Raw genomic sequence first — 72,089 nt, forward strand, 5'->3', positions numbered from 1 at the left:
TCACTGGATACTCATTGTCATTGAGTTAAACTCAAGTCGGTTACTAATCTTTGACTCGTTGAGAAAAGAACGGGCACTATACCAAGATATGATAGACATTATCCAGGGGTAATTTCGATCTCTCGCGCACAACTATTATTGAATAGACTTTGCCATAATTTATTAACGATCGTACATTATTGGTCGCACAGGGTTTGGAAAGAGTTTATTCGGCAACATCGCAAGGATTGCAAGGCACCACTTAATGTAGTTGAAATACCAGTAAGTTGTACTATATACACTTCCCCACGTGTTTAATTACTATATCGTACTTCAATTTACGTGTGAGATGATGAGAATAATCTTCTTCTCGTACAGTGGTGTTTGCGGTAGGAACCAGGTAATAACTTGTGTGGATACTACGTTTGTGAATTTATCACTGCGCACATAAGAAGAACTCCTGAAGATGTCCTCAGAGTACGTATATATCAATTTTTATTTATTTTTAAATGAATATATATACATATATGTGTATTAATACTTTTCCTTTTATTTCAAATGCAAGACTGAATGGTTGAAACGAAGGGTCATGCAAAAAGACCATCTGAAAGCAGTTCAAGAGTCAATAGCAGGATATCTTCTAGAAAAAGTGCTAAATCCCAACGGCGAGTTCTACTTTGATCCTAAGGAATAAATGATGTAAATTAAATGTTTATTGATATCGTTATTTTCGAGAACAAGATTATGAAAGTGTTGTATATATACACATATATATATATATATATCTAATATATATAGTTTCATACTTTATTCGAATATAATAATGCTCAAGATGAGAATTAGATGTAATTATACGCATGCGTGTATTTATATTAGCAGCGTAGAATACGTACATAAAAATATATTATATATTAAACAAATACGTGTAACTGAACTGAAAACAAATTAAACAAAAAAAAAGAAAAAGAAAAGGAACCTTTAGTCCCGGTTGGGGTTACCAACCGGGACTAAAGGGTGCGCCAGGTTTGCTCGGCTGGAGGGCCTTTAGTCCCGGTTGGTGTTACCAACCGGGACTAAAGGTCCCTCTTTAGTCCCGGCTCGATGACCCGGGACTGAAGGTTCCACCTTTAGTCCCGGGATCGTTGTCCCGGCGCGGTAACCGGGACTAAAGGTTGTTACCGTCCGGGACAACAAGTTCATTCTGTAGTAGTGATGTTAAGCAAACAATAATAATGCTTTAATGCCTGACGCACATGGACGTGGTTCAACTCCTTTTCTCTGAAAACAAAAAGTCTGAAATCCATAAAACAACGGAGCAACAAAACCTCAAGAGGTTGAGCAACAGTATATAGCGCACTAATATTTAACTACCAAAAGAGCGACAACAACTGAAAAAACGAATGTAAGTCATATCCACTCTACACGTCCACCAACACACACTTACATTTTTATTCTCATTTTAAGTAGAAGGGTTAACCAAAATCGCTAATATACATTTTAAAAAAGCCTTATATATGTTAGGCTAACCCGGTCTCAAACAATCAACGTGAGACTAAATTCTCACAATCTCATATCATCACACAACATGAGCCACCATATGGAATAAATCATGTCAAATGCCATACCCATCTCTGTGAGGAGGGAAAATCATGTTTCTCGCCCTTGCTAGAGCTCATGGTAGGGGGAGATACCTAGTATAGATGACAACTTTTTTGATTAACTTAAAATGAAACAACAAGGTGTAAAACACAAATGAATCAACTGTGATTAAAAAATGAAACAACAATTTATAGCACGAGTGCTCAAATAATGAACTTCAATACATACATATAGTCCAACGTTACTATTTTAGCACAAATACACGATTACAAAATTAATTTTGGGAGACGACCTTTCCTATTTCTACTAGAGGCGACCACAAGCATGCTTCCCAACATTTTTAGAGGCGGGTACCTGAACAGTCCACCCATGAAAATAGGAGTCCGGGGCTCCAGGCCATTCTAAACCCAAACGAAGCTCCTTATGACGTCTCATGTTCTCATTGGTTCTCGCCAAGTTCCTTTTCTTTCACCAAGTCGCTGCACCTGACAATGTTGATTGGCACCTCCGGCAAGGGCCAGAACTTCAACCAAGAAGGTGTTGGAGCCGTGGAGGCTATAGCGTCCATCAACGAGAAGCCCACGCGTGATCCTGGAACTGTTGAGCTAGCCCGACGTTGCGCTCGGAGTGCATAGTGGAGGAGACCTACACCTGAAAAGCGTGCTCACACCAACAACAGGCGTATTTCATTTTCTCTTGACTTTGGACAGCGACGTACTACATTTTTGTTTGTAAACCGTAGAAAACATTGCATGTAAAACATCTATTAACACATAGACATGAACCCTCTACGTCTTTGATTTTGATGATGAATATTTTTGAACAATTTTAAACATTTCATGGACTTTTTTTTTGCTTCTGTTGTAACGCCAAAAAAAAGTAGTTAGATATAAAAGCCTGTTTGGCAAAGCTCTATAGTTGAGATTTACGATAGAGATGCATGAAGCCCTACCAAACATAACAACTCCAAACTGAGAGCCTTGCAAAACACAACTCTAAACTGGGCGTGGAGCAGCAAATCTCTGGATGGCTCATCTCAAATGCGTAGTCCTCTTTGGTGGGCTTTGAATTCTCCAAAAATTGTGAAGCCAGAAAAGACACTTTTTTTTGACTTTGCCTTCTAGGCCAAAACGGCACCACCTTTTTTTATCTGGTTTTAACTTTATGATAAGCCATGACTGAAAGTACTGTTGGCTGATTTGTTGTGAGAGACAAATACTGTTCGTTGGCTGAAAAAGTACGGCTTATAAGCCAAGCGAACATGGCTATAAGTGTTTGGTAGGGCTTCTTTCAAGAAAACCACATAACACTAGTAGAGAACAGACCTTTGATCCTCGATCAAAATGGGCTCTAGTCCCGGTATTTTTTGCGCCCAGGACTAGAGAGACCTTTAGTCCCGGTTGGTGGCTCCAACCGGGACTAAAGGTCCCTGCCCAACGGCTACTGCGCCAGACAGAGGTGGCAGGGACCTTTAGTCCCGGTTGGAGCTACCAACCGGGACTAAAGGTAGACTTTTACTTCCGGTTCGTGGCTCCAACCGGGAGTAAAGGTCTACTCCCGGGCCGTGGCTGCGCCGGGGGTTGGAAAGTTACCTTTAGTCCCGGTTGGAGCCACCAACCGGGACTAAAGGTCCTCCTTTTATATCCCGGCCGTCTCCTTCTTCCTCCCCGAGCCCGAGCTCAGCACATTTTGAAGCTCACTGCACTAGTGTTCTTGCTTTCCTCCCTCCATTGTTCCTCCATCCATTCTTCGATTCCTCCGTCGATTTCTTCGATTCTTCAGTTGTAAAGGTTACCAATCTCATACTCTCATTTTTCATCATTGGCTTATCTCATATTGTTCACTATATATATATTGTTTTTATGGTGTTTTTTTTATTTGTAAACAATTTGAGCTCAAAATAACTTATAGTTTGCATATTTGGATGAAGAAAGGTTAAAGTAGGTATTTAAAATTAGTATTCACTTTTTATTTCTAGCATGCATAGCACACTTCATTGTTTAGAGATATAGATAATTTTATAGTTTCTTAATTTTATTTGTTTATAAAATGAGAAATTTATAGTGTATTAAAAAATGAGTATAGAGAGTAGATGGCAACTGCTTCCGGGTCCTCGGCCTCTCATGGGTTTCCAAAGCGACTTAGGCCGGGCCTCCCTCTCATTCCATGCGGCAAGTGTCGTGATGAGACGAAGATTGTGATGGAGTACCGAGTGAAGAAGGAGGGTCCCAACAATGGTCGTATCTTCTACAAGTGTCCGGATCGCAATGTGAGTTATTTTATCGTATTTTATGATTATGGTTAGTTTATACCTATTTTCATGATGGTTGTGATTAAAGTTCTAATTTTTTGTTTTAATTTCAGTGGGATGGCAGTGGACGATGTTCAGGCTTCTACTGGGAGGAAGAGTATGTTGAACTCGTGCAAAAATATCTTGCACAACAGGCAGATACGGCGGCTAATGAGGCAGTGATCCAGCCGAAGAAGCCCAAAGATGTTGCACAATCGGGGGATCTGTCTGTTTTAGTTGAGATTGGTCGCGAAATCCTTGTGCTCCTGAAATGTATTTTAGCTTTAGTTCTTTTAGTGGTAGTTGGGATTGTCTACATTGTAGCGATGCTTTCATAAATTTGTACCTTTTGTGGTGGCACGCATGTTGTATAAATAATTAATTATGATCTAGGTTTTAATATGGTATTTATGTCATGTAATGCAGATGAGCCGGCATTGGATGTACAATGCTGATCGCCGCTCCCAAGAGTTCATTGACGGCGTGCATTCTTTGTTACGTGCGGCCGAGGCAAACAAACGCGACGGTTTCATGTGCTGCCCATGTGCCATATGTAAGAATACGGTGGAATATCCTTGCTCAAGGACTCTTCATTCACACTTGTTCAAGTCGGGTTTCATGCCAAACTATATTTGTTGGACGAAGCACGGAGAAACCGGCGTTGTAATGGAAGAAGGTGAAGAAGAACAATGGGACGACAATGATATTATTCCCGATGGTGCGTGCTTCAATGATACTGCAATGGGAGAAGCTGAAGAAGAGGTAGCCGCAGAAGATGAGCCTGCTGATGATCTTTGTCAGGTCATTCGTGACGCACAAAGAGAATGTGAAAGTGAAAAGGAGAAGATCAAGTTCGAGCGGATGCTAGAAGATCACAAGAAATTGTTGTACCCAACTTGTGATGCAGGGCAGAAAAAGTTGGGAACCACACTAGAATTGCTGCAATGGAAGGCAAAGAATGGTGTATCTGACAAGGGATTTGGAGAGTTACTAAAAATCCAAAAGAAGATGCTTCCGAAGGACAATGAATTGCCCGCCACTACCTACGAAGCAAAACAAGTTGTCTGTCCTATGGGGCTAGAAATCGAGAAGATACATGCATGTCCTAATGACTGCATCCTCTACCGTGGCAAAGAGTACGAGAAATTGGATGCATGCCCGGTATGCCATGCATCGCGGTATAAGATCAGGCGAGATGACCCTGGTGATGTTGAGGGCGAACGTCCGCGGAAGAAAATCCCTGCCAAGGTTATGTGGTATGCTCCTATAATACCACGCTTGAAACGTCTGTTCAGAAACAAAGAACATGCAAAATTGTTGCGATGGCACAAAGAAGACCGTAAGGTAGACAATATGTTGAGACACCCTGCTGATGGGTCCCAGTGGAGAGCAATCGACAGAGAATTCCCGGAGTTTGCAAATGACGCAAGAAACTTAAGGTTTGCTTTAAGTACAGATGGTATCAATCCTTTTGGAGAGCAGAACAGTAGTCATAGCACTTGGCCTGTTACTCTAAGTATCTACAACCTTCCTCCTTGGTTATGCATGAAGCGGAAGTTCATTATGATGCCTGTGCTCATCCAAGGCCCGAAGCAACCTGGCAATGACATCGATGTGTACCTGAGACCACTTATTGACGAACTTCTCATTTTGTGGAATAAAGAAGGTGTACGTGTGTGGGATGAGTACAAACAGGAACACTTTGATCTGCGAGCATTGTTGTTCGTAACAATCAATGATTGGCCTGCTCTAAGTAATCTTTCAGGACAGTCAAACAAGGGATATAATGCATGCACACACTGCTTCGGTGATATTAGAGGTGTATTCTTGAAAAAATGTCGAAAGGTCGTGTACCTTGGCCATCGTCGATTTCTTCCTGCAAATCACCCCGTAAGAAAGAAAGGCAAGCATTTTAAAGGGAAGGCAGACCACCTGACCAAGCCTCGCAACCGAACCGGTGAGGATGTACTCGATATGGTCAATGATGTGAAAGTCATCTTTGGAAAAGGACATGGCAGCCAACCTGTTCCGAACGACGCTAACTGGTCACGCACCCATGTGGAAGAAGAAGTCCATATTTTGGGAGCTACCCTATTGGCAAGTCCTAGAGGTCCGCAGCTCGATCGACGTGATGCACCTGACGAAGAATCTTTGTGTGAACCTGCTAGGCTTCATGGGTGTGTATGGAAAGCCTAAGGACACATTTGAAGCACGACAGGACCTGCGTTGTTTGAGAGAAAGAGACAACCTGCATCCAGAGAAGACAGATGATGGACGCCATTACTTACGTCCTGCCAGCTACACTCTAAGCAAAGAGGAGAAGGAAATCATGTTTGAATGCTTAAACAACATCAAGGTACCATCTGGATTCTCCTCGAATATAAAGGGTATTATAAATGTGCCAGAGAAGAAATTCTGTAACTTAAAGTCCCATGACTGTCACGTTCTCATGACGCAATTACTTCCAGTTGCATTAAGAGGAATTCTACCTCCAAATGTACGTCTAGCCACCGTGAAGCTATGTGCATTCCTCAATGCAATTTCTCAGAAGGCAATTGATCCAACTGATCTAGCTAAACTATAGAATGATGTGGTTCAATGTCTCGTCAGCTTTGAGTTGGTGTTCCCTCCTTCCTTCTTTGATATCATGACACACCTCCTAGTTCACCTAGTCAAGGAGATTTTCATTCTCGGTCCTATGTTCCTACACAACATGTTCCCCTTAGAGAGATTCATGGGAGTCCTGAAGAAATATGTTCACAACCGTGCTCGCCCAGAAGGAAGCATCGCCAAGGGCTATGGAACAGAAGAGGTCATTGAGTTCTGTGTTGACTTTATTCCCGACCTTGACTCGATTGGTGTTCCTGAATCGAGACATGAGGGGAGACTAAGCGGAAAGGGGACACTAGGGAGGAAAACATATATTGGTATGGAGGATGATTATTTCAATAAAGCGCACTACATAGTTCTACAGAACTCCTCTTTGGTAGATCCGTATATTGAGACACACAAGGATCTCTTACGATCCGAGTTTCCAGGGAAGACTGAAGCTTGGATTACGCGTAAGCACATGGAAACTTTCGGCGGTTGGTTGCGAAAAAAATGTCAAGGTGATGAGAGCATCCATGAGCAACTGTATTTATTGGCTATGCAACCATCATGGCATATCGTCACATACAAAGGGTACGAGATAAATGGGAACATATTCTACATAGTAGCCCAAGATAAAAGGAGTACCAACCAAAACAGTGGTGTCCGCATAGATGCCACAGACCCGAATGGGAATAAGCAGACATATTATGGCCGCATAGATGAAATATGGGAACTAGAATATGCACCTACTTTGAAGATCCCATTGTTCAAGTGCCAATGGGTCAAGGTGACCGGAGGCGGGGTAACAGTAGACAACGAGTATGGAATGACAACAGTAGACCTTAGTAATATTGGGTACAAAGACGAACCATTCGTCCTTGCCAAGGATGTGAATCAGGTGTTCTATGTCAATGATATGTCTACCAAACCAAAAAGAGGGAAAAACGATAATGACTCAACCAAAGAGCCAAAGCGCCACATAGTTCTTTCAGGGAAAAGAGTCATCGTGGGAATTGAGGACAAGTCGGACATGTCAGAAGATTATGAAAAGGATGACCGAATTCCGCCCTTCAAAGTGAACAAAGACCCTAGCATCTTGGTAAATGATGAGGACACTCCATGGTTACGACGCGATCATAACCAAGGGACATACGTAAAGAAGAAGTTCACTGCTGTGCCCACTTGATGATATAGTGATTTAATGTAGTGTGTGTTTGAGATATTATGTAATAATTGTGAATTCAGATGTTTATTATGTCGTGTTTCAAATTAAATCAATGTTTGATTTGGTGGGATTTCTCTCTCGAAAAGTTAAATTAGGATATTGAGTGATGAAAAATTAAAATATTAACGTTAAAATGATGTGAAAACAAATTTCCTGTCCAAAACCAATAGTTTTAATAATTTTAATTAAACACTATATTTTTGCATTAACGAAATAATAAATATTAGTTACATTATGTTTTATAATTATAACAAAAAATAAAAAAGTTAGGTTATAGATTTTTCCTATGTGCAATAAAGAAAAAGAAAATCCATATTTTTAACAAAATAATTTTATGCCTTTTATTTAATTTACTATGTATTTAACAAGACTATTGCATTTCTATTAAAAAAATTTGCTCAAAACATGCGGGAAACGAAACTGCAGCCCACCTTTACTCCCGGGTGGGAAGCCCACCCGGGAGTAAAGGTGGGCTGCAGTTTCGTGGCCCGCCAAAAAAAACCTTTGCTCCCGGTGCGTGTTACCAACCGGGAGTAAAGGTACCTTACTCCCGGTTGGTAACACGCACCGGGAGTAAAGGACCTTTACTCCCGGCTGGTGGCTGGCACCAGAAGTAAATCTCACTAGTATATAAGCGTCAGTGCCTGGCGCAGATCGATCCCCTCCTCTTCTTCCTCGTCGAACACTGCCACCCTTTCTCTCTTCTTCCTCGCGCCGCCGCCGATTCGTCTTCCCCTGCCGGCGCTGTCGCACGCTGGTCGCCACCCCACCTCGAACATCGATGCTACCGCACACTGGTCGCCACCCGCCCGACACCGGTCGCCCGGCCCCCGCGCATCAGCCCGCCGCCGTGACACCGGAGCCCGCGCCTCGCCTCGTGCGGCCGTCGACGCCTCTTCGGCCGCCCACAACACCGGAGAGCGGCCAGCCCCGACACCAGAGCTCGCCCCGCCTCGCCTCGCACAGTACCCTAGCCAGCTGGCCGCCTTGCCTCAGTCGCCTCGCGCGGCGGCCGCCGACGCTGCACCGTCGGTCTTCCTCAGTCGCCTCGCGCGCATCCATGGCCTGGCCCACCCACGTCGTCGTCGTCAGCATGCCGGCCGCCTCCACCACGCCGCCGCCCCTAGCAGTTCGTGCCGAGCACCGCCCCTGGCCTGGCCCACCTCACGTCGTCATCGTCAGCAGAGACCGCAGTGTGCGCGCCCTTGACGCCGGTCGCCACCACGCCGACACGGCCCGGCCCGCTCTGCTGCACCGACCACCGCCCCGGCCCACTCTGTGCCGACGTCGAGACCACGCCGCTCGTCTTGCCGTATGTCCTTGTCCTCGACCGCGATCCATATGTTTTCGTCATTTGTATTCATATGCATGTATATATACGTCGCGGAGCACCGCCGGCCTCGTTCGCCCATGCGTTTCTATGTATACGGCGGAGCACCACCGCCCTCGTTCGCCCTAGGGTTTAGGGTTTATACGGCGGAGCACCGCCGCCCTCGTTCGCCCATGCGTTTCTATGTATACGGCAGAGTACCACCGCCCTCGTTCGCCCTAGGGTTTAGGGTTTATACGGCAGAGCACCGCCACCCTCATTCACCCTAGGGTTTAGGGTTTATACGGCGGAGCACCGCCGCCCTCGTTCGCCCTAGGGTTTAGGGTTTATACGGCGGAGCACCGCCGCCCTCGTTCGCCCTAGGGTTTAGGGTTTATACGGCGGAGCACCGCCGCCCTCGTTCACCCATGTGTACAAACATATATACGGCGGAGCGGAGCACCTGCCACTCTCGTCACACCGCCCTCTCTCGCAGCCTAGTCGATCAACATTCGTATTATCGTTATCGTTAACGCTAAACAATCACACTAGGGCGAATTGCGTCGGTGACTAGGGCGAACCGCGTTGTTGATGTCACCGACGTGGTTCGCCCTAGTCACCGACGCAATTCGCCCTCGGCCGTTTATGTATAGCCCTAATTCGCCCTAGTACCGACGCAGTTCGCCCTAGTGTGGCGAATTGCGTCCGTGACCGAGGGGCAAGATTTAATAATGCATATTGTTCGTAGATTTTACGCATGTAAGCAAAGATTTGACGTACTATATATTGGTTTTGTTTTTTGAAGCTAGATGGCCGACCCAGAGAAACATGGATGAGGAGGAGTTGATGATGAATTTGATCAACACTGGCACTCAAGTTGCCAGCGATGATGGTGCTAAAAATAACGTGCAAGAGGATGCAGATGACGGGAGTCAGTACTTAGCTCTTGAACAAAATGAGCAACAACATATTGGCCAAGTATATATTTTTTATTATTAGCTATATATATTATCATATGTCTTATGTGTGCTCATGACATTAAAAATAATGTTTATGTTTTGTAGCCCTCTGGATCGACATCAACAACTACAACGAAGAGTAAAAATGTTCGAGGTCCCAAAAAGCCATTGGAGGGCCGCTTCATCATCTCGGAGTTCAATGTGGATACAGGCGAAACCGGGGGTGGGGCAAATAAAACGAAATTCGTGCACCACTGTGGTTACCTTGTAAGGGACCGGCTCCCGATCAGTACCCTGCGAATGGAAGAAGAAGACCAATGCTCCTCATATCAGTTTTGTCTCCTGATCGTGACAAGACGTTAATTTGGAATGATGTCTTGGAACATTTCACGCTCCAAACAGATGGTTATGATGATATAATAGATGGTGATGAATTGAAGGAGCGAGTTAGGGATTGGGCAATGAAGAAGATGGCCACCCTAGTTTCAGACTTGGAAGAAACACCTATACACGACGTATGTCAAGAAGAACATAGCACCTAGATTTCACTGTCCCAGGCCCGATCTCAAAGCAGAGGCCCTATTGGGATGAGTTTGTACAGTACAAGACGTCGGAAGAGGGTGTGAGTCGGGTGATAAAGAACCAACTATAATGCCCAACAGAAGACATACCACCATAACTTGGGATCAGGTGGCTACCCGACTGCCATTAAGAAGTGGAACAAAATGGAAGCAGACCTTCTTGCCAAGGGTATCACACCAGAATCACTCGAGTGGGGAGAGCGTGCAAAGAATTGGTTTTTCGCTCATGGGGGAACACTGGACCAGGAGACAGGGAAGTGCGTTTATGGCGCAAGACTACAAGAAGCAGTAGAAAGATTATTTTATGCTCAGAGAGCTACTGCTAGTGGTCCGTTCAGGCCCAATAGAGAGAAGGATGAACTAACATACGCCATCGGGACTATTGAACACGGTGATCGAACTAGAGGCAAAGGAAGTGTCTCGTGGGAGCATGGATTCCCTCAGGACAGACCTTCCTATAGAAGCCACCAGAGAAAGAAGGAAGAAGAGGCACAGCGGCTCCAGAGGTTGGAGGAAGCGGTGCGTGAAGCACAGGAGCGGGAAAAAACCTTGAAGCGAGAATGCAGGAGGAAATCAGAAAGGCAAGTGCAAATAGCAGTCAGTGCAAGCAAGCAGGCATCAGAGCCAGGAATCAACATTAGCCCCCTTGCTCAGTTGAAAAGCAGCTACGCTTCCACGGAGATACCAAATCAAGGGGACACAGGACTGCGCTTCCCTATGGATGACGTCACTGAACCTTGCACATCGTGTGAGCTACACATTCCGAAGGGGAATTCCACAATCAAGGTGGCTATCGGTCTTGTTAATCCTATCGACCGAACCAAGACACCAAGGATTCATGAGAATATAATCCAAGAAGGATATGCTACCATCTCGGTAGATAAAGCTGAAAAAGGTTTTAGTGATTTGCCTCTTGACATTCCTGGAGGTGATGGCGAGAAGACTCTAGAAGAAGCAGAGAAGACATTCATTCTATGGCGCAAGCGCTACATCATCATTCCCGGGATGTCCACCTCCACCTCCTCCTGAACTACCTCACCATAGGTGCGGATGAAAACACTACATCATTAATTTATATTGGCTTAAATAATTAACAATCTGCTCATAATAATATGTTATTCCTTTTTTTGTAGATCCTCCCTCAACCTAAGTCCAATTGTTCAATCGCTAGATCATCATAGTGCTCTGTACGATGATAATGTGTTGGAAGGCGAGGCTGCATCCACACCATCTCCAAGGAGGTCTCCAACGCCGCAGCCGCCACCTCCAAGGAGGTCTCCAACGCTGCTGCCACCACCTCCAAGGAGGTCTCCAACGCCTCCCCCGCCCCGCCTACCAAGAAGCCAAGTACTAGCAAGAGGCCAGCCCCGTAAACGAAGAACCAGCCCCCGCCGGCAAAGAAAGCCACCGTGAAACCAAAGGGCTATTCTCAAAATAATATCTGAAGAGAAGGAAGAAGTAACTGATGCATATAAAAAAGATATGTCCAGATTCTATGACAAACTTAAAAAGGATCAAGAAGTAAGGAGAAACCCGGAGAAACCGTACTTCTTCGTAGCTCCAGATATTCTAAGAAAAAAGGTGGCTTCTTACCAGCAACAACAGCGGGAATCTCGTAAGCCGTCCAAAGCAACGTTAACGGACTATGACCGTACTCTCACCAAGTCAATTGAGACGGCACAGAAAAAGAAGCGGGCAGAGAAAGGAGTTGCACAACTCGGACAACAATCGCACCAATCAGTCCCCTCGCTAGTTGTTGGTAATGAATATGGTTCCAATTTAGGATTAATGCATCAGGCAAACATACCTCCAGATGTCGATTTGGATCACCTTGGTGAATTTATTGAAGAGACTGGTCTCGACCTTTACTAGATGTTTGGTGATAGAAACATTGAGAGTGCGGCGAAGGTTGATATTTGGAAGAAAAAATTTGTACTAGGCCAGAGTCTATACAACCCTCAAGCCTTAGGTGATCTGGGGACGCAAATGTACATGCTAAACAAGTGGTACATGCAGGCATCTACCGGTGGATACTTCTGCGTTGGTGTCATAATTAGAGACGAACATTGGTTCTGTGGCGATGATGTTATGTATGTTGACTTTGCAGAATTTCATCAACTATACCACCTGACCTCTCTGGACAAAGTTATCATTAGCTGCTATTGCCTGTAAGTAATAATTCTTTCGATCTATTATTAAACTCATCATATGTGTGTATATGCATATAAATTATCCTAACAAGTACTATATATATGCAGATTTACAATGACAGAGCGCAGAAAGAAAGGCTGCAATGAAATTAGTTTTGTTGATCCCCATATAATATTCAAAGACCCAGTTACTCTAAAGCCTAATTGGAAGTCTAAGTCAGAGAGTAACCTCATGAACTTCTTAGTGAACCAACGCCACAAGAAGGATATACTCTTCCCCTACAACTTCAAGTGAGTGTTAATAATATCGATCATCCTTAATGGCTCATATGTTGATTCTAGTTAATTAATGAGTGTTATGCGTTATATCCTATAAACACATGCAGCAATCACTGGATATTGATAGACATCGATCTGGTGAAAAGTCACTTGATAATCTATGACTCGATGAGAAAACCACAACAAGACTACCAAGATATGATAGATATTATCCAGAGGTAATTTCGGTATCTCTAGCAACTATATATACACACAAACATGATGATTAACTATATCTGATGACGTGGCAAATTTTTTTATTGTGCAGTGTTTGAAAAACCTTTATTGAGAAGCAACACATGGGAAAATGCAAAGCGCCACTGAATATAATCCCTTTGAAAGTAAGTCCCCTAAATCGCATCATCTTTATTAATTAAACATATAGCTTTCACCGGATCATCAGATTGGATGACAAATCTTTTTCTCGTAAAGTGGTGTCTGAGGCAGGAACAGGGGAACAACTACTGTGGTTACCATGTTTGCGAGTTTATCAAGCAGGTCTCCTAAAGAACTCCTACAGAGAGACTCAAAGTACGTTAAAAATACACTATATATTCATTTAATTATTATTATTGATTGTATTACTATGTATATATATATATATGTACATATATTAATTTATTTTCCTTTAATTCAAACCTGTAGGCTCGATGGTTGGAGGAAAAGGTCATACGGCAAGACCAGTTCAAAGCAATTCAAGAGTCTATAGCCGAATTTTTTAATGACCAGGTCATCGATTCCAAGGGCGAGTTCTAATTCGACCCAACACTGCCATGGAAGCCAAGCTAGATGATGAGAGAAAACTTGTTATATCACAACAACTGTAATGCAATCTTTTGTAATATATGCACATGAAATAATATAATATAAAATACACATATGCATGCATGCATGCAAATATATATATGATGCATGCATGCATATATATATATATATATATATATATATATATATATATATATATATATATAGTTCTATGCTTGAATTGTGTCATTTAATACGTTCATTGTGCTTGAACCGAAACATACTATACGCGCGTATAAATGTATTATTAGCAGCGTACAATACGACTTCGAAAACCTATTTTGAAAAGAAAACAAAAAATGAAAACAAAAGAAAAAAGAAAAAAAAACCTTTAGTCCCGGTTGGTATTATCAACCGGGACTAAAGGGTGCCGGCCCCGTGGCATGTCAGGAGGCACCTTTAGTCCTGGTTGGTGTTATCCACCGGGACTAAAGGTCCCCCTTTAGTCCCGGTTCCTGACCCGGGACTAAAGGACCCCCCTTTAGTCCCGGATGCTTGCTCCTGGGTGAGGAACCAGGACTAGAGGGGGTTCCCCACCGGGAGTAAAGCCCGTCTCTGTACTAGTGTAAACTAGAGATGAAACCAAAGAGAAAAATAGCGGGCTATAGCGGCGTAGCGGCTGGACAGGCTTGCTGCTAAGTTATTCGTATTTTTGCCGCCATGACAACTTTCACCGCTATTACGCGCTATAGCGCCGCTAAGTTGCATAGCTTAGCGTTTTAAATAGCGGCGCTATTTCAATAGGGCCATATGAGTGAAATTCTGCACTGAAGCCCAAAACCAATGAAACCAAAGAATGCAAGTGGCCAAGAGATGAAGTTAACTTGGATCATTAAGGGGGAGAAGCGTCAAGTGAAGAAGATGGTGGCAATTATGCTGTTGCTGTTGTTGTTCACTCAGGGAGAGCTGGAAGCGCAAGTAGCTCCAAAGGTGGCCCTATGGAGAGGTTCTGCAAGTCCACTCCAGAAGAAGTTGTTGCTGCAAAGGGAGCAAGCACAGGTGCACTCAAGAAAATGAGCAGATTGCTTCATGACAGGATGAGTGACCTCGTGTATGTAATTTAACTCCAGGCTGAAGCATAAAGAGAGAATAAGACAAAGGATCCAATTGAGAAGCAAGTTGTAGATATTCTAGAAGATGATGACAATGAATTTATCAATGGAGTTGCACTTGCAGCAGATGATGAACAAGAAGAACCAAAAGACCCCCAAGCTAAAGGTGAGAAAGTACGAACAAGAGGCTGCACCAGCAGAACCAGAACATGGTAAAAGGAAGAGAGTTCCCCGCCCTAGGATTAAGAAGGGGGTGAAGAAGATCACATATATTAATGATGGCAAACAATCTGTGCCGGAGATTGCAGCTACTTCATCTTATGATACAGAAAATGATGACGATCAAGATGTCAACATGCATCCTCAGTCTGGAAGTGACAAATGTTCTCAGAACTCTATCTCAGACTAGATTATTATTTATCATTTGCTACTAATTTGATATTTTGGACAATTAAGCTTTCATGAACCATATTATAATGTCATATTGGTATTTAGTAATGTTACCTAGACTTGTGGAAACATATTTGTGTTCATTGAAATTCATATTTGCCATGTTTTTTTTTCATCAATCACTGATATTTTTCATGTATTTTCTATAAAAAACGTTATCTGTCGTAGCGCCGCTATAACTGCATAGCTACTGAAAAAAAGTTTCCCGCTATTTTAAACTTTGTATGAAACCTCTCTAGCAGCTGTGCCAAAATGGTCCCTATACAGTTGTAAAAACGCAGCTCCCGCGCATAGATATGTTATTTTCGTGGAAATATAATACCCATACCTGCGGTCATTATAAAAGTTGATAATTATCTACGAGTCATTAAAAAAGTTGAGTTCTCATATGTGCCACTACTGTGAACTCTTTTGCCCTCCACGCCACTTCCGTTAGATTTTGCTCTAAAGGTGTTAAACCGCGGCTGTGAAAAGTCCAAAATACCCTAAGGTCTGAATATACAATTAATTTTTTTGGGCATCTTAATGACCTCAAATGAAAAAACTCAAAACTAGCAGCCTGTTCGGGAGGCCGTATCGTATCGTGGATTATTTACTGCTTGCTGGTTTGGTGTGAGAAAAAAACACTGTTCCCGGCTGGAAATTTACGATCGTTTACGAGCAAGCGAACAGGCTAGAAAGTTGCAGATCTCGACAATATCTGCAATTTTTGTATAAAAATTATCTTCATTTAATTCGGTACAAAAAAATATAATTTGATATTATTAATGTCTTAGAAAAATCCCATTTTTGTACGGAATCAAATGAAGATAGTTTTTATAAAAATATTATAGATCTCGACGAAATCTACAACTTTATAGTTTTGAGTTTTTTATTTGAGATCGTTAAAATGCTAAAAAAATTAATTACATATTTAGACCTGAGGGTAATTTCGACTTTTCATATCCACAGTTTCACACCGTTAGAGCCAATCTGACAGAAGTGACGTGGAGGATAAAAAAGTTCAAAGCATTGACACGTACGAGAACTTAACTTTTTTAATAACTCATCAATAATTAACAACTTTTATAATGGCTAACAAGTAAAAGCCTCTCACAGCTGATCCCTCCCCTCGCTCGGGTTGAGGGACCAGAATATGGCGGTCCTCGTCCTGGTTGCTGCTCTGTTGGTGCCGGTCCTCGTCCTGGTTGCTGCTCTGTTGGTGCCGGATCGCGTCGACGCACGCTGGACGGACGGGCGGGCGGGCGGGCCGCCGTTGGTCGACGAACTCTCGGGTACAGCCGCCGTCCAGCGAAGCCTCTGTCGCCGACTCGCGGGCGGGCACTCCGCTCCGTCCGCTGCAGCAGCCAGCAGGGAGCCCCACCGGGCCGCGGGAAGAAGTGGGCCCCACCGCGCAGCGTCACGAGAGTGGGGCCGGGACGCCGTAATTGCGTAGGCGTAACGACGAATCCGGCACTCCGAACCACCGCATCCGTCCTCGTCTGCTCCGGTCGCCTTCCGTCGCCTACTCCCCTCCCACTCCCTCCCTCCCTCCCTCCCGTCACGTCGAGGCGACGGGGTCCGACCGAGAGGGACGCCTCGCCACCGCCGTCGCTGTCGCTCCCTCCCTCCCCGCGCAATGGCACCGACATCCCCACGCTGAGCGAGAGCGAGCCCCGGGGGGTCGACCTCCGAATCCGCGCTACCGTCCGTCCCGCAGGTGAGCTCGTCTCCTTGCTGCTGCTGCTTGCTCTCCGCCAGGCCCGGGGTGTGTGCCGATGCTCGTGTTCCCAAGCAATCCCCGCCGTGAAATGCCGCCGGGTTCCATGTCGATTTAGGCGCTTCAGCTTGCTCATCTGCTTTCAAGAGTACCCGTGTTCAGTTGCGAATTATCCTTCCTTCGATTCCGACCTCCTCGCTCCTCGGGTGCGCGGTGCGCTCCTGCGTGCATTCCCATTTCCAGCGCTGTTTGGCGTGCGTTCGCCGCTAGTGGGCTCCAGGGGGCGCCATTGCTGTTCCAAATTCGCAGTCGGCGCCGACGTGCGTGCGGCCGAGCGGTCCAGCAGCCGAGCCGCGCTAGCTGGCTGGACGGCGCGACCCCACGCCCGCGGCCAAGCCCAGGCCGAGCGGCGCCGTCCCGACGGCCTACTGACCCGCGGCCCAGATCCACACGGCGCACGGCGAGGACTCCTCACTCTGACTCTCTCCCTCAGATCCGACCGAACTGGAACCCGTACCAACGGCCAATGGGGAAGAGGAAGGAGACGACAGACCTTCATTCCAATGGTTGGTTGCTCCGGGCGGTGTCGGGAAGGGCTTAGTAGTGAATCACAGTATCAACCCCACTGGTGGGGAAAGGCAGCCGCTTCTGCTGAACATAAGGCAGCGTCAATGCCGCTAAAATTAGGGTGTTTACTTTGACACATGCGTAAAAGCATAGTGACCATAGGTTGTGTTTGCTGTTTCAAGCTCCCTACAGCGCTGTTCCTCTTCCATGCTTTATTTAATTCTAAACCACTTCATTTATCCATTAGGCTACTAGTGAGCATATTTCGATGGTAACCGATGGCATGCCTGTAGTTTTAAAATGTGATTTCATTGCCTGTTTTGTTCACCAGGGCGTGAAGTGGGCTGATGTAGGTTGACTATGTCGTTCGTTGCAATTTAACTTATGCGTATATTGGCAGTGTATGCTTTTCCTCAACTTATGTGTCTGTACTTGCAGTGCAGTTGAAGACGAGGCAGCTGTTCTCTACTTAAGGAAGAGATGGCCCATGTTTTGTTCAAAAGCAAAGACATGGATGGTGGCATGTCCCGATGGTCCGAGTATCTAAGTGTTGAAGAACCAATTCCTTCGGCATTGGCAACCTGGAGGAACATGGGTGTTGATGGGCCGCAAGGCTCGTCTGCCAGTGGCCACAAACATCTTCAGATGGAGCCGGTGGTTCAACTGTCAAAGGTCGCGGAAGGCTTGCTGGCCAAAATGTACCGGCTGAACAGCATCCTGGACTATCCAGATCCAAACACGCACACGTTCTCAGATTCATTTTGGAAAGCTGGTGTCTTTCCAAATTTCCCAAAAATTTGCATCACGCTGTCAAAAAAGTTTCCTGAGCATCCAAACAAGCTGCAGCTGGAACGGGCAAGGATTCAGTTTTCTTTAGCTGTTCACAGCTCTTCTGGCTCCCTTACTAGAATTCATTTAGTTTAATATGGTGGTGACTGGCGAGTCAATCACTCTGATGCTTTGCAGGTAGATAAGTTTGCTCTTGATGCTTTAAACGAGAATGCTGAAGGTTACATGCACAATCTTGAGCAGTGGATCCTGGTATGTGCCAACCATATAAAGAAATCTGAACCTTTAGGGCAAACCCCCTCTCTTTCTGTTAATGAAAAACGTGTTGCAATCCAAAACAATATGTGTATGGTACCACCCAAGTCTGTCCAAATTGTGGAAAATGGTTGCATTAGTTAACCTATGAGTTTTACTATATTCTGCTCTCAGTAACCGAGCATCTTTGTTGAACTGATATGACATAGAACCTCACCTGCTCTAATTCTGTGTGACTTATTGCACTGGCTCATTTTCCATTTGTCATTTCACCTGATACATTTTCCAAGCTTGGGTTCATCAGATATGGTATCCGTGAAGGCTGCACATGCTAGCATGGTCAGCCTTTTTTTTTTGTAGCATAAGTTTGCTGTCCCTAATTCTGCATGAGTATCGAGCTTACCATATGAACGAGAAAAAAAGCTGTACTTGCAATTTACGAAAGGCTTGTTAGAATATGTGCCAACAATTGGTACCTGTAGTTCGTAGCTTGAGTGATGCACTGCCCTGAACTAACCGTTGTCTTTCTATGCCATAAAAGTGTATTTAGAAATTACTGACTTATTAGTTTAGTTAATTACCTTCATTCCCATTGACGATGTTTTCCTTTCTCCTCATTTTGCTGATTTCCTTCCAATTTCATCCCATCAGTTGCTTCTTGATTTGCTGGCATTTCGTGAACAAGCTTTGCGACTTATTTTGGATTTGAGCAGCACGGTCATAACATTGCTGGTAAGAGATCTCTTGGTCTTGATTGAAATGGCATGCCGTTATTGTCTGCGTAATTGATTATGTTTGCATTATTTTCACAGCCACACCAGAACTCTTTAATTCTTCATGCTTTTATGGATCTGTTTTGTTCATTTGTCCGAGTGAATCTTTTCTCTGACAAGGTAACTATGCTCTTAATTTCATTATATTCGAAATATATTACTACTCTAAATAGTAGTTTTTCCTCTTTTACCAAAATAATGTCCTACCTGAACTTCTGTTTGCAGATGCCAAGAAAGATGATCCTCCAGGTTTACAACATCTTGCACGTAATGCTGAAGGGTGGTCGTGATTGTGAGTTTTATCACCGGTATGGTGTTACCTTTGGAAAATAAAAGTTGCTTCCACCTTTTAAAACCTTTTTTAATACTATGATTATATTGTTCATCGTAATTTGTGATTTCTATATGCCAGTTGCTGGTGTGTTATAAAATTGCATGAAAACAAATATAGATCATTCTTTATTAGTTAATCATGTGTGTTAATATTATTCTTGATTATTGCTAAAATGAAAATACAAATATGCGTGCATTGAAAACATAATTCAGAAATTGAAGGCCAACAGTCTGTAAGCCCGAGTATGCTGATTTTTAAGTATTGGCACTTATGTTATTGATAAATATAAATATATTTTCCCCTCGAACAATGCAGAAGAGCTACACGTTATTTCATTAAGAAGGAAACAGTACAATGGGAGAGGAAGAACCCCCTCCTGGGTACAAGGAAAAGAAAAAAAAAAGAACAAAGGGCACACAAAGTGTGGGTGGGTGGGGGGGGGGGGGGGGGGGGGACCTTACAGTAGCGCCCGTACTAGCAAGTAACATGACCACTAACCACTATGACCATCCTGAACAACACTAGATACAAATATAGTTATCTTAATCGCTCTTCTAAGAATTTTATATTTAAACACTATCATTCTTGCATGTTTTCAATGTATTATTGTTTATATCTGGAGTGGTACCGTACCACAGACTGTAGCCTGTGCATTTACTACTCTCTCGAGCCATAAAAAAAATGCCATTTCAGACAGGATTTAGCTAAACCTTATATAAAGTACAAACATCGATAACTTTTAATTGTTTAGTTTGGAAACATTTAAGTTATATGTGTAGAATCGTCCTGAAAAACACCTGCAGCATCTCATAAATCTGAAGGATTTTAAGGATATAGGGTGTTAGACCCTTGATCTTCGGCACGGAGTTATCCGATCAGTCACTAGTGTTGCCGAGCACACACTAGCGATGCCGACCATGAACTGTCGTTGGCTACCACACACTATGGTTAGAGGAAGAAGACGGGAGGGAGAACAGAGCACACACACAGCACAAGCACCAGCGTTGGCCGAAGCTCTGTAGAGGAGATGACAAACTGAACTCGCTCTCTTTACTGAGTTGCAGTGGCAAACTATATATACAATTCTACCCATCTAATTCTAGTACACAGGCATGTCAGGCTGTCATGTTGCTATAGTGACTAGATGTGACAGCAGGGCTGACTTTGGCGTCTGCCCCTGCTGTGGCTACAGAGCGGCAGGTGAGCTATTCTGCGCCTGCCCCTGCAGCTGCTATAGTGCAACAACATGGAGCCCTTTTCGGCGCCGCCTTCTCCTGCCGCACATTCACACAAGGGGAGCAACAGGTTACCAAACAATTCTTCCCCTAATCCTGCTGCTAACCCTTCAACCCCCTCCATGCCGATCATATTCTTCAGCTCCGTGAATCGAAGACGGCCGAGCGGCTTGGTGAGGACGTCTGCTAGTTGCCGACCAGTTTCGACGAACTCGATGCCAATTTGCCCTCCATCGATACAGTCCTTGAGGAAGTGGAACTTGATGTCGATGTGCTTGCTCCGGTCGTGGAGAACCGGATTCTTCGCGAGGGCGATGACGGGCTGGTTGTCCACCATCAATGCAGGTGGGTGAGCTTCCACACCGGTTAGCTCGCCCAGCAGCCGGCGCAGCCACACAACTTGGCACGCCGCTGTGGCCGCCGCCACGTACTCTGCCTCGCACGTGGACAGTGCCACCACCTTCTGCTTCAGCGACAGCCATGAGATAGGAGCTGACCCGAGGAAGACGAGCACGCCAGAGGTACTCCGCCGTTCGTTGATGTCTCTCGCCATGTCCGCATCGCTGAACACAGTGAGCTGTAGCCTACTTCCGCCGGTCTTGGGGAAAACGATCCCTTGATCCACCGTCCCTTTGACGTAGCGCAGTAGCCGTTTCACCGCAGCCCAGTGATCCTCTCGAGGATCCACCATGAAGCGGCTGACGTAGCCCACGGCGAACGCAATGTCTGGCCTCGTGTGGACTAGGTAGTGTAGACCGCCGACGATGCTCCGGAAGAGTGTTGCATCTACCTTCGCCGCGGTACTGGCCTTTGTCAGCTTCAGCCGCTCCATTGGAGTTACGCACGGCTTGCACTCAGTCATGCCGCTCTACTCCAACAGCTTCGAGGCGTACGCGTTCTGACTGAGCGTGAGCGTCTCCTTCCCTTGTCTCACCTCGATGCCGTGGTAGTAGGAGAGCGCGCCGAGATCGCTCATTCGAAAACGAGCCGCCATCTCGCGCTTGAAGCTGTCAATGTCCTCCGCACGCGCGTCGGTGACGATCAAGTCGTCCACATACACGCCGACGACGAGCTCCTCCTTCCCCCGTCGCCGCGTGTAGAGCGCGTGCTCGGTTGCGCACCTCGTGAACCCAAGCTCACCCAGCGTGGTGTCAAGCTTGTCGTTCCACGCTTGCGGGGCCTGCCACAGACCGTAGAGCGCCTTGCGCAGTCGGAGCACCCTGTGCTCCGCTCCCTTGACGGCAAAACCCAGAGGTTGCCTGACGAAGACCGTCTCCGTCAGCTCGCCGTTGAGGAAGGCCGATTTTACGTCCAAGTGATGAACGCGCCAGTCCTTTGCTGTTGCCAAAGCCAGTAGCAGTCGGACAGACTCCATGCGCGCTACCGGCGCAAAGACTTCCTCAAAGTCGATGCCCTCGCGCTAGACAAAGCCTCGGGCCACGAAGCGTGCCTTGTGCTTGACAATGGCGCCGTGCTCGTCCCGCTTGACCTTGTACACCCACTTCAGGCCAATCGGACGACATCCTGAAGGTGGATCGACGAGCTCCCAAGTCTCGTTTTCCTCGATCGCCTTCATCTCCTCCAGCATCACCCGTCGCCAATTTCCATCGCTCTCGGCTAGCGCGAACGTGGGTGGTTCCTCTACACTGACGAGAAACAGCTCTGAGTCATTGAGCAGTCGTCTTGCCATTCCTAAGGGCCCTGTGCCGCCGACGATGTCGTCCAGCCTATGGAACCGCACCTCCTCACCGTCGTGGAAGGCATCCACGAACTCAGTGATGTCACTTGGAGGTGAGGCGAACTCGATCGGCGTCGATGGAGTTCCCTGTTTCGCCGGAGTGCTCGGCACAGCACCTGGAGTGCTCGGCACCCCGGTTGCAGTGCTCGGCACTACTCCTGGACAGCTCGTCACTGCTCCTGCAGTGCTTGGCACTACTGTGGGAGTGCTCAGCCCCAGTCTTGGAGTAGTCGGCACCACTGCAAGACTTCTCGGCTCCGCTACGGGAGTGTTCGGCACCCGTCCTGGAGTGCTCGACACCACTGCAGGACCTCTCGTCTCCACTCCTTGAGTGCTCAGCACCCCTCCCGGAGTGCTCAACACCTCTTCCCCAGCGTCTCCACCACCGTAGATGACAGTGCTCGACGACGAAGGAGCTGGTGAAGCCGCCAGCTTCCCCCGTGCTCGGACTGTTCCAGTCCCAAGCTGCCTTTTCGTCGAACACGACGTCGCGCGAGACAAGCACCTTGTCTTCGCGTGGGTCGTAGAGCCGGTACGCCTTGGTACCTTCCGCGTAGCCCAGGAACACTATCGGTGTGCTCCTGTCCTCTAGCTTGGTGAGGACCGGCTTCGTCTTCCTGACGTGGCCGATGCAGCCGAATGTCCGGAGGAAGGACACGCTCGGCTTGCGCCCATACCAAGCATCGAACGACGTCTTGCCCTTCAGGGCCTTGGTGGGTGCGCGGTTGAGGATGAACACTGCCGTGGTCACCGCCTCACCCCAGAACCTGGCCGGCATGCCCTTGGCCTTCATCATGGATCGAGCCATGCCGACCACCGTCTGGTTCCGTCGCTCCACCACGCCATTTTGCTGTGGCGAGTACGGCGCGGTGTGGTGTCGCACCACACCCTGATCCGCGCGGTACGCAGCGAACTCCACCGAAGTGAATTCGCTGCCGCGATCAGTCCTCAGCACGCAGAGCTTCTTGCCGCTCCGCCTCTGCGGGCGTCTTGAATTTCTTGATCGCCGCTGCCGCCTCTTCGTTGCTCATCAGGAGTGGAACCACATGTAGCGACTGCAATCATCCACGAGCAGGAGGAAGTACCGCCGACCACCATTTGTGGCTGGCGTGATTGGCCCGCAGAGATCGCCGTGGACGAACTCGAGAGCGTCCATCGCGCGATACATGGCCGCCTTTGGGGACGGCAACCTCCTCTGCTTCCTGGCCAGGCAGCTGTCACACAGCTCGCCTCCGTGCTTGATGTGGGGCTGTCCTCGGACCATCTTCTCCAGCCGACCAAGCGCGTCGAAGCTGAGATGACCGAACCAGGCATGCCACAGCCACGGCTCCTCGGTGTGCCGTGCTGCCAGGCACACTGACTGCTCTACCTTCAAGTCAAGCAGGTACAGCCGGTTTCGGGACCTCTTCACTTTGGCAAGAAGGCGTTGTTCTCGGTCCCTGATCATGAGGACGCCGTCCTTGATCAGTACCTCGCTACCGCGCTCATCTTTTTTTTTCTCGAAAAACGCAGGAGATCTGCGTCTCATTGTATTAAGAAGAAAAGAGGGTATAAGAACCCAGACTTACAAACACCCTAAACATAACACACACACGACACAAGCTACAGCAGCCAAGGCACAAACGCAGCTTGGCTGGTTGAAGTTGACCTGCAGAGATCCCAGGAACTAATCACCTGGGAGATGGGCGGTCAAGAGGGAGAGCCCTCGAGCCCCTGCACTGGTCCACAACCGACGTTCTTCACTGGCCATTACAACAGCCCCAACCACACTTGGAGCTGCTCCATCAAAGACACAACGATTGCGATGTTTCCAAAGAGTCCAGGCCCCCAAAATAATTAGGGAATTAACTCCTTGCCTCACCATATCTGAAGTAGCATTATTAGCTCTCTCCCACCAGTCCATGAAGGAATTATCAGTAGGTTGGGGAGATAAAGCCTGGAGACCGACCTGCCGAAGCAAAATGAACCAAAATTCCCTGGCGAATACACATTCCACAAGGAGATGGCTGATTGATTCCTCTGCGTGATCACACAGCGGACAATAATCTGGGTGAGGCATTCCACGTCGTGCAAGGCGGTCAGATGTCCAACACTTGTTGTGGGCCACTATCCACATGAAGAACCGACATTTTGGTGGCGCCCAAGTCTTCTAAATTCTTTCCCATGGTTCAAAGAGATTAGCTCCCAAGAACAAACCCTCATATGCCGCCTTAGCCGAATATTGGCCATTAAATGAAAGCTTCCAGACATGTTTGTCCTCCTGTCCAGGTTGCAAAACAATGCCTGAAAGGGTATCACATAACTGAAACACATCAATTATCAGTCCAACAGTAATAGCCCCTTGAATGTCTGCTATCCAAGCCCGGTTATTAAGTGCCTCCTTGACTGTACGATGTTTGATCTTTCTTTTAGAAACGACAGCCAACAGTCGAGGAGCCAAATCTGCGATGCACTGACCATGCAGCCACCTGTCAGTCCAAAACAGGGTGTGCTCGCCATTACCAACTTCGGTGATAACAGCCATAGCAAAGAAGGCCTTCACCTAGTCAGGGACCTGAATAGGGAGATGCGCCCAGGGGCGGTTTGGCTCTGTTTTCTGCAACCACAACCATCTCATTCTCAATGCCCAACCAAGCGTTTTTAAATCTGAAATACCCAACCCTCCAAGTTCAGTTGGGCGGCAAACCTTCACCCAAGCTACAAGACAATGTCCTCCCCTTGCTTCCTTGCGGCCACGCCAAAGAAAACCACGCCTTATTTTGTCAATTGCCTTGATAGCCCAAGTTGGAAGATCTGATGCCATAACAATATATACCATCATACCAGTAAGCACATATTGAACCTGAATCCTCCTTCCTGCCCTTGTCATCAACTCCGCCTTCCAACCCGGCAACTGATCAACAATGCGGTCAACAATGGGTTGCACTTGACTTTTGCTTAGCTTTTTCAAGGACAGAGGCAAACCTAGATATTTGCAAGGGAACTCAGCAAGGGGACAGGGCAGCAAATTTTGAATGGTTGTCAACTCCAAGTCGCCACATCTAATTGGGAGAACACTGCTCTTTTGAAGATTAGTGTTCAGGCTTGAGGCTTCACCAAAAATTTTGAGGATATCCATTGTTACAGAAATGTTGCTAGCCACTGGACGGAGGAAGAGCACCACATCATCCGCATATAAAGAAATTCGGTGCTGCATATTTCCAGCCGAGAGAGGCTGTAGAAGACCTTCCCTTGCAGCTTGGTCAATCAAGTGCCCCAAAACATCTATGACCAAGATGAAGAGCATGGGAGAAAGGGGGTCACCTTGCCGCAGCCCTCGTCGATGGGAAATATATTTTCCAGGAATCCCATTCAATAAAACTTGAGTGCTTGAGGAGGATAACAGCCCGCAAATTATATCTCTCCAGATTTGCCCAAAGCCCAGGTGCTGTAGGACCTCCAAGAGGAAGGGCCAGGAAACTGAATCAAATGCCTTAGAAATATCCAATTTGAGAAGTATGCGGGGCTGCTTTTGTTGATGAAGATATCTGGCTATTTGTTGTACCAACATGAAATTATCCTGTATGAAACGACCTTTTATGAACGCACTTTGATTTGGTGACACCATTTGCTGGAGATGATCAGCAAGCCGATTGGCCAACAACTTAGTGATAAGTTTAGCTGGCCAATGCTGATGATGCTTGAATGCAGCTGCGGGATGTAATATACATCCGTTAGCGCGCGGTGCTCGCCGTTCTGGCACCCGAAGATGATGGTGCCGCGCCCTTGGATCGCCACCCGTGAACCGTCACCGAACTTCACCGTGCCGGTCATGTCGTCATCGATCTCGGAGAAGGCTTCCTTGGAGCTCGTCATGTGGTTGCTGGCGCCGGAGTCCAGGCACCACCGCTGCTCCTGCTCGCCTCCCATACGTCCGAGGTGGACTTGGGCGCGCGGTTCGTTGAGGTTGACCGCCTTCAGGACCTTCCCATGCCCTTCCACCGCCATCACCTCTCCCTTCTCCTCGGCGTCAACGTCGTGCAGTGCACAGAACGTCGCCATCAGGATAGTGGCCCCATCATCATCATCAGCCTGCGCCAGATGAGCTTCAGCCTTCTTCTCCTGCTTGCGATTTGGGCACTCCCTTGCCCAATGGTCCGTCTTCCCGCAGCGCTGGCAGGTGTTGGGGTCGACCCGCTTCTTCTCCGAAGAAGCCTTGCCGCGGCGCTTGCCATCGCCACTGTGGCTGGAGGAGGCTACCTTGGAGTTCCTCCGGGCTGACCACTACTATGTCAGCAGCAGCTTGCCGCTATCCTTCGTTGCTGTGGCCTGCTCCATGCGCTCGTCCACCGTCTGCAGATGGCCTGTCACATCCTAAGTGGTGAGGGTGGACAAGTCCAGCATCGTCTCTATGGAGAGAGCGATCTGGATGTATTTCGCCGGCACGGAGTGGAGGTACTTAGAGACCGCCTCTTCTTCGTCGATGGTGATGCCAGGCGGAGGGAGAAGTCCTCCACCGATTCACCATCCTTGAACTTGAGGTTGGCGTACTCCTGCTTCAGAAGCTGGGCCGTCGCCTTTTTTGTGCGGTCGGAACCGACGCGCATCGCCGCAATAGCCTCCCACGCCTCCTTGGCAGTGCTCTTCGCCCCCAACGGTTCCCTGTACTCCGCTGGTACAGCAGCGAGGATAGTCTCCAACGTTGACATGTCGTCTTCTTCGTTTTCGGTGCCCTCGTCAATAGTATTCCAGAGCCGTCGGGGTCTGAGCTTGACCTTCATGGTCACCGACCACTCGCCATAGTTGGTGCGAGTCAGCGTCGGCCAACTGGTGCTGCTGATCTCTCGCACCGTGCACACAACGACCTCCTGTCGTGGCTGGGCAGCCAGCCACAACAGCGCTGCTGCTGTCGCCCGTCTCAAAACCGTACGTCATCGCCAGCGGTTAGTGCGGCGACGGCGCTTGTACGGCTCTGATACCACTTGTTAGTCCCTTGATCTCCGGCGCGGAGTTATCCGACCAGTCACTAGTGTTGCCGAGCACACACTAGCGATGCCGACCATGAACTGTCGTTGGCTACCACACACTATGGTTAGAGGAAGAAGGCGGGAGGGAGAACAGAGCACACACATAACACAAGCACCAGCGTTGTCCGGAGCTCTGCAGAGAAGATGGCAAACTGAACTCGCTTTTTTTACTGAGTTGTAGTGGCAAACTATATATATAACTCTACCCATCTAATCCTAGTACACAGGCATGTCAGGCTGCCATGCTGCTATAGTGACTAGATGTGACAGCAGAGCTGACTTTGGCGTCTGCCCTCGCTGTGGCTACAGAGCGGCAGGTGAGCCAGTTGACGCCTGCCCCTGCAGCTGCTACAGTGCAACAATAGGGAGCCCTTTTCAACACCGCCTTCCCCTGCTGCGCATTCACACAAGGGGAGCAGCAGGTTACCTAACATAGGGCCTGTTTGTTTGGGCTTCCTGGAAGCTTTTGGACCTCAGCTTTTGAACCTTTCAAAAGCCAAAAAACTCCCGGAAGCCAAAAGCCAGAAGCTCATTATAGTGAGCTTTTGGGCTTTTGGCTTATGGGAGCTGTTTGGCTTTTGGAAAGTCCAAAAGCTAGTAGTCTAAAAGTGCCCAAAAGCTCAAACAAACAGGGCCACAATCTAGAAGAAATTAGTGGTCAAAGGTGTGCATCGAAGGCCATGCAAAGTCAAATATCAAGTATTTTTGACCGGAGGGACTATTTAACTGCATCCCTGTGATATTCTTTTTGTGTCATGAATGGTTTATTGTTACCTTATCAATTATTTTTTTGTTATATCCAGTCTACTCTATAGATTCTTCTTCGCTGACTATTGTTTATCTATACACAGATTGGTTCAATTTGTGGACTCTTATGATCCACCTATCAAGGGGTTGCATGAAGATCTTAATTTTGTGAGCCCAAGAATTGGAGAGGTGGTACTCATGTCATTCTTCATTGCAGTAGTAATAACTACTTAATTAGGAATCAAGCTTCATATGCTATTTGAGTGTTCAAATCCTAAATGTGTTACATGCTAGGCTACTTCCTCCCATCATTCAGTACTATGATCATGAAATAGGCTGCAGAAAAAGCTTCTTAGGGTCAGTTTTGCATACTTGCATTAGCATTGAGTATATTTGGAGGGCTAATTATTTTTCTTACAGTCTGTTGCTTGAATAGTTTTGTGATTTTTTCCATTTGTTTTACTTGTCGTTCTTATTGCCAAGCTTTTTTCCTTCTGTATCCGATACCTTATCTCTGCTGTTATATTTATTACTAATATAAAAGATGGGATTCAAGTATGTTCTATGGATTTTGTGAGCACTTGATGTGGCATTGAGAATCTTGTGTAGCGGAGATTGTCTACACATCTTTATTCACAGGGTGTATGATATTAAGATCAATGCTTTGTGCTATGAATTTATAAATTTAAATACAATGTCGATAAGCAGTTAAACACTTTTGAAAAGCACATCTGCACATGCATGTTGTTACTACCTTTACAGCATCTGACTTAGATTTTCCATCTAAATTGTTTTTTTTTGGTGCTTTGACTGTAATGTTTTGTTCCTCAGGTCCTGGAAGCTGTTGGCCCAATTATCTTTCTTTCAACTGATACAAAAAAGTTAAGGAACGAAGGTTTCCTCAGTCCATTTCATCCACGTTATCCAGACATCCTAACAAACTCCGCCCATCCAATGGTTAGTACTTTCACTGTTAGAGATGATAAATCATGAGAGCATAAATGTCTGTTCATTATTATGCCAACACCATGATAAAGATGTATTATAATTTAGAGATTTAACGTGATTTTGTTTCCTTCCAGAGGGCCCAAGACTTGGCTAATGTTACATCATACCGTGAGTGGGTTCTTCTAGGATATCTTGTTTGTCCTGATGAACTACTTAGGGTGACCAGTATAGATGTTGCCATGGTATGCCCTATGTCTTTTTTTGTTAGTTTCGTATTCTCTTTTCCTGAATAGTTAAGAGTTTATGGTGTATATAATGGTTTTAATGAACACTTTACACTTACATCCACCAACATAGCGGCACATACATCTTGTTTTCTCACTCCATTTTATCATAAGAAGTCTTATGTTGGTATCTGGTAAGTCTCTGTTTGGCTGCTATGGTAGTTTTTTAAAAGCATTTGTTTATTTTTAATTTTAGATGGATTTGGTTGTAAGCATCTTTCATGTATCAGTTACAAGAAACTTTACTAGAATTAGTAAAAATTCACCAAACTAGATTCCTCAGTGCAACCAGCATGTCATTTGTGATTTGGCCTTGATTTGTTTCTTCTTGGTCACTTTCAGGTTGTTCTGAAAGAAAACTTAATACTTCCTCTGTTCAGAGATGAGGTAAAATTCAAGACAATGTGGTAGCATGATTAATTCTTTGGTGTCACTATTCTAATTTGGTCTTTCATTGTGTAGTACATCTTACTTCATGAAAATTATCAACTTTATGTTCTTCCAAAAGTTCTAGAATCAAAGAGAATGGCTAAATCTGGCCGAACTAAGCAGAAGGAAGCTGATCTGGAGTACAATGTTGCAAAGCAGGTTGAGAGAATGTTAACGTATGTCCTGCTCAGCCTTTTCATCTATACTTTTCCCTATGCTCCAAAATACCTTGTAGTGTGAATTTGAAGTCTTTCTGCATATTCACTTTTTTGGATTTGCCAGCTAGTTCAGATAGCCTATTCTTTGTTGGTTCTTTTGACTTTTAACTTCATAATTTGGGAACTATTTTACCTAGCATTTTTCCCTTCTGGTGTCATTACTTTTTTTTATTGGACTTTTTGATTTTATCTACTCGGTGTCATTCTTCAGATGTTTGTTAATGTTTTGCGTTAACTCTCTACAGGGAAGTGCATGAGCAAGCACTAGTGTCATGTGATGCTATGCATCGTGAAAGGAGAATTCTTCTTAAGCAGGAAATTGGAAGGATGGTTTTATTTTTCACAGATCAACCTAGCCTCCTAGCACCTAATATTCAGGTTCAGTGCCAAGTATCACATTTCGTTAACTACTAATCTATTACCTTTTCTTGATTGTTGTAAATGAGACCTCAAAGTTGATGCATTAGATTTGTCTCTTTAATGATGCTTGAGCTTCTGATGGACGCAAAATGTTTATAATTTATAATGTAACAAAAAACTTAATGATTAAGGACAGTGTTATTAAGGCACCGCTTAAGCGCCAAAGTGCTGCACGCATGACGCCCACAGCAGACGACTCGCCTTAGATTCGTATTGTGTCCACAAGGCGTCCAAAAAACGTCGCTTTGGCATCCAAATTGTGCCAAATTGCTCGTGGCAAGCGCTATACGGGTGATCTGGGCAGGAAAAAGCGAGAGAAATGGCGGGAAAAATCGAGAGAGTGCGCGGTAGAAATAGAGGGCACGAGAGGGAGGGAGGCCGCGTGCTCTTCCCCCTCAAGAATGGCAGCGGCTGTCTGATCTGAGAGCGCTGAGCAGTGAGGGAGGGGAAGCAGAGGGGCGGAGGGAAGCAGAGCAGCGCATCTGGGAAGAGGCGGAACGGCAGGGAGGGAGGGAGCTAAGTGTAAGGCAGTACACTGTTTTCCTTTCCTTAAATTCTTAAGGCGTCGCCTCGCCTCACACTTTAGTCGCTTAAGGGTAAGGCAGTAGTCAGTCACCACGCCTCACCTTACCGCCTTGATAACCATGATAAAAGATGTACCCTACCGTACATTTCTACCAGTTATTCTGTGGTGTCGGACATATTAGACTTTTCTTTTTTTCCGTTTACACTTGTAAACAATTCAACTTCTATGTAAGGCAACTTATCTGTATATAATATCTTTTTTAGGGGAAAACAGTAGTATATTGCGCTATATATTTGTATTATGAATAGTCGAAATAAAGGGTAATTCACAAGAAAGAGAAAATAAATGCAGAAGTGATTAATTTGGATTACTAGCTACTGATGGATTTCCAGAGAATATTTCTCTGTGCACTAAGGATGACCTTGGTAGATTCCATGAGACTTGAGTAGGCTCTATATACTTTCAAAGATCTTCATGATTTCATACCGAGGGAAGCAAGATCATGTTTTTCCACAATTGATGTACACATAATGTCTGTACATTGTGCAGATGGTCTTTTCTGCTCTTGCTTTGTCTCAATGCGAGGTGATTTGGTACTTCCAACATGTGGGGGTTGCAGCATCAAAATCTACTCGAGTGAAAACTGTTGACATTGTGAGTTACTCTGATGTTATGTTTTCCTTGGATTCAATAAATCGTTGTTCCAGTATTCTATTGCTTTCTAAAAGCAGAGGTTTCTTCTCATCTCAAAAAATAAAATAAAAAAATAAATCGTTGTTCCCTTCCATACTAATTGCTAACTGAACTTTCAGGATGCAACAGACCCAACTATTGGCTTCTTACTAGATGGAATAGGCAAACTTTGTTGCCTGGTTCGTAAATACATAGCAGGTTCTTCCAAACCTGTTGCCTTATTTGAGTGTTCCTTTCAATATTTTTCCTTGTCTAGCCCTAGCTGTGCCTTATAGGGTAGTCATTGCGAGTAAAATACCTTTTAGGGTTAAGCCTAGTGCTAATACCCCAATGTATCTACTTTTACCTATTTACTATTCACTATCTAGGCTAGTTACTATTCACTATCTAGGCTAGTTACTATTCACTGTCAAGTAGTTTTCAGATGCCTTAGCATCCAAGCTAGCATCTGCTTTATGCAGTAGAATGTGCTGTAGTAGTTGAGACCTTGTATCCCAAGTTTGCTACTTCTATTAATACAAAGAAGCGGCCTATGGCCAAGTTGCCCTCTGGCAGATCAAATTCCACTTGTCTAGTTTGTTACCTGTCCAACAATTGGTATCTAGAGCCTAGGTTTGGTTAGAGCAGAGGAGAGCCATGTCCACCTCCAGCGAGCGCGCTCTGCGTGCAGCCGCCAATGCCGGCAACGCCGGCGGAGGGGCGGTGTTCAACCCTGACGCCGATCGCGCTCAGCGCCTGGCCGCGGTAGAGGCCACAGCCACGTAGGTGATCGAGGTGGCCAGGCAGGCAGCGGTAGCAGCCAGCCGCCGCGCTACGCGCGGAGATGGAGCGGCAGCCCAGAGGATCGTAGAGCTCGACCGTGTCCGCCGCGTCACGCTGCAGCGATTGTGCAAGGACTGGGAGAACCTCTTCTTCTGTCCCGGTGAGCAAATCGAGGACTTCGCCCTTCGTCTCTCCGAACGGAAGCAGCAGATGGTTCGCCATGGTGACACGGACCTCACGGAGGAGCGGGCGGTGGAGAAGCTGCTTCGAGCTGTGCCGAAGAAGCACGCCCAGCTGAGGATCGCAATCCAGACCCTCCTCGACTTCCAGGACCTCACCATCAAGGAGGTCACCGGGAGGCTGAAGACGGTGGACGACCTCGAGGAAGAACCTCCCACCGAGCCGATCACCGTTGGCGGAAGCTGATGTACACTGAGGAGTAGTGGCTCGCTCGGCAGAAGGAGAAGAAGAGTGGAGACGGCTTCGGCTCATCCAGTTCGTCCAAGGAGCATCGCTGGTGTCCCCGCGGCGGCAAGAAGCAAAAGCCAAAGGGTGAGCGTGGCGACCGTGGTGGCGGCGGGCAAGGTGAGAAGGCTGGAGTCACCGGCGACGAACGCAAGGCGAACTGCGACGACACCTGCCTCAACTGCCATTCGCGTCGGCCACTGGGCGAAGGTTGCCCCCAGCCTCGACGCGAGCGTGGCGGTGCAGCGCACTGTCGCGGAGGTGGATGACGACGAGGCGGCTCTCTTCCTCGCCCACGGCTTCCTTGAGTTGGATGCGGAGAACATCTTCTGCTCCAAGGCCGAGGCTAGGCTCGACGTCGAGGATCCACGAGCCTGTGTGTTCCTCAACACCAGCTCCGGCGAGGACAAGCTGGATGGATGGTACCTCGTTAGCGGCGCCACCCACCATATGACTGTCCGTCGCGAGCTCTTCTCCGACCTCGACACCTCTGTTTGCGGCTCGGTGCGGTTTGACGATGCGTCAAGGGTGGAGATCCAGGGAGTCTGCTCGATCGTGTTCCAAGGGAAGACCGACGAGCACCGCATCCTGCACGGCGTCTACTACATACCGCCGCTGCGCAACTCCATCATGAGTCTTGGCCAGCTTGATGAAGGCGGGTCCAAGGTGGAGATCGACAAAGGCGTGCTCCGCATTTGGGATCGCCGCGGGCGCCTCTTTGTCAAGGTGCGCCGCGGACCAGCCGCCTCTATGTCCTCCATCTTGAGACGGCGCAACCGCTTTGCCTCGCCGCGAGGAAGGACGATGAAGCTTGGCGCTGGCACGAGCGGTTCGGACACCTCCACTTCGAGGCGCTTCACAAGCTTGGCAAGGAGGCCATGGTGCGCGGGATGCTGGTGATCAAGCACGTCGAGCAGCTCTGCGACACCTGCGTCACGACGAAGCAGCACCGACGCTCATTGCCTCAGCAAGCCGCGTACCGCGCGCAGGAGCAGCTGGAGCTGGATCACGGCGACCTCTGTGGACCCGTGACGCCAGCGACTCCAGGAGGGCGGCGCTACTTCCTGCTGATGGTGGACGACGCGTCCCGCTTCACGTGGGCCGTCCTGCTGCCGTCTAAGGATGCTGCCGCGAACGTCGTCAAGCGTATCTTGGCCGCGATGGAGGAGAGCGGCCACGAGCTCTGGGTGCTGCGCACCGACAACGGCGGCGAGTTCACCGTCGCGGAGTTCGCTGACTACTACGCCGGAGAGGGCATCCAGTGCCACTTCGGCTACGTCGCCTACACCAAGGAGTTGAACCATCTCCGCAAGCTCGATGACCGTGGCAAGCTCGGCGTCTTCATCGGGTACGTAGAAGGAGCAAAGGCGTATCACATCCTGGACCCGGTGACGCAGCGCGTGAAGGTCCCCACGACGTCGTCTTCGACGAGGGGCGCGGCTGGGACTGCTCCACTCCGGACGTCGGCAGCTCGGCCTCGGCGGCGAGTGACTTCACCGTCGAGTACTGGTGGCCTGAAGGACCAGGGGGAGCACAGAGTGCTTTGGCGGCGGCGGCTGGAACTACATCGCCAGTGCCATCGCCGTCAGCACCACGCTCGCCGTCACCAAGTCCGGGGGAGCCCGAAGGGACATCGGCAGCTGCGGCTACTCCTCCAGCACCCCAATCGGCTTCGCCAACACCACCACCTCCATCCCCGCTGCCCCTACTCCTTCACCTACCTCACCGGCAGGCAGCAGCAGTGACCGGTGATCAAGTGGAGTTCACCACTCCTCTGGAGGATGATGAATAGTGACTCGATGCCTACTACGACGACGAACCGCTACGCTACCGCACGATGACCAACATCATCGGCGATCACCCTCCACCTCCACCGCCGCAGCGTCTCTTCGCCGAGCTGCACCTATCGCACGCGGCGAGCCTGCCAATTTTGTCGAGGCAAAGGATGATCCGGCATGGCAGGCGGCGATGGAGCAAGAGATCAAGGCCGTGGAGCAGAATCGCACCTGGGAGTTGGTGCCGCTGCCCACTGGCCACCACCCCATCACCCTGAAATGGGTGTTCAAGCTCAAGAAAGACGAGCTGGGTGCGGTGTCAAACACAAGGCCAGACTGGTGGCGCGCGGCTTCGTGCAGCAAGAGGGGATCGACTTCGACGAGTTCGCTCCTGTGGCGCGCATGGAATTAGTCAGAGTCCTCGCGCTGGTGGCTCAAGAAGGCTGGTGCGTCCACCACATGGATGTGAAATCCGCTTTCCTCAACGGCGACCTCAAGGAAGAGGTGTACGTGCAGCCGCCGCCTAGCTTCGCCGTCGCTGGAGAAGAAGGAAAGGTCTATCGCCTCCGCAAGGCTCTCTATGGCCTGCGGCAGGCACTGCGCGCCCTGGAACGCAAAGCTGGACGCCACGCTCAAGGACATGGTCTTCCAGCAGAGCGCTCATGAGGCGGTGATGTACCGGTGGGGCAGTGGGCGCTCTGTCCTGCTCGTCGGCGTCTACGTCGACGATCTCATCATCACCAGCGCGGAGGAACGTGAAGTGGAGGCGTTCAAGGCATAGATGAAGATCTTCGACATGAGTGACCTCGGCCTCCTCAGCTTCTACCTCGGCGTCGAAGTGTGCCAAGATGCCAATGGCATCATCGTCCGCCAGACACACTACGCCAAACGCATTCTGGAGCTCGGCGGAATGGCTGGCTGCAACCCAGCCCACACTCCAATGGAGGAACGGCTGAGGCTTAGCAGGCACAGCACGGCGGACGAAGTCGACCCCACGCATTACTGGCGCCTCATCGTCAGTCTGCGCTATCTGGTGCACACTCGCCTAGTCCTTGGCATTCGCCGTCGGGTTCGTCAGCCGGTTCATGGAGCGGCCTACGATGGAGCATCAACAGGCTGTCAAGCGCATCCTCCGCTATGTCGCTGGCACCCTCGACTTCGGTCTGCACTTCACCAAGGTGCCTGGCACCGCACGCTTCGTCAGCTACCGCGACAGCGACCTCGCCGGCGACATTGACACGAGCAAGAGCACGAGTGGAACGATGTTCTTCCTCGGCAATTGCTTGGTCAGCTGGCAATCTATCAAGCAGAAGGTGGTGGCACTTTCAAGTTGCGAAGCTGAGTACATTGCCACCTCTACTGCTGCAACACAGGCCCTGTGGCTGTCAAGGCTGCTAGCAGAGCTTCTCGGCAGGCATGTCGAGGTGGTTGAGCTAAAGGTGGACAGCAAGTCAGCCCTCGCTCTGGCCAAGAACCCAGTCTTCCATGAAAGGAGCAAGCATATCAGGATCAAGTACCACTTCATCCGAAGCTGTCTGGAAGATGGAAGCATCAAGGCCGAACACATTCCAACCACTGATCAGCTTGCAGACATTCTCACTAAGTCCCTGGGCAAGGCCAAGTTTGAGGAGATGAGGGAGAGGATTGGTCTGAAGCAGATCGGCCCCAAAGTTGAGCACAAGCCTAAGGGGGAGAAATTAGGGTTAAGCCTAGTGCTAATACCCCAATGTATCTAGTTTTACCTATTTACTATTCACTATCTAGGCTAGTTACTATTCACTGTCTAGTAGTTTTCAGATGCCTTAACATCAAAGCTAGCATCTGCTTTATGCAGTAGAATATGCTGTAGTAGTTGAGACCTTGTATCCCAAGTTTGCTACTTCTATTAATACAAAGAAACGGCCTATGGCCAAGCTGCCCTCTAGCAGATCAAATTCCACTTGTGTAGTTTGTTACCTGTCCAACAACCTTATTACTGATGTTGAGGTCAGAACAAGTGAACAAGTTTGTAGCTGGCATGCCCATTCTGGGCTAGTTAATGTTTGCTTAGTTCATGTTGCAAGCACTATCTTAGAATATAGCGTATCAGATTCAACTGGTAGGATTATATTCATTAATATGAGTTAAGGAAAGTTTTCATTTATGCCTTAAGAAGATTATGATTTTTCAGTGCTGAATTTGTATACTGATGCACATCTCTTTATTTTTGGGCAAATACAATATTATACAAACAAACAAAAAAACTTAAGTTTGTCCTAAAATAGCAGTGTCGAAAAATTTCCATTTTTACCAAATGATACCTTTTCCTCTTTGCAGCAATAAAAGGTTATGCGTTATCATATTTGTCATCCAGTGCTGGAAGAATACGGTTCTTACTTGGTACTCCAGGAATGGTTGCTCTTGACCTAGACGCGACACTGAAGGGCCTTTTTCAGCAAGTCCTCCATTGTCTGGAGAACATTCCAAAACCTCAGGGGGAAAGTGTTCCTGCCATTACCGCTGACTTGACTGTAAGTTAACAACCTTTTTTTTTTTTTGCGAAGAGACTGTAAGTTAACAACCTAATATCATATACAGATTTACTCAATGACCTATGAAGATAGACCTAATTTTCCTACAACTTCTGCACACTTGTTGTTAATACGATTTTCTATGCCCATTAATGGGTAGATTGATGCAAAGGTTTTCTTGTTGATCCACACAACATTATACAGTTTCAGTTGAAATTTGTTATTATGCATAATATCCAGCACTCACACTTTCCCTCTCAAAACTGTTTCATTTGAGCAGTAGCACATGTTTTAAGTCTACATGTAGATAACTACAGTTCTAATATTTATCAATTCTAGATTGTAAGGTAGTTTTGAATACTTTTCAATGGTGTTGTTGAAAAATTAACTTCTAGATATTGATGATAATATATTTGCTTTACCACCAGAGCTATTTTTTGTTGATAAAAAGTGCTCACTTTGCTTCTCCTCAAACTCATTATCTATGAATTGTGCTTTATTGAACGTTACCTCACCTCTTTTCTATGTGTTGACAATTTTATGATTTTAAATCATGTTGAAGGTTGTTAATGTAAACACCATATTCTATTGCTTGTTGAAACCTGAAAGCTTCACACCTTGGTTGTAGTTTTCTTTTACATTGCCGATTGCATTAGCCAGTGAAAAGTATGTTACCAATTGTATATCTAATTCTATATGCTTAGTCTTCCATTTAATTTTACCTTTTGAACTTTTCAAACCTGATATTGATGCTGCAGGATTTGCGTAAGCACTGGCTCTCCATTTTGATGATAGTCACATCTTCACGATCCTCGATAAACATTAAGCACTTGGAGAAGGCTACTGTGTCTACGGGGAAGGAGGGTTTGGTGTCAGAAGGCAATGCTGCATATAATTGGTCAAGGTGATTGGAAAGATCTGCTTTAATTTGAGTTAGCTAGAGGATGGTAATTCCCCATTATGCGTCTTTGCTGTGGTTAGTGTGGTATTGAGTTAACTCCTCCAGCTTCTGTAAGGTGCTTAACATAATTGGCCCCACATAAATAAGTAATCCTACTTCATGCTCCTATAATTACACCTTGTTTTATACCATCTTCATGCCGTTTAACTGCATATCCATTATCCCTATATTTTACACTCTACAAATTTAGTTGGTAAAGTAGAATAATTAAAGTAGTTGTTTATCGTGTGCATCCAACTGCATAGTTCTTGTTCTCTGTCATCTGCATCGTCCATCCATTTAATTTTACCTTTTGGCAAGAATTTGTATCAAAATTCTTTAAGAATCATTTGAATCTCACTAACATGTTCTGCAGATGTGTGGATGAACTTGAGAGCCAACTCTCCAAACATGGAAGCCTTAAAAAACTCTACTTTTATCATCAGCATCTTACCACAGTAAGTTTATATTTTTGTTTATATTGCTGTGTGATTCGCATAGTCCTTTAAATCTTTTCTAAGTTACTAGACTTTTATGCTGATATTAAGTTCTTTTGTGTTGCTGGGACCTACAGGTCTTCAGAAATACAATGTTTGGCCCGGAAGGTCGTCCACAGCATTGTTGTGCTTGGCTTGGAGCAGCTTGCAGTTTTCCAGAATGTGCTTCTGCAATTATTCCTGAAGAGGTGTATATTTGAATTCACTATATGATTTCAGTTTGAGCATTATTTTAATGCTTACAGCATCCTGAAGATGTTGCAACATGGCTAGCTTTGAGGATTAGTAAAATATTATAAGGCGACACAACAACAAAAACAACAACAACAACAACAACAACAACAAAGCCTGGCAAGATGGACATTTGCTATGCTTGATCTGTTGAGCAAGAAGCAAGCCAGCCGCCTATGCCTTGGGATGTGAAGGCTTTGAACTGCCATTGACATAATAATCCTATATGCTCCAACTCTTATTATGGCATAACAATATGTTCCCAATGTTACTGAGATTCCTCCTCTACAGGGTTGCATTTCTCTTCCGTGTTTGGCATATTATTTAGTGGATCTTTCTTTGTTTAAAATGTAGGTTAACAAAATTGGCAGAGATTCTATCTCTTATGTGGAGTCCCTTATTGAGTCAATCATGGGTGGATTGGAAGGTTTGATAAATATTCTAGATTCAGAAGGTGGATTTGGCTCATTAGAGATGCAGGTAGATAATTTCTGAGTTGATATCTATTTTTGGCTTATAGGTTATATCTTTTAAGTCTCACTTCTAAAATCTTGCCAGCTTTCCCCAGAGCAAGCAGCTCTTCGCTTAAATAACACAACAAGTGCAAAAGGTGTTTCAAGCTTGTTAACTCCAGGACATGAGAGCTATCCTGATAATAGTTCATCAATTAAGATGTCAGTCAATTTGTTACTTTACACCACTGTTTAAATATTGTCATCATTGTATTGACTCCAGTATAATTATGTATGCCTCAAAAACAGGCTGGAAGCTGCTATGCAAAGGCTGACAAGTTTGTGTTCTGTTCTAAATGACATGGAGCCTATTTGTGTTCTCAACCATGTTTTTGTTCTACGCGAGGTATGTACAATTTATGTTCACTGGGAGGAAGTAAATACGCATGTTTGGGAACCTTACAACATGTTAGGTTTTTAGGATAACATAATAATATGCCATAATAAGATGATTGGTGGTTCATGTCTATTGAGCTGGTGGATAATATCCTTATTTTTCATGTTAAGGTAATAACAAAAGGGATCTAAAAAGAATGATGCAAGGAATTTTGTATTTGCAAAAGGAAATTACTGCTTATGTTGTTTATTCCTTAAACTGGCTTGCATATCCTTGTTTGACTTACACTTCTTTAGATAAAGGAAGCTTTTATTGAAATCAAGACAATTACATTGAGTTTTTTGACTTATCTTTTAGATAAAGGAAGCTTTTATTGAAATCAAGACAATTACATTGAGTTGTTTGACTTATCTAGATTCTGTTAATTTCACAGTACATGAGAGACTGCATCGTAGGAAATTTCAGGAGAAGATTTCATAGTATGATTAGAACTGAGAACTGCATTCAGCGGCCATCAATCGTAGAATCTCTTCTAAGAAGACATCTGGGCATCATCCATCTAGCAGAGCAGCATATTAGTATGGACCTTACTGAAGGCATACGTGAAGTGCTGCTAGCAGAGAGTTATACTGGTCCATTTCCCAATCTGCAAATGTTTGAGACTCCAGTGGGGACACAAGGAGGGGGATCTGCTGTTGAGATGATATGCAACTGGTATATTGAGAATGTAGTAAAGGATGCTTCTCGCATTGGAGTTGCTTTTGATGCAATCCAAAATTGCTTCAGGAGCTCACAACCTATTGGTGGTGGATGTTTAGCTGAAGCATTTACAGATAAAAGAGAACTTAAATCACTTGTTCGCCTTTTTGGTGGCTATGGAATAGATAAAATGGATAAGATGCTACAGGAGCATACATCTGCGCTTTTAAATTGTATTGATTCTGCATTGAGGTCAAATCGTGATGCCTTAGAGGGCCTAGCTGGAAGTGTAAATTCTGGCGATAGGTTTGAAAGGGATGCGAATCTGAAGCAAATTATTGATCTTGAAACATTGGCTGACCTCTGTATTCAAGCAGGGCAGGCAATTACTTTCCGTCGGCTGTTGGTTGAGGCTGTTGGAGCAGTCCTTGAAGAGAAAGTACCTCTCATATATTCTCTGCTCAAAGGATTGGCCTTGCAGTTGCCAGACGAGGTACCTGATAAAAATGAGATAATTAGATTGAGAAAGGTTGCAAGCAGTGTTGGTGTTGGTGACAAACATGATGCTGAGTGGGTACACTCAATTCTGGCAGAAGCTGGTGCAGCTAATGATAATTCTTGGATCCTACTTCCATACCTTTGTGCTGCATTTATGGTGTCCAACATTTGGAATGGTGCTGTTTATGATGTCAGTATAGGTGGATTCAATAACAATTTGCACTGCCTAGCAAGGTAAGGACTTGTTTCCTATAATAATGTTTGACTGGTGCAAGTCTATGTTTGATGTCAACCTCTTACCTTTGATTGTAGATATTCTCATGAGACTTGTCTCTCGCTATTATATTGACCATTGATTTCCTAAAAGCCTTTCCTAGTGTTCTCATTCTATATTATAGATACTTTTATTTGAAAGTTTCTATTACACAGTTGATGGATAAAAAGGATACTATTAGGAATAAGGTACAGGTGACTGAATCTAATCCACCTCTTGTATTTGTGCAGGTGTGTAAGTGCTGTGGTTGGGGGAATCGAATACACCAGGGTTGAAAGGGAGCAGCGAATAAATTCTCTTTCAAATGGGCATACAGATGAGCTGCAAGAGGCTGAGTTACCAAGCCGTGTCTCAGCAGAAGCAAATATTAAATCTTCTATGCAGATCTACATCAAATTGTCTGCAGGGATCGTCCTGGATTCATGGAACGACAATAGCAGGTACTGGATTGACCTGGTGCACACTGCATTTTTTGGATTTTGGTCGGCAAGGTTTTATAGTTTGTTTGCTGGCTTTTACATGACACTAAATGCAGGCCGCACATTGTTCCGAAGCTGATATTCCTGGATCAACTCTGCGAGCTGTCCCCCTACCTCCCAAGGAGCACCTTAGAAGTTCACATACCATACACCATCCTGCGCTCAATATACCACCAGCTATACGGAGCCTCACTGATGGCCTCGGAACCGATGGAGCAATCCCCAAGGCAGTCGCCTCTGATTTCTCTAGCGCACGCGTCCCCATCCGCAAGGCAAAATCGACCGGAGACAACTCCCAGGTCTCACACCTTCGAGCCAAGCTACTACAGCTCGTCGGGGTCCCAGCACGATGATGGCTACGATGCGGATAGGAGGACCGGACAGCTGCGGAGCATGAGGCGCTCCGGACCTCTCGACTTCAGTGCGAGCAGGAAGGTGAAATTCGTCGAGGGCTCAAGCTCCGGGAGCAGCCATGGGGCTGGGTCGCTGCAGAGATTCGCAATGTCGAGATCTGGCCCTCTATCATACAAATAGGACCGTGCAGTTGCTGCAACATGAAGTGAGCACCAGCATTAGACTGCTGACAATCAGGCGTAAGTGAATACAATTGCGTGTACTTTTTACATATCAATTTTACACTCACTCAATCACTGCATTTCTGAAATATACTGTACATTTTAGTAATGAAAGAGTCCTAATCCAAATTGTTCACCCCAAGCGAGTCACGCGATTCAGGACATCAGGGTCACGTTCGCAACGTGACCCTATTCCCTCGCACCTTCGCCCAAATGATCTTGTATGAGTCAAGTACTCTCGAATGCGGAGGTGTCCAGGACCTTCGCATCCTCTTTCCGGATTCGCCCCGTGCCTTCTTCGCTCCGCCTGATCAAGTCCGTGCACCTGTAAACACACGAAAACAATTATCCCATACCTTCGCTGGTGACCAGATGAGGGTAAGCAACAAATGGGTAGCATCAAGAACGAACGAGAGTAAAACTCTATCTGATAGGTTCTGCGGCGATTCCATTCCTGAACAGTAACGTGCGAGGGTGACGATGGGAAACCTTGATTCGGATCAGTGGCGGACCTAAGATTTTACTATAGGGTATGCTAAAAAAAATCTTATGCAATTCGATAAAATCATTTACAATTTGGTAAAATCATATTCTAATTCGGTAAACCATATGCGCATAGAAAGATTGGAAGGGAAGGTGCTAGCGCAGCTGCTAGCTTCTTGCTAGGTGGGAGGAGAAGCGAAGGAGATGGTGAGTGCAACTAAATACATCAACCCTCACAGAACAGATTATAGATATCAGACTCACATGCATTTCAGTATATGGTGTGAAATTCCTAACAAGCATGAGCACAGTCCAATCAAAGAACACGGAAAACGCACACAGATAATAGATACCCTAAACCCATTCTTCGACTAAATCACGAAGATAATATTTTTACAAGATGAGGACTAACCTCCACCCTTCATCCTCCCTCTGGAGAAATCAAGAGAAAAGAAGCTCTCACCCTCTCTAAGCACTTGGCTAGCCTCTAAGCAATTGAAATTAGGGTTCCAACCACCCCTCTAAACCAGCCAACTTTAATATATATAGTGCATGACTGATGACGAAAATACCCCTACAACTACAACTAAGATAACTACCCACGCAGGGGCATTTTGGTCCAGACTTTTGTAGACTCATCGGACGGACACGCCAACTTCACGATTTTGTTTCGCCTCGACACAAGTTTCACGATGATGCCACATGCCCTCCTTCTCGAAGGTCCGGCTGCACCGGGCTCGCCCCCACTTTTGAGATCCAAACCGGGAAACCTACATGCACGGTGATTTTGAGGCCCAAACCACCCAAACCGTCCATCTCCGCTTGGCCGCCACACGACCTCCTCGATGTCGACGCGTGTCCAGGCTCCGCCGAGCCTCTCGCTCGACTCGACCGACACCGTCTCTATCCTGTCATGTTCTCTCGCCCTTCCGTGCAACATGTGGATCGCCCATGACTCCGCCTGGACTCCTCAGGTCACTCGGTCCAAGCCTACTCGTGTTCACCTTTCACCGCCCTTGGTCCATCAGTATGAACCTTTCGCTTGACCTTTACCGCACGCCATCGGCCGCCATGTCACATCCTACACCCACACATCACAAGCCAAAAACATCATCATTCCACACAGCGTTGTCAATCATTCATCATCCAAGGGTGACCACCATTGGTCCTCACAAAACAAACCTTTTCACGCGTGTTACAAGTCTGGCGCGCATGTTGAGCAGAAGAAACATGCTTCACTGGCCTTAATCTCCTTCAGAAGCCAATCCTTCCTCAAATGCATTGGAAGCCCCAAGAGATTTTTGAACCGGCGGCCATTGCCGTTACAAAGAATACTTTACGCTTTAAGCATATATATCATCACGAGCCAAGCCTGGTATCTCTACAAGCACCGCCAAGATGGTTGATGCACAGGTTCACAGCAGCCAACATAGAAGAAGATTGCATTAGATTCTTGACTTCATTTGTTGGCAGCTCATCAACCACGACCGGTGGCAGTGGTTGCGATGATGTATCAACATTGCTGCTACTTGTATATGAATTCAGGTAGTCAGAGAACTTACTGGGAATCAGAATACTCTCAGGATGGAACCACTGTCCTTCGACGTAACGGTAGACTGATTGTAAGGTCTTGCTTCTCGTGTCCAACATGATCAGCCAAACTTTGTCTCCATGGTTCACCACAAAGCAGATGGCATGGGGGTCGTCCAGGCTCACGACTGGGTGCTCCAGCCGGACACGCCGGATGCCGTCGTAGGCGTCGAGGGCCCAAAGCACGGTGGCATCGACAACGCCGTCCATCACCCATGTCATGTCGTCGTCCATCCTGAGCATCCACGTGCGGCTGGTGTAGGCGTGGTGAGATCGCTTGCAGTAGGTGGCACCGGCGCCGCCACGCCACATGTGGGAAGACGTCGACGAACTTGAGCGTGCCGCCGCCTGCGGTGGCGCACACGTTCCGGTACGATGCCCGGCCGAAATAGGTGTTTGGCGGCGGCGCACATGTTCCGGTACGATGCCCGGCCGAAACAGGTGTTCACGGGGAGCGGCGCCACGTACCGCAGCGAGGGGCACTCCTCGAACACATTGCAGAACGTGACGCCATTGATCAAGTCCACCCAGCACAGTAGCTCGTCGTCAAAACGATTTTTAGCAATGGTTCGATTTTTTTTTAGGGGCGGTTGGTGATGGAGCCGCCCCTACAGTGACGTGCTCGGGTGCCCAGACACTAGCTGCTCCTACAAATGGAACAACAGAGGCGGCTGGTGTTACGAGCCGCCCCTACAAATAGGGTCTGATTTGTAGGGGCGGCTCAATCACCAGCTATCCCTGGAAATGCTATTTGTAGGGGCGGCTAGTGATTGAGCCGCCCCTACAAATGGCCCCGTATTTATAGCTCCAATTTGTAAGGGCGGCTCAATCACCAGCCGCCCCTACAAATGCCCCCCATATAAAACAGATGCAGCACCTTCTTCCTCCTCGGGCCACTCACTCCAACCCGTGAAAGAAAGGTGGAGAGGCCTTGGGCACCTCCCAAAAATTGCTCTACTAAGGGGGGAAGGTTTTGGTCTCAAATCCTTTGGTGGAGAGGTTATAGAAGGTAAGAAAATGATATTCCATACTTTTTTTAAAGTTTTATTGGTTGGTTAGTGTGTAATTAGAGTTTTGTTTTTCTCTCTCCTTTATGGTGCTTGAGCTACTTATGAAGTAAATTAGATCAAAGTTTTAAATGTACTAGAGTAAATTAGGGAGGGGAACAAGATCATACCCTTATTTAGTCCATGTTTTTTGATTTTAGTGAACAATTAGTTAGTTTTATGGATATTTTATGTGCATGTGGATCTAGATCTAGGGTTTGATTTTTTTATTAATTTTGTTTTTGTAAATTTATGTTTGATGAAATTGGACTAGGATTTATATGAAAGATATTGGGTAAAGTATAATTGTTGCTAATTGTTGTCTTTGAAATTGTTTATTGTAATTAATAAATATGTATTTTAATTATTTATGGATAAATGTGCCATTAATTAATTTTCCTTTACCATGGTGTGTTTGTATGCTTCATGTAATTATATTAGATTTATATTCATATATATATATATATATATGAAGTATATACAATTATTCTCAAGTAATTATTAATTTGTTTTATTTTTATATATATCTGAATAAGTAGTCCTTTAATGTTTGTTTTGTTGTTGTTGTAAAAGATGGAGTACAAGAACTCTTGGATGTATGGTTCGTTAAGGTTCAAGGCAAGTTTCCGTGAAGAGGTGGATAAATTTATTAAAGCCGCAAAAAAAGCATGCAATGACATTGAAAGAGAATAATGATACAATTATTTACCCATGTAAAGATTGCAAGAACCGTATGACATGGACAGATGTGACTATCATCAGATCACATTTGATTATGTGAGGATTTATTGAGGACTACATAGTGTGGATTAATCATGGTGAAATGGTTATTGTTAACGACGAGGATGAGGTGGAATACGACGACGAAACTATAGAATCCATGTCCCAATATTCAGCAGAGCTTGATGCACGAATGGATTTCGAGTTTGACAATGAACAAGGTGGTGATGCTGGTGGTTGGGATGGTAACGACGAAGGTGGTGCCAATAATGATGGTGGAGCATGTGTCGAGGATGAAGATGATTTGGAGGACATGATTCGAGCCCTTGGACCAGAGATTTTACTAAATAGCCCAAAAGGTATAGAAAATTTTGAAAGGGTGACAAAAGCATCGAAGGAGACTGTGTATGGTGTTGAAAAGGGTTGTCCGACACATTGGACATTGCTACGTTTTGTGCTTGAGCTGCTCATCCTGAAGGCTAAGTACGGTTGGTTAGACTGTAGTTTCAATGATCTATTGCATCTCCTGTCATGGGTGCTGCCACAACCAAACTTAGTTCCCACCAACACATACCAAACGAAGAAAGTCATAAGTCCATTGACAATGGGGGTTGAAAAAAATTCATGCATGCCCCAACCACTGTATACTTTTTTATGGCGAAATGTTCAAGTCACTGGATAAATGTCCCCGGTGTGGGGCCAGCCGATACAAGAACAATGACCTTTACGGTGGGGACGAAGCCTCCACGGGGGAAAAGAGGAATAAGAAGGGTACAAAAAAGGTGGTACAAGAATCTCAGCCCTTAGAGGACACTCCATTAGGCAACGATGCAAAGCAGAGAAGAATTCCTGCCTTGGTAACGTGGTACCTGCCAGTGACTAACCACTTGAGACGTATATTCCTAAACCCTAAAGAAGCCGCACTCATGACATGGTGGGATGATGAGCGCAAGGTGGATAATGATAAGATTACACGCCCGGCTGATTGTAGTCAGTGGAAAAGGTTTGATGAGAAGCACAAAGAATTCAACAATGATCCAAGGAATGTACAGTTTGGCTTGAGCACCGATGGAATGAATCCCTTCAATGAGAGGATGAGCAACCACATCACATGCCCAGTGATCTTGACCATGTACAACATCCCAATATGGTCGTGTCAGAAGAGAAAGTACCTTCTCCTCACTATTCTTATTTCTAGCCCTAAACAACCAAGCATTGATATAGACATGTTCCTCGAGCCTTTGATGCAAGAAATGGAGAGGCTATGGAGGCATGAGGAGCAGATGTACGATGCATTCTGAAAGGAGGACTTCATATGTAGAGCAATAATATTTGTTACTACCAATGATTACCCCGCGTTGTTTACTTTATCTGGACAGATCAAAGGGAAGACGGGATGCTTGGTTTGCTTGGATGGTACTACATGGGTGTACTTGGATGCATCCAAAAAGATAGTTTACCTAAGGAACCGATGCTTCTTAAAGACAAGTCACAAGTACCGTAGCAAATTGTTATTTAGATTTTATGACAACGCACCGAAGATTGAATCCCCTCCGAAGAGACGTCATAACGGAGAACACATGTACAGAATGGTGAAAAACATACGCGTCGTCTATGGAAAGAAGAATCCGGATGAGACGAACAGAGATAGAAGCACACCTCCTGTTGAAGGAGTACCTTTTAAGAAACAATCGATCTTCTTTCAGTATCTGCCTTATTGGCCAGACTTGGAGGTCCCCATGCCATTGATGCTATACACATGTAGAAGAATGTCTTTGAGAGTCTCATTGCTACCTTGATGGACACAGGCAAGTCAAAGGATAGTCTGAAAGCATGGAAAGACATGGTGCAGCTAAACATGATGCCACAACTTCACCCGATACCAGAGGCTAATGGAAAATACACTCTGTCCGCGACGTGCTTCAACCTAACATCAGACGAGAAGAGAGCTATATACACTTTCCCGAGGGGGATCAAAGTCCTGACTGGATTTTCAGCAAATGTGAAGAAGCTAGTATCGATGAAGGACTTGTCAATAACACACTGCAAGGCTCACGATTGCCATGTGATGCTGATAGTGTTTCTACCTATTGCAATCAGGGCTATAAAGCCAGAGTTCTTGAAAATGGCCATCACCCGCATGTGCTACTTCTTTTCGAAGATCTCACAGAAGATGATTGGCAAGCAAGAGCTGAGTGACCTACATGAATTTGTGGTGGAGACATAAAATCAACTGGAGATGTGTTTACCTCCTGCTTTTTTTTAATATAATGCCACATCTCATGATTCGCATGGTTCATCAGATACAGGCGCTAGGCCCTTGCTACTTGCATGAAATGTGGTCCTACAAGCGGTTCATGTCGGTTCTAAGTCGATACGTGCATAATTGAGCATACCCAGAGGGCTGCATGATAGAGGGTTACAGTACTGAAGAAGTCATCGAGTGCTGTCATGAGTACCTAAAAGTATAGAAAGGGATTGGTAAACCCGATTCTCGTCATAAGGGTAGGCTGGCTAGGAAGAGCACCAGTGGTAGAAAAGTGTTCATCAACCATGATTACAAAGAGGTGAGTCGGGCGCATTACAGTGTCTTACAGAGTACACAACTGATGCAACCGTATATTGATGAACACTTGGCTATCATTATGGTGAAGAGAAATAGCCGTTCGGATGATTGGGTCATGAAACAACACAAGCAACGACTAACTACATGGTTGAAGGACCAAAACATACCACCTGGAGAAACCATAGACTCTATTACCATCAGTAGGTTAGCGGAGGGGCCATCGAGACAAGTGACATCTTGGAATGCTTATGACATCAATGGGCATACGTACTATACCCACGCAAAGGATAGTAAATATGTGAACCAAAACAGCGGCGTTCGAATAGAGGCTATCGATGGATTGGGGCGAAAGATCCAATACTTTGGCATCATTGAAGAGATATGGAAACTTGACTATGGGAGGGACATAACGATGGCCCTATTTCGATGCCGCTGGATCAAACAACACCAACTGAACGAGATTGGATTGAGAGTCCTGGACCTCGAGAATCTAGGCTACCAAGATGACCCTTGGGTGCTCGCTTCATATGTCGCACGAGTTTTCTATATGTCTGACCCACAAAGTAACCTCCCCCCGAAAAAGTGATGAATACCAAAGTTGTATAATTCATCAAGATCTACAACTTTTATTTTGATCATTTCTTCATCTGACAAAGTGATAGTAAACATTGTTCACAAATCAACATGTTTCTTGTATAGTTCATGAAACTATGAGTCATATGTGAATTTATGAACAATGTTTACTAATACTTTGTCATATGAAGAAGTGACCAAAATAAAAGTTGTAGATAGTAAGGATTTCAACAACTTTTATGTTCACAACTTTTATTGTTGAAATCATTTAAGGTTTCAAAATCTTGTTTGAAGTTGTCATTTAGTGAAATTCAAAATTTCAACTGTTCAAATTTGGTCAAATGAAAATATGATCAAAATAAAGGTTGTACATATTGATGAGTTCTACAACTTTGATATTCATGAGTTTTCATCTAAAATCATTTACTCTTTCAAAATATTGTTTCAAGTTGAAATTGTTTGAATTTCAAAATTTGAATCATTCAAACAAAGTCACATGACAAGATGACAAAAATAAAAGTTGTACATGTTGATGAGTTATACAACTTTTATGTTTACAATATTTTCATTTTATTTCATTTAATGTCATAAAATTGTAGTCGAAGTTTTAAAATTCAAATTTTTAATTTTTGTTTTTTTGTTTTCTATATTGTTTTTACTACAATTGTTTATATATATATTTCTTCATATATAGAATAATACAAAATATTATATTTGTGCATATACATAATTTTTTATATTACTTTGTGTTTTTATGATATAAAAAATATAGAATTTATAATTAAAAAAACAGAAAATATTTGTAGGGGCGGTTGGATCAGGAACCGCTCCTAAAAATGCATTTGTAGGGGTGGCTGGATCAGGAACCGCCCCTACAAATGTATTTGTAGGGGCGGCTGGATCAGGAACCGCCCCTATAAATAGTACCGAGTATAAATAGGAAGAAGCGCACGGGAGTCATCGTCTGGGCGCTGTCTTTTTCCTCCGACGTCGTCAGGCTGCCCGCGCCTAGGGTTTTCGCCGCCGGTCCCATGCCCGCCCACACCAGCCCCCGGCGCTCGGCGTCCTGCACTCGGCCCCCGGCGCCCGCCCCCGCCCGCCGAGCCCCGACGTCCCGCGCCCGCCCCCGCGCGCCGACCCCGGCGTCCCGCGCCCGTCCCCCGGCGCCCGCCCCCGCGCGCCGACCCTCGGCGTCCAGCCCCCGCACCTCGGCGTCCCGCCCCCGCACGCCCCCGGCGCCCGCCCCCACGCGCCGACCCTCGGCGTCCCACCCCCGCACCCCGGCGTCCCGCCCCTGCACGCCAGTGCACATAAGGTACACTTTTCTTTTTTTGAAAGTAAACATATGGTACCAGTTTTTCTGTATATAGAAATGAAATATACCTCTGCTCTAAATGAGAATGACCTTCTTATGGTCCTTGGGCTGTCCTTAAAATTTGCTGATACCATGGTATGTTCTTTTCCTAATAAGAATTGAACAGACATAGAAGATCTATCATGACTCCAGGAAATGACAATGGATGAACAAACACACAGGAAATGGCATACAAACACTCATACAATTTCATTTTTTCTACAAAGACAGTATTGTCCCCTCTGTTGATGAGTTTAGCAATTTATGGTCACGCTCCTTGCTAGTTGCTACAGAATAATTATTCAAATAACATTGCCAATTTTTTGCTAAGCTGTTTCTTTAAAAGAATGAAGATAACCATAAGGGATTACTTAGAGAAACAGTGCTATACTAAGAGCGATATAATCTTATATAAATATGCCCAGAAAACTACATATTACTATTACCGGTGGCTGGTTGAACATCATATGGCTTGAGAGTGAGGGTAGCTCCAGATATTGTTGGGCCAATAATTTCCGGAAGTCGTGAATCATTTTTACTGTCATATGAATATAGCAAAAATCATTAAATGGTGCAGCCCATACGTGAAATAATAACAAAATGATCAAAATTAACAAGTAACAAAAAAAAAACCTTGAACCAACACCGTTTCCCAGTTTGGACCTTTGAGTAGTGACAGCACAAGGAAGCGCAGGTAGGAGGCGCGGGGCCCTAGGGTTTGACGTGCAAAGAGCTGAATAATGGAGGCATGGGCTGATAGATAGCTCTTGCTGATGTGTCTGCACTTGACCTGATTTTTTTTTTATGGATGCATCTAATTTTTTGTGCTGCTTTTGGATAATCCCAGCCTGATAACAATATACTTGACGCCCTGACCCAGTGGCCCATGCATGAAGCATTTTTATTTTTGATGTATAGAAATGAAACAGAAGAAAATAGATGCTTTTATAAGTTGACTTGATTGATTGCATGGCTTACATAGGATGTTCTCCTCTTATGCTGATGTCGTTCATATACAGGAAGAAATAGCACTTACAGTGTTACCACTAGTACTTAATGCAGTTATTTGTGAGGCCACCTTCCCTGATTCCAAAGCTCTATCAATTTGTTTTGGTTCTTATCTGGTAATTTTTAGTTGATACATGCTAATATGAAGATGATGAGTATTACGTGCTATGCATTGATGTTTCTTTTAGTCACTACTAAACTTCATTATGTGCTTATTATTACTGCCACTCGTATCCGAATATTAGATTATGTGCTGCAACCCATGTGTGTTTAATAATACTTTAATATATGGTTGCTACCTCTTGTTTTATGAGAAGAACTCTGGTCATCAATGTTTCTGAACTTTGTGATATGACAATATAAAATAGAGTTTAGATTTAAGAATGTTATAAACTTTTACTTATTAAAAATTGGCCTCAGGTATTTAGTTGTTGGCTTGTTGCTAATGGTCAATGACCGTGTGGCCGGGCCATGCGCTTCCGCCCATGCTAGGGCAAAGGCCAGTGTGGCTACGTCCTCGGTGCTCGGCCATCCCGCCGGCTAGGCAGCCACCCGCCCACTTCTCCTAACTACTAATCTGGTAGACAACTGTTCTTCTTGGCCCCTTTGATTCACGCAAGTAGGAGCGCGAAAACCGGCACTGCTTGTCGAGGCCCAATGGTAGTAGTGTCCTACTCTGGTTTTCTGCGCCGTCGCTTGCTGTCCAGCTTTATGCAAGTAGGAGATATGCATTGTTTGCATTTATATTATTCTTCTTACATTGTCATTTGTCAGTATTATGATGATCCTCAAGTTTTAGTAAAAATTAAAAATACACTACTACTACCACAATACTGCTACACTTACTCTACTCTACTACTTTCTACTTACTACTACTACTTGCTACTCCTAAGTGGCTGCTGCTCTTACTCTACTACTACCACTCCTTCTCTATTTTTATTTTGCTTATATACTGCTGGTGTGTAGTGGCGGCTGCTGCTGCTGCTGCTGCTACTACTACTCCTACCACTACTACTACTCCTCCTCCTACTACACTACTCCTCTTACTACTCCTACTACTACTCTTACTACTCGCTACTCCTAAGTGGCTGCTGCTCTTAGTCTACTACTACCACTCTACTGCTACACTTACTCTACTCAACTACTTTCTACTTACTACTACTACTTGCTACTTCTAGCTACTAACTGTTGGCTGCTGCAGTTTTTTTTGCCAAATCTCCCTAGACTCGCCCAGGACTTGCTGTCCTGTCTTTTGCCATCAGCTACTGCACTATGTTTGCTAAGCAACTATTGGTTTTTTTGCCAAATCTCCCCTCTCCTCTCCTCTCCTTTGTTTTGCCGATGATGAAATTGTCTAAGTCCATACATTATATGGAATATGAGCTGATGATCAAGAACTTGTGAGGAACTTGGCATCATTAGCAGCCGCCCCTACATTACCTTCTCCTCTCTTCTCTGTTATGATGCCTTGATGCTCCAAGTTCAAGATCAAATGATGATTGACATGTTTCTGAGGCCTCTACCACTGCTACTACTCTTTTTTTATATATATAATCTGTCATTATAGCACCTACTACTACCACTCTAGTGCTATGTGGCTGCTGCTCTTACTCTACTACTACCACTCTACTGCTACACTTACTCTACTCTACTACTTTCTACTCACTACTACTACTTGCTACTCCTAAGTGGCTGCTGCTCTTACTCTACTACTACTACTCCTTTTCTGTTTTTTTTGCTTATATATTGCTGGTGTGTAGTGGCTGTTGCTACTACTACTACTACTACTCCTACTCCTACCACTACTCCTACTAGTACTCCTCCTGCTCCTACTACTACTCCTCTGTTTTTTGCTTATATACTGCTGGTGTGTAGTGGCTGTTGCTGCTGCTACTACTACTCCTCCTCCTCCTACCACTCCTCCTCCTACTACTCCTCCTACTACTCCTCCTCTTACTACTCCTACTACTCCTCCTCTTACTACTCCTATTACTCCTCCCTGTACTTGCTACTCCTACTGCTGCTCTTCTTTCAGTGATGCTCCTACTACTACTCCTAAGTGGCTGCTGCTCTTACTCTACTACTACCACTCTACTGCTACACTTACTCTACTCAACTACTTTCTACTTACTACTCCTAAGTGTCTACTTCTAGCTACTAACTGTTGGCTACTGTTGTTTTTTTTGCCAAATCTCCCAAGACTCGCCTAGGACTTGTTGTCCTGTCTTTTGCCATTAGCTGATGCACTTTGTTTGCTAAGCAGCTGTTGGTTTTTTTTGCCAAATCTTCCCTCTCCTCTCCTCTCCTTTGTTTTGCCGATGATGAAATTGTCCAAGTCCATACATTATATGGAATATGAGCTGATGATCAAGAACTTGTGAGGAACTTGGCATCATTAGCAGCCGCCCCTACATTATCTTCTCCTCTCTTCTCTGTTATGATGCCTTGATGCTCCAAGTTTAAGATCAGATGATGATTGACATGTTTCTGAGGCCTCTACCATTGCTACTACTCTTTTTTTGATATATTGTTGTTTATAGGACTACTTTGGTTTATAGCCCTTTTTGATTTCTTATACCTTCTCGCGTACCTAGAGCACACTTTCTTGCATATATTAGAACAAAGCATGAAATAATGTCACGGACACTAGACAGTGCAGCCCGATGCCCTAAGCATGATGAGCACCCAACCAATGAGGAGCAAGCACTAGAGGACTAGCTAACTCAGGAGCAGTTCGATAACGAGTTAGAAAAGGATCTAGAAGTGATGCTTACTCAGGAGCAGTGTGACGAGGAGGAAGGGGGAGCAGAAGGAAGAGCAGGAGAGGCTGCTGAAGGTGAAGAAGAAGAGGATGATGATGATGATGACTCAGAAGAGGGATATGAAAGTCCCAATGATCCTTTCCCATATGAAGCCAGAAGGAGGCCAACGGAGGAAGATTTGGACAAGGATTATGACCCGAACGAGAAGGTAGGGAAAAAGCCTTAGCTTGTAAATTTTGCTAAAGCTTTGGCTGTGTTACCTCTGCTAACACTTTGACTTGTCGTATATACAGGTCCCTCCTAAAACTTGGAAAAGACGACATCGACGTCCGCGACATCTCGCTGGATAAGATGGAGTAGAGGAAAGGAGAGCAGAGGCAACAACCATAGAGACGGATCATGATGCCTCTGCTCCACAAACTCAAGACACAACCATAACTACCAAGCCTAAGAGGAAATGAGGGGATAGAAAAGGAAATCTATATCTAGATAAGGCATGCTATGTGATAACGGAGGTCGGGCCAGCAGGGGAGATCCTTGAGCTGAAGGAATTAAGAGGAAAATTCCGTAATGCGATCGGGGCCCTAGTAAGAGATAAATTGAACCCAACAATCCCTAACTGGAAAGAGGTACTAGAGAACACAAAGAATGCACTATGGGATAGGCAGCTGAAGGTCAATTTTAGATTTTCAGAGGGTAAGTGCGAATTGGTAAAAAAAATGCTATCAGGATGATGGGAGAGTCATTCCAACGTTGGAGGTCGGAGCTCAACATGAAGTATATCCAAAAGGGGTTAACTCCCTTCAACGAGTTCAGCAAAATAACTCCTAGTCAATGGGAGGAGCTCGTGGCTCAGAAGACTTAACCGGAGGCATTGGAGCTCAGTGCCCGTAACACTGAGCTGGCGAAGAGGAACAAACACCACCATCATCTAGGCCCCGGTGGCTACTATGCCAAGGAAGAACAGTTTAGGAAGATTGACGAAGATGTTGTAGTTGTTGGGAATATCGATGTGACGAATTTGAAGGTACGCTCAAGGAACTAGATATATGCGAGGAGTATAGAATTATCTGGCAGTAATATTATGTTTGATAAGCCAGAGACCCAAGAGGCGGTATCAAGGATACTGAAATATGCTGAAGACAAGGAGAAGGGCTCATTTAATCCTTCCAGAGAGATGGACGAGCTTAGCCTTGGCTTGGGAAACAAGGAGCACATAGGCCACACCAGGGGGCTAGGGAAAAGGATGACCTGGAAGCAAGGATTCGAAGAGGACAGGCACATGTATAAGAAACATGGCCGAGACCGGGAGACTAGTCTTGAGCTCCAAGTGAAGGCTCTAGTTGCGAAGGCGCTGGAGGAGCAAGGACTATCTATGGAGCCACGGATATTAGAGACGCCACCGGGAGAATTGGCATTAGTTGGCAGCCCTCCGAAAGTTCCTAGCAACCAAGGTTCTATTACAGCCACAACCCCAGTCGATCGCATACGGAAACCAACTAGTTGCACCTTGGTGTTTCTTAGCGGCCGGCAGAACACTATGATGGAGGTGGCAATGGGTGTGGCACATCCTCCCGGTGGCTTACACCACAATAATAAGATACCTCCAAACTACAGTAGGGTCGAGGTGCATATAGTGAAGCCCAAGTTCATGCAGTGGAGGATAGACTATGCAACTCCTAAGAGGCTGGTGTTACTCGGAGACATTATGGGGCAGTTAATCCTCTAGCACAAATGGGACATTATATTGACTGCTTCTTCACTGCCTCCCCCTCTCCCAAATTTGGAGCGAGTTGTTGAGGTCGGGGAGATATTTTCACCGTCTCGTGACCCCCACATTCCTGAGATTCCACATGCTTCCTTGCCTCCTAGCGAGCATGTGCCTGATGAGATGCCACAACCTTCTCTAGCTCATACCGAGCAAGTGCATCATGAGATACCATAGTCTTCTCAACAAGCATAGCCGATATATGAACAACGAGTGCCTCCTGAAGAAGCTGCAACACAAGAAGATGAGGACGTGCCTGTATGGGAACTTCGAAAGAAGCATCCAATCACCATAAGGTCAGTTTATGTTCCGATCAAAGACGTCTCGTCGGTGTCCAAGTGGTATTCCCATGACCAATTCAAGCCTAAGAACTAAGTTAAAAAAGTCCCATCACGGGGTTCTGAGGATGGCGTCACTAGCAAACTCCACCAAATTGCAAAGCAGTATCCAAATGTTGATGCCATCAAATGGTCAAAGGATTGCCCAAAAACATATGAAAGAGGCAAGCCCTTCCTACCAAACTAGGACATCTAGCGCCTACCACTTGGAATGAGAAGGTTCCATGAGTGGTACTTGCGTGTTCTCCCAACGAGCATAAATATCATACAAGCATGCTTTCCCACTAGCACATTTGGAAGCCCAGCCGAGAAAATTGTCTTTGACTTCAATGACATGCAAACATGCTTTCACCTGGGAGAAATGGAGATGAATCTAATTCGCACATGGTGCCTGTAAGTCCTTGTCCTCCCGATATGATATGAATGTAATCTTTGAATTTTGTTGTAACTAACCCACGCCGTGATTTGTAGAATGCAAGTGCACATTGTCAAACAAATGCCAAGTGTGAAAGCCGGGTATGTGGACCCTCAAGCTATAGCCCAAACAAATTTCAATTACCCTAAACGGTGGACACTTGATGCCAAAGAGCTAGCTGCTGCAAAGACTTTTCGGGAGAAAGAGCACATCCGTATGGCGAAACTAAGGGAAGAGTCCCTTAAGGTTACGGCATACATTGCCCTGGCTTTCAAAAATCTCCAACAACACTCTACTATATGGCTACCATACAACTTCGAGTAAGCTCAACTCTATACTTAAAGCTTTGTTCGATATATTTTATTCGATGCAAAAGAGCTTATCTAGTTCTATGATTAAATCCATGTAGCAACCACTGGATTTGTATAGCCGTCGATGTCAAGAGGAGCATGGCATGGGTCTTTGATTCATTAGATAAGGACACGGTGACATACAAAGACTTCATATCGATTCTCAAGACATATACATATCGACAATTCTCATTAGCTTATATGTTTGTATACATACTTGTAACGTTCACTTTTGGATACTAACAAGTTGTATTTGCTAAAATAATTTGAATAGGGCATTTAGGTTCTATGTCACTAATCATCATGGAAGGCATGATCCAGCAAGGAAGGAAAAGCTAGCTATAAAAACACTATGTGCGGTAAGTGTAACTTACTTCTTTAGTACTCCATTACATGGCTATCAAAAGCATTACTTAACATTTTCATATGCAAAAAACACAATGCCCCAAGCAGAAGCCTGGGAGTGTACATTGTGGATACTATATATGTTCTATAATGAGTAACACCGGTGCCTACAAGAGACACCCCTTAAGGGTAAGTTTGAACCTCTTCACCCGTAGTATAAAAACTTCGTAAATGGTATGAAATACTAAACCGAAACTTGTTCTCTTGTAGTGGAGAGAAGAGAAAGGAATGAAAAGAGACCCATACAAGGATGACCAACTCTTAGAGCTCAACAATGACCTTTGCAACTTCATATTGGACAAGATTGTACACGTCAGAGGCGCCTACCATGACCGAGAGTCTGAGTTAGGTACAAATCCTCAGTACCAACACCTTCGTAAGACTGAAAGGCTAGCTCTAGGACGTTGATAACAATGTGTATGGAATTTATATATTTAATAATGGATTGTATATATTCTTGTGAATTGGACTTGTAATTATAGTTTATAGAATACTCTTGTGCTTATAGTCGCAGTCGTGGGGCGTTCGGCAACGCGGACGCGGTTCGGAACGCTGGTCGCGGGGCATTCGACAACACAAACGTGGTTCGGAATGTTGGTCACGGGGCGTTTGGCAATGCGAACGTGGTTCGGAACGTTGGTCGTGGGACGTTTGGCAACGCGATTTTGAATTGTAAATTTGATTTTTTTACAGGAAAACATACTATAGGGGCAGTTCTAGATTGAACCGCCCCTACAAATACCTATTTATAGGGGCGGCTGGTACTACAGCCGCCCCTATAAATCAATTTGTACGGGCGGCTGGTAATACAAGCCGCCCCTACAAATCGATTTGTAGGGGCAACTGGTAATACGAGCCGCCCCTACAAATTGATTTGTAGGGGCGGCCTAGGAACTGCCCCTACAAATGCATGATTTGTATAGACCCTTGCGTAGGGGCGGCTGGGCAAACCGCCCCTACAAAGGGTTAACAGCCGCCCCTATAAATGCTTTTTGTAGTAGTGCGGGATGACACTGTCGGTTGTCGACGAAGACGGCTGCGCACTACTGGATTCAGGTTCTTTGCCGATTGCCTGAAGCAAAGGCCAAATTGCACTCGGCAAAGCCTTTACTGAGTGCGGCACTCGACAAAGAACACACGGCAAAAAATTGATCGGCAAAGCTCTCTTTGCCGAGTGTCTTTTATCGGGCACTCGGCAAAGAAAAGCGACCGTCACGGCGCCGGCCCCATTGACGGTGGCTTTGCCGAGTGCCAACCCTACAAGCACTCGGCAAAGATTTTTTTTATTTTTTTAAAAATTTTTTTGCCGAGTGCCCCTTGGCCGGCACTCGGCAAAGTTTATTTTTTTTAATTCTTTGTCGAGTGCCCTCTTGCCGGCACTCGACAAAGTTTGATTTTTTTTTAAAAAATTCTTTGTCGAGTGCCCTCTGGCTGGCACTCGGCAAAGTTTGAATTTTTTTTTAAATTCTTTGCCGAGTGTCCTCTTGCCGGCACTCGGCAAACTTTGAATTTTTTTTAAAAAATTCTTTGCCGAGCGCCCTCTGGCCGGCACTCGGCAAAGTTTGAATTTTTTTTAAAAAAAAATTCTTGGCAGAGTGCCCTCTTGCCGGCACTCAGCAAAGTTTGATTTTTTTAATTCTTTGTCGAGTGTCCTCTAGCTGGCACTCGGCAAAGTTTGATTTTTTTTAAAAAAATCCTTTGCCGAGTGCCATGGTCATGGCACTCGGCAAAGCTGGAAAAATGGTTTTCCGACAGCCCATTTTTTCAGCTTTGCCGAGTGCTGTGACCATGGCACTCGGCAAAGGGGTCCTTTGCCGAGTGCAACACTTGGCAAAGTGACCCAAAACAGACATTTTTAATTTTTTTTACATTCCATCATGACAAATACGTTCATACAATCATATATCTCATTCATCACATATATATCTCATCCATCCACACATCCATCCGCACATATTACATCCATCACAATATATATCACATATATAATAATAAGTGCTCAAGTCTATCCAAATAAATCCACAAGTCCATCAAAGTCCACAAGTGCATCATAAGTATATCACAAGTCCATCACCAAGTGAACAACAAATGAAAAAAATACAACGTGCACTCATCTCGGCCACTGCGACTGTGGTGAAGGCCCAGTTCCATCATTCGGAGGTGCATGAGGTGGATTATTCGAACCACCGTCAGATGGAGACTGCACAAAGAAGAAAAGATTGCATGTGAGACAAGATTATTTGGATATCTAATCTAGGAAGGTAGAGGCCATACAAGCAAAGCACAAGCGAAAGTAAAAAACTTTCAAACTCACAAGAGTAGCTGGAGCTGTAGGACGCGGAGGCAGAGGTGGAACCAACAGCCTAGCTGGCAGAGAGAAGCCCACACGTTGCCCAAGCCCTTGTAGGAACTCCATAATGTCTGTCAGCCTCAGCACCTAGGCTTGCCGCTCAGCCCCCCGCTCGGCCCGCTCGGCCTCCAGCTGGGCCGCCATCCTCTAGTGCCCGGCCTCCAGCTCCTGACGTTGCCTCATTTCTTATTCCAGCGGGGCCTACAATATTTCACTCCAATGTTTCAGTAATGCAAAGCTAATTAAGGTGTGTAAAGATCAATATATGACGAGTAAAACAAGAATAACCTCAAGTGCGTCGACTCGGTGCTGTGCAGCGGTCGGCCGTGTGCGAATGGCCGGGCTCTCGCTCGTGCTCTATGCTCGGATCTAGGAGAGAGAGGGAGTAGAGGCCATGTCGATGACGCCGTCGCCAAGCCAGAACCGCCCATGCTTCTTGCCTTGCCCCGCCCTCATGACGACCTCTCCATCAAAGTCCTAGGTGCTCAGATCATGGTCTGACCCATGGAGCGACCTCGCCACCCCAGTGTACTCACTGATGCGGGAGTGGACGCTCGGGTTCGTGTATGCCTTGGGCGGGTCCTCTAGGTTGAAGGAGACATCGGACATCGCCTTGCCCTTGTGGGCCATACACCATGCCTGGAAGTTCGAGCAAGCCTGACCACTATGTGATGCCAAATGCGAGAAAGACAGCATGATGATTAGAAATCAGGCAGAACTGAGCGTCACAATAGATAAATGAATTCGTGTACCCATGCTTGTTTGTATCCGGCGAGGCTGCGGCTGCCTTGATGGTGTGCTGGACCTTGCATCTACAAACGACGGTCTCGGGCATCGCTGTGCATCTTGATGTACTCCTCCGTGAACCACCTCTCCACCATCATCGCTCAGCACTCGAGATATGCTTGGCACCACCAGGGAATCATCTACATGTCATCAAGTATTGGACATATAAGAAGATCAACTTAAACCAACTTAATCTCAAAATGAATCAATATTGATGTTCTTCATTTACCTCAAGGTACTGCTCCTAGGTCAGCTGCATCTCTCTTGCGTCTTTCTTGGTTTTCCTCTCTCCAAGCTTTGACCCGTAGTAGGTTACGATGGCCTAGATGCGCACCTCATGATGCATGTCGGAGATGAGTTTTTTACAGGCTTTGGTAGTCACCTGCTCTGCCCTGGCCTCAAATCCCTCCTCACATCTGTAATAAGTCTACATACAAAAGCGATGTATCCATTCATTATTTCAAGAAAAGTCCAATGAATGCGACGTATTGAGCAATGTTGTGCGAGGGAGACTTACCCAAAGCTCTGCCTTCACCCGTGCCACCTTGTTGGGGTACTCTGCATTGGTGGCAATGGCACAGTGGTCAAACAAGTAGGCCGGCTCCGTCTTCGATGCATATGTGGCAATGTCAGGGAAGTGTTGCCTACACAGAAGACCCAGGATGCCATTGACTAGCCGTGCGTTACCACCCGACACAACCACCCAGTTCCTGCACAAGTGATTAAGAAAAATTATTAGTTTTTTTCATCATATCATATGAAGTAGTGGTGATAACATATAAAGTTACTTACTTTTGCCCTTCGGGGTGAATCACTGGGCGTTGGTGAGGAAGCGGAACATGTGGAAGGCTCATGGGACCTCGCAAGTAGACACTCGAAGAGGAGTCAGAGGAAGCGGAACCCATGCCTATCGCCTCCAACTCGTCGTCCTCATGTGGCCCCTCCTCCTCGTCCGTTTGCTGAACTAGCTCATCGTCTGACTCGTCCATGAGCGCCACCTCCTCCTCTGGCTCCTCCTCACGCAGCGTGGGAGGAGACGGCCCCCTCCTGCATCTAGCGGTCCTCCTCCTCCTCATGTCCGATCCCTCCACCACCCCTCCTCCTACAGCCAGTGTGGTCTTTGGTAAATCGAGTTCACGGACCTATGACGGTTGCCCACCATCTTTGTTTAATCACCTGCAACAAAAAAGAAAAACAAGATGTAATTAGAAATAGGTGCAAAAATGAACAAAACATAATTACAAAAAACATAGTATTACATGTATTAAAAATAATCTTCATGATTGAGATTAGCTGGATCATAGGTCTCGTCATCACTATCAACATTGTCCAACTCATCAACACTATCCGATGGAGGAATGTTGTCTTCATTGTCATTGCCTAAATGTAATCGCTCAAGCATTTGTATGTCCTTCAGATTTCACACCTCATCTCCAGCGTCCTCGTCATCACCCCTTTCATTGTCTACTTTCATTCCTATCTCTTCGGTTAAGTCTATGTCAAACCTCCCTTGTAGTCCCTTTTCTTGATAGAACTCTCCATCATATGTGTTTGGGTTGAAGTTGTAGTCTTTATCGTTTGGGACAGGTAGTTTACCGTATGGCGATACCTTGTGCACAATAGACCAACCCTTAAGATGCTCGACGTCTTTACACGCGTATGACGTATAATAAACCTGGACGGCCTGTTGAGCCACAATGTAGACATCTTTTCCTGGATAGATGGAATCCTGTCGAATTTCGACTAGCCCAAGCTTAGGGGTCCGTCTTGTTACTCCAGGATGAAACCAGTGGCATTTGAATATGACAGGAGTAAGAGGTTTGGAACCATAGAATGATAGTTCATAGATTTCTTCAATTCTTCCATAATAGTCGAGTCCATCAGTGCCGGGCGTAACAACTCCGCTGTTTGTGGTTTTTCGATTGGACCGACTCTACTCGTAGCTTGCTGTGTGAAAACGATATCCATTCATGTCATAACTGGTAAATGACTTGACCCTAACGGCACAGCTGTTTGCAACCTATCTTAGCTCGTCACTTATAGACGCATCAGTTTGGGCTTTCTGTTTGAGCCAACAAATGAAATCGGGGCTCCCTGGTCCTGTACCCCATGAAAGAAGGGTATCATTTTCTTGCGGGGTAGGTTGCCTTGATCCATGCCAGGATTGACAAAGAAATTCCCTGTACCAACGAGAAACAAGGGGGTTGGATGAAGAAACAAGGACATATGGCGAAATGAAACAAGTTCGTTCAGAACTTACCCAATGAACGGCTGCACCTCGACAAAGTTGGTTAACACATATAGCATGATACTGCGCCACTCTTCATTTTTCAATTGCTTAGTGGTCAATGCACTTGCACTTCCGAGTTGCCCTTGGAAAAGGCTGAGGTTTGATTCATTTTCGCCAGCATTGTAACGAGGGGGTGGATTATAAACGCTAGGAAGTTTCTCATTGTAGTATTTTTCTATGAAGTTCGACACCTCCTCTAGAATGTATGCCTCTGCAATGGAAGCTTCAATTTTGGCTTTATTTCTACATTTTTTGTGAAGAGTCTTCAGACATCTCTCAATTGGATAGCACCAACGGTTCTGCATGGGCCCCCCCATCCGTGCCTCATATGGGAGGTGCACAATCAAATGCTGCATCAGTAAGAAGAAGTCGGGTGGAAAGATCTTCTCCAACTTACAGAGCAACATGGGTGCCACTTTTTCCAAGACATCAATGACAGTCCGAGAGAGCTCCTTGGCACAAAGCTGGCGGAATAAGTAGCTCAACTCTACCAGCACTTGCCAGACATGCTCTAGAACATAGCCTCGAACCATCGCCGGAAGAAGCCGCTCAATCCATATGTGGTAGTCATGACTCTTCATCCTATTTACTCGCAGAGTGCCTAAGTTCACTCCCCTCTTTAGATTCGCTGCATACCCATCAGGGAACATTAGCGTCTTGATCCATTCAAGTACTTCCCTCCTTTGGTCCTTTTTCAAGACAAAATCGGCCTTAGGCCTTCTCCAGGTCTTGCCACGACTAGGAGGCTGCATCTCTTGATTTGGTCTATCGCACAACGTTTCCAAGTCCACTCTAGCCTTAGGGTTGTCCTTAGACTTTTCAGTGTCCATGAGTGTTGCCCAAGATATGAGTCCACATATGTTGCTCACCATATCCCACAATGTTATGTGGCAGAAGAAGGTCATCGAAATAGGAGAGCCTCGTCATGCCCGAGATATGAGTCCACATATGTTGCTCAACATATCCCACAAAACCACCTTCATTGGGCAAGAGAGCATCTATCTAAGCATGAACCTCGGCACCGGTCATCATCCACGGTGCAGGGTTTGTCACTTTGACACCTTTCATAAAGTTCTTGATGTCTTGTCTGAATGGATGGGCAAGAGGTAGGAATTGACGATGTCTGTCGAACGACGAATACTTGCCACCCTTCTGCAACCAAATGAACCTCACACCTTCTTTGCATATTGGGCATGGGAACTTCTCGTGAACACACTAGGCGTAGAATATCCCATACGCCAGGAAGTCATGCCGGGAGTAGTGGTACCAAACGTGCATTTTGAAGGTTGTCTTTGTAGCTCGATCGTATGTCCATACCCCTTCGTCCCAAGCACAGACCAATTCAACAAACATGGGCTCCATGAACACACCCATATTACTCCCTAGGTGTCCAGAAATTATCAACGACAAGAATACGTTATGTCATTGAAAGGAGACACCGGGGGGGGGGGGAGATTAAGGGGGATAACGAAGATAGGCCAACATGTGTATGGGGCAGCCATCATTCCATAAGGATTGAACCCATCTGTTGCCAGCGCGACACGTACATTACGAGCCTTATCTGCTTTGTCATGATGTTTGTCATTAAATCGGATCCAAGCTTCACCAACGGATGGATGTACCATCTTGTCAGGATTGTACCGTTTGCTATTTTTGTGCCATGTCATCTGTTTCACGGATTCCTCGGTCATGTATAGCCGTTGGATCCTCAGTAGGAACAGAAGGTACCATAGGATTTTCACGGGGATCGTAAGTTGCCTCTTCTGGCCATCATCAGAGTCTACCTCCTGGTCCCTAGAGGATTTACACTTTGGATAGAACTTTGCATGCTTGTGTTCTTTCCTAAATAGGACGCACCCCTTTGGATAAGCATGTATCTGCTCATATGGCATCTTAAGTGCACGAAGGAGTTTATGTGACTCGTGCATGCTCTTTGGCAGAATGTAGCCCTCCAGAAGTAGGGTGCTAATCACGGCCAACATCTTATCCAAGCCAGGTTGACTCAAGTTTAACTCGGACTTCAACCCCATTAAGTGTCCAATGCCATCCAGTTGAGACACCGTTGACCGATCGTGAAGGGGTTTCTGTGCCGAGTCCATCATGTCGTAGAACGCCTGTACGGCTGCCTCCATCTCCTCCTTCTCATGTCCCTCATTGAACTATCCTTAGTGAAAGTCATCTAACATGTCTGCTACCCCAGCATCAGCATCAAAAGCCTCCACCCGTGGTCTCACCATCTCCTCTCTCATACGATGGGCTTCACCATGGTGGACCCACCGAGTGTAGTCCGGCGTAAATCCATTCTTCACAAGATGTTTACCCATTTCCACCTTGTTTACCCTTCTCCTATTTCCACATTTGCTGTAGGGACACAAAACTAGGCAATGTCCTTTAGCAGCCTTGCCAAATGCACTGTTCAAGAAAGCATCGGTCTTGTTCATCCATTCCGTTGTGTAATCACTCTGACTTCTCCAGCCCATGTACGTCCACTGACGGTCATCCATCCTCTAACATATGTATCAGTGAGTAATGTAACCATCAATTGCATCTACATGGTGTTCCTACTGTCTAATAGGTGAGGATAGGTCCTAATCTCACCCGCGAATGCGTAGATGAGGTTAGTTTCTATGCTCTACTCCTATCCGAGACAGAATTTCGGTAGCACCTCCCCGCCATTCTCCAGATATATGTCCTGCCAAAGAAGAGTGTGTATCCAGAGAACAACAGGGAGGTGATGCTGAAACTCTGTCTCGGACTGGAGCAGACCATGGAAACTAACCCATCTATGCATCTGCGGGCTGTCCAAAAAACGTGGACAATTCAAAACAGATACGGTCATAGATATGCAAAGATTTGCATACCTCCAATCGTATCTCTTTCGAATGGGAGACACCTAACTGGGTTACACGATCTACGACCATGATACAAAAAAGCGGGGTTATACCTAGGGTGGTGGTGGAGTCAGGCTAGCGGGGCCGTGGCGGGTCAGTGCAGTGGCGAGGCGATGTGGTGTAGGTAGACCGGCACGATGACAGGAACTTCGACTCAGCTCCGACATGCTCTTCTCTACAAAAATCGAACAAAATACTGTCATTTTAAAAAAAATTCGGTAGAACCTCCCCTGCACGGTGAGGTTTCCAAAACCTGTAAAAAACAACGGCACGATGGCCGACAAGCACATGTCTCAAGAGAAGCCATGTAGTTTGGATACCAATCCATGCAGAAGAATATATCCAAGTAGTACCACTACTTCTATTACTACTTCCACTATTGCTACTACTACTACCACTAGTTCTACTACTACTACTACCACTATTGCTACAACTACTACCACTAGTTCTACTACTACTACTACCACTACTACTACTACCACTACTTCTACTACTACTACTACTACCACTAGTTGTACTACTACTACTACCACTACTTCTAATACTACTACTACCACTAGCACTACTAGTACAACTAATACTACTATAAATATCACTACCATGACAACAACAAGAGAGACGGCATACCTGACGGGCGCCGGGGGTAGGGGCAGGTGGCGTCGGGGTCGGGCGGCGTCGGGGTCGGGGTCGCCGGAGTCGGGAACAGGGTCAGGCACGGGAGGCGTCGGGGCGGGCGGTCCACGGGGTGCGGGCGGGGGCAGGGCGCGGTGCGGCCGAGGGCAGGGTCGGCCAGGGGCAGGGTGCGGGCTACCGAGCGCGCGCGCGGGCGGCCGGTCGCGGCCGGGGGCAGGGCGTGGGCAGCGCGGGTGGCCGGGCGGCGCGGGCGCACGGGCAGCCGGGCAGCACGGGCGACGCGAGCGGTGGCAGCGCGGGCGAGCGAGCGGTAGCATGTGAAAGTGTGCGCGCGTGTTCGTGCGTGGCTGGCTGGCCAGGGGTTAAATCAATACTTTGCCAAGTGCCCCCGATCTGGCACTCGGCAAAGGTTTTTTTTTAAAAAATTCTTTGCCGAGTGTCCCAGATCTGGTACTCGGCAAAGATTTTTTTTAGAAAATACTTTGCCGAGTGCCCCTGGGAAGGCACTCGGCAAAGAGGAATTTTTTTTAAAAAAATTGAAAACCCTCTTTGCCGAGTGCCATCCCCCGGCACTCGGCAAAGAATTTTTTTTGCCTCCAAATTTTTTGTGCAGCCCTTTTAAGGTACCAGGAACTCCTAGTTGGAATTTGGGGATTTCCTGTGGCTTTTTGATATATTTAGTTACTTTATTTCGTTTACTTGAATTTTTTTGAAAAGTACAAATTTTAACTGCACTTGGTACGAATAATGAAATTTAATGATTCAAAAAATGATAGTCATGTTACTGAGTGTAGTGTGAGGCCGTATCCAGGAACGGACCCAAAATTTTGGACATCTTGTTCACAAAACATGACCGTGAACTTACGTGCGAAGTGTTTTTAAATTCTATAAAAAGCAAACGAAGTTCGAAAATCATGAAACTTGTTGAGATGTCGTGATATCGTATGTGGAGGCTATGATAAAAATTTGAGAAGGTTTGATGCACGTTGTCACGTACGATGCTTACAAACTAGGACATCTCCATATGTGATGATGAATCATAAGTGGAGAAGTAGGATAGTAAATACCAGACAAATCAACAGTTGAGTCATAGAACAGTTCAAGAAATTCCAAGATTTTATTTGCCATAGCCCAGTGATCATCAGTCAAAAGGAAACCGCTATCTGAACCTCTAGGGTAATTAGCCTCAATGAAAGTACTAAAAGTACTCTTGTGAGGCAGCAAGTGCTTAAGCATTAGGTATGTAGAGTTCCATCTAACATTCATGTCTAATCCAAACTTCCTAGGTCTAACACCACTAGCAATGCAATTACTCTTGTATGCAACAATTCTTTGATTAGAGGAGTTCATAAAAGAGATTGTTGTTCTAAAATCCTCAATGAGAGGATTTACAGCAGCCCCAGTGCTTCTTTCACAATCAGGTTAATAATATGACAAGCACATCGTTGATGCAAAAATAGATCAGAACCCAAATATTCTTTAAGTATAGATTTTAGTTTATCCATAGCATTTTTATTTACAGATGCATTATCCAAAGTTACAGAAAAAACCTTGTTAAGTATACCATACTCAGCAAGGACAGATGCAACATGCTCAGCAATGTTCTCAGCATTATGGGACACATCAATCAACCTTAAACCAAGTACCCTTTTCTCTAATTGCCAATCAGCATTAATGAAATGAGCCACAACAGATAAATAATCTTTTTTAGCCTTTCCAGACCATATATCAGAGGTAATAGCAACAGATGAAACATCATTATCATTTAAACAGACCATCAGTTTATCACGTTTCTTATTGTAGTATTTAAATAGATCTCTACCAGTGGTTTGCTTAGAGACAGGTGAAAAATTAGGGTTATGAGCAGTTTTAATATAATCTTTAAATGCCTCAGTTTCACCAATCATAAGAGGTAGGTCCAATCTAGCAAGCATATGAACAAGTTCAACACGAGCTACCTCAGCACTGTACTCCCAACGATGAACAGAACCATCAGAATTAAAAGCAATATGAGTCTGAGTCATGCCTCGGGTCTTCTCAAGTTTCTTAGGACACTTAGCAAGATGTCGAGTAAGATGCCCAGTGCCATGAGCAGAATAAGCAGAGTAGCGCTTATGGCAATGAAGGCAAGTGGTAGGAAATATGATCTTTCTACCTTTATCAGTTTTGTAGTGCTTCTCAAAGTCCTCCCAGATAGCAGATGTGGAAGGGCGATTAGAACCGACAGGGCTAACCGCGCTCTGGCCACCGTTGGCATCAGCCACGTCGACTGGGGGGTCAGAGTCGTCGACGGGAAGGGGATCAGCAGTAGAACGGCTGGAGAGCACGGCAGCATCCTCGCGGACATCGTCGTCCTCATCATCTCCGACCATCCCGCACATACGCAGCTCGTTGTTCTGGGAGTGGTCAAACTCCCCGTCGTCATGTCGCCCGGCGCCTGGGGCCATCTCTGTCGTATTCGGTTCCTCGATGGCTGCCACAATCAACAGATAAAAGCATGGTTAGGTTGGGGATTAGGGTTAGGGTTTACCCTTACCTCTACGGCCGGAGCCCCATAAATGACGACGATGAGATGGACCGATTGCACACCCCTGGTACCTCAACGGAGACCGAAGCCCCGGAGGTGGTGGCAGCCAGCGATGTGGATGGCGGACAGATGACGGAGATGCGGCGAGGATGCTGAGAACGAGGCTCAATCGACATTCAAGGATGAAGAATAAGGGAACAGGGAGATTGAGGGCGGGAACCACTGGATTTGAGGGAGAAGAGGGAGATTGTGGGTGGAGAGGGAGATTGTGGGCGGAGAGGGAGAAGAGGGAACCACCGGCCACTGGAACTGACCCCTTACCCTCCGGAAGACTCCATGGTGACGGCGTCGAGGAGCCTAGGTTATGAGGGTGGCGAAGAGTGGCGATCAGGCGAGGAGCTAGGGTTACGAGTGCGGCGAGGAGCGGGCGGGCGATAGAGTGAGCGGGGAGAGCCGGAGAGGAGAGGGCGAGAGGCTAGGGTTACGAGTGAGGGGAGTGGGGAGAGCGGCCGCATCGGGCGGCTTATATACCGGACCCCCCGGCCGCCCGACGATCCAACGGCTCACGCCCCGCCTCCGCGATCCGACGGCTGCGAGCCGTGCCTTCCCCGTGCCACTCGTTGGAACGGGCCGTGCCTGGGCCGAGACTACGGGCCGACCTTTCGGCCTAGGCACAGGCACGGCTACGGGCCGGGCTAGGCACGGGCACGGGCGAGGCCGGGCCATACCGGGCTAGGGCCGTGCTTTTTCGCACCGGGCCCGTGCCAGCCCGTTTCGCGCGGCCCGTTTGGAAATTTATAGTTCCCTCCCACCTCCAACTCCGACGAGGGTTTTTCCCATTGCTTGAGTGGAGTCTCACAAGTGCCGAAGGGCATGGCTTTCCTCAACATTGATCCTGAGCCTATCATGCTGCCGGGTTTTTTACAATTTAGCTCTTTTTTTAAAAATTTCTCACAAATAGACCCCTGGCGAAAAGAATTCAGAAAATGGACCCTTAGCTTGGCGCCATTAATGCTGGCACCGAGCTTGGTGCCAGCGTCTCTGGCGCTGAGCTCCTGGACACGGTGGATAATCTGCCAGAGGGCTCGGCGCCATTCACTCTGGCGCCGAACTTAGCACCCGTCACACTGGCGTCGAGCCTTTACCAGACGCGTGCAGCGTGCCCCATCAGTTTGAGCCCGACGCCCGAGCCAACCAGCAGCCTGCAGCGCTGGTCCCCTTACTCCGTTTCCCGCGCCGGTTTGCCAAAACCACCGGCTGCATCCCACCGTCTTGCATGCAATGGACAGGAAGGTGGCATGGCGGTCGTCGTTGTCAGAGCCTACGCCTGATGGAGCCTCACTGACTGACTGATTGACAGGGAGGGAGAGAGACAAGCAAATCATGCAGGCCATGCCCTATGCATGGCTGTGTGTGTTCATGGCTTCCACACACTAAGGAATAGGGATACCAAGGAAAGCTTACTTACAAATTAAACTATTCTAATTAAGCATTGATTGTTGATAGAATGGCATGTTGCTTCACATTGCCGTTTAGCGGCTGCTAGGCGTTTGCATTGGCATTGGAGTAGTGCGTTCTAATTGTTAGTCAAAGAAAATAAATTTTGAATTTTAAAATACGTGCAGGTCTTGCATTTAAGTTCAGAGAGAATATAGCTGAATGGAGAGTACATATTGTTTTTATGGTTCTTGTGTTAGCAAAATGAATAGAGATAAACCGTGCAAAGATAAACAGTTTTAAGTAGTTGTAGTTGTACGAGTAGGAGTATGTATCTAAATCTATGCACAAATTTATAATACTCTTTTGTCCCTGACTAAATTAATTTCTAGAGTTGATTTAAGTTATTTTTCTAATGTTTGATCAAATTTATATAAAGGAGCACATATACTATATCACTAAATGAGTATTATCAAGATAAATTTTATAGTGTATCCAATAAACTAGTTTGATTTCATAAATTTTAGCGCTCTATGTAATAGTACACAAATATTTATAACAGTCTACTCTACGAAATATTACTCTACTAAAAAGGAGGTGCATATATTGCCATATTCTCGTGAGGCAGTGCACCTCGGCTACTAGCTTGATCGCATCCATGATTCTCCTCCTTTCACGTCATTTCTTTAACCACCATACAGAGAAGATAAAGTCCTCTATGAGACTGTGCAGGAAAGCAGCGAAACACTGTGCTGTCATAAATGCTCGTTCTCGCTCCGACCGGTCAAAAAGCGAGGCCTCCCATGCGCAGGCTCGCAGGCACGCGACCTCCTAGGTGTGCAGGCACGATTAGCGGTGTGGCCGCGATCCGTGTGGCCATGTGTGTGTCTGCTTGGGTCTTGGCCATTGGATGTTCGCCACCTATCGGTGGTTTTGCAAGACGGTGGGATGCAGCCGATGGTTTTTGTAAATCGGCGCGGGAAACGGAGTAAGGGAAACCAGCGCTGTAGACTGCTGGTTGGCTCTGGCGCCGAGCTCGACGCCAAGATCTACGGCGTCCAGCTCGGCGTCAGAGTGAATGGTGCCGAGCCCTCTGACAGGTTATTCATCGTGCTCAGGAGCTCGGCGCCAGAGACGCTGGCGTCTAGCTCGACGCCAGTATCAATGACGCCGAGCTAAGGGTCCATTTTCTGAATTTTTTCCACCAGGGGTCTATTTGTGAGAAACTTAAAAAAAAAAAAGCTAAATTGTAAAAAATTCGGTCCATATCCTCA

At 46.0% G+C, this 72,089-nt stretch overlaps 1 protein-coding gene across 1 annotated transcript; it reads left to right on the plus strand.

Moving 5' to 3' along the window:
• Window positions 1–16,659: 16,659 nt before the first annotated feature.
• LOC136505745 (probable protein NAP1) lies at window positions 16,660–42,637 on the plus strand. The gene is made up of 24 exons (XM_066500892.1): window positions 16,660–17,007; window positions 18,013–18,429; window positions 18,541–18,615; window positions 19,270–19,350; window positions 19,431–19,511; window positions 19,617–19,699; window positions 28,556–28,640; window positions 29,283–29,408; window positions 29,534–29,641; window positions 30,026–30,070; window positions 30,146–30,288; window positions 30,576–30,708; window positions 31,826–31,930; window positions 32,089–32,167; window positions 37,288–37,481; window positions 38,240–38,385; window positions 38,798–38,879; window positions 38,996–39,106; window positions 39,504–39,629; window positions 39,708–39,823; window positions 39,911–40,007; window positions 40,432–41,429; window positions 41,700–41,909; window positions 42,005–42,637. The coding sequence occupies exons 2-24, from the start codon at window positions 18,055–18,057 to the stop codon at window positions 42,480–42,482; spliced, it is 4,077 nt and encodes a 1,358-aa protein (XP_066356989.1). The 5' UTR covers window positions 16,660–17,007; window positions 18,013–18,054; the 3' UTR covers window positions 42,483–42,637.
• Window positions 42,638–72,089: the final 29,452 nt, after the last annotated feature.

Source organism: Miscanthus floridulus, chromosome 14 (assembly GCF_019320115.1).
Source record: "Miscanthus floridulus cultivar M001 chromosome 14, ASM1932011v1, whole genome shotgun sequence".
Classification (NCBI taxonomy): domain Eukaryota; kingdom Viridiplantae; phylum Streptophyta; class Magnoliopsida; order Poales; family Poaceae; genus Miscanthus; species Miscanthus floridulus.

Bases quoted from the DNA above. Each gene is read 5' to 3' on its own strand.
- LOC136505745 (XM_066500892.1), top strand. From the start codon at position 18,055: ATGGCCCATGTTTTGTTCAAAAGCAAAGACATGGATGGTGGCATGTCC. The intron at 28,641-29,282 runs GTGGTACTCATG...TTTGTTCCTCAG, and splicing joins TGAGCCCAAGAATTGGAGAG to GTCCTGGAAGCTGTTGGCCC. The intron at 30,709-31,825 runs GTTCAGTGCCAA...TACATTGTGCAG, and splicing joins TCCTAGCACCTAATATTCAG to ATGGTCTTTTCTGCTCTTGC.